Source organism: Moschus berezovskii, chromosome 6, assembly GCF_049115385.1.
Source record: "Moschus berezovskii isolate FMDL1 chromosome 6, NW_MosBer_1.0, whole genome shotgun sequence".
NCBI classification, from domain to species: domain Eukaryota; kingdom Metazoa; phylum Chordata; class Mammalia; order Artiodactyla; family Moschidae; genus Moschus; species Moschus berezovskii.
This window is the reverse complement of record NC_142465.1, coordinates 107,833,053-107,903,941: the sequence shown is the minus strand read 5'-3', so window position 1 is coordinate 107,903,941 and position 70,889 is coordinate 107,833,053. Positions and strand designations below refer to the sequence as shown.

At 49.1% G+C, this 70,889-nt stretch overlaps 1 protein-coding gene and 2 long non-coding RNA genes across 4 annotated transcripts in view; 2 read left to right on the top strand and 1 right to left on the bottom strand.

Moving 5' to 3' along the window:
* LOC148777724 (uncharacterized) overlaps positions 1–1,400 on the top strand; it is a 4,914-nt gene extending 3,514 nt beyond the window's left edge. For both annotated transcript variants that reach the window (XR_016037529.1, XR_016037530.1), the window contains exon 3: positions 1–1,400. This exon is cut by the window's left edge. This is a non-coding gene — a long non-coding RNA (uncharacterized LOC148777724).
* Positions 1,401–11,846: 10,446 nt separating this feature from the next.
* Positions 11,847–47,134, top strand: CD9 (CD9 molecule). Its single transcript, XM_055394254.2, has 8 exons — positions 11,847–12,049; positions 34,476–34,578; positions 41,703–41,800; positions 42,575–42,649; positions 44,172–44,270; positions 44,381–44,470; positions 45,309–45,392; positions 46,617–47,134. Exons 1-8 carry the CDS (start codon positions 11,984–11,986, stop codon positions 46,680–46,682), a joined length of 681 nt encoding a protein of 226 aa, XP_055250229.1. The 5' UTR covers positions 11,847–11,983; the 3' UTR covers positions 46,683–47,134.
* On the bottom strand, positions 33,805–37,206 carry LOC129535696 (uncharacterized). Its single transcript, XR_008681707.2, has 3 exons — positions 37,087–37,206; positions 36,687–36,759; positions 33,805–35,342 (listed from the first exon to the last, which is right to left on the bottom strand). It is a non-coding gene; the product is annotated as an uncharacterized LOC129535696 (long non-coding RNA).
* Positions 47,135–70,889: the final 23,755 nt, after the last annotated feature.

The following is a 70,889-nucleotide window of genomic DNA, read 5'->3' as shown; positions in this document are numbered from 1 at the left end:
TACATTGCCATATGTAAAATAGATAGCCAATGGGAATTTGCTGTATGACTCAGGGAACTCAAACCGGGGCTGGATAACAGCCTAGAGGGAGGTGGGAGGGATGTTCAAGTGGAAGGGGACTTGAGTAAACCTATGGCTGATTCATGCTGATGTTTGCTAGAAACCAATGCAATACTGTAAAGCAATTATCCTTCAATTAAAAATAAATAAATAAAAAACCAAATGAGAGCCAAATGAGATCCTGAGCATGGAAGGGGTAGTGGAAATTCTCCCCATTTAAATTTAGAGCCAGATCTCCTAACCCACTCCTACCATCCTCCCCACAGTATCCCTGCCTGCAAGAGGGATTGTAGCAGGATGAATAGGACTTCAGTGGGATCTGGGAATGGGAAAGTTACTGTAAACAAAGTAAATGACAGGGTCGAAGGTAGAAAGGCAGGAGGGAGCCCAGTTCATTCATAGAATTAAAAGGAATGCAAAGTGTTAAATCCCTATGGGGTCTTGGATCAAACTCTGGGAAAGAAAAAGAATGTTAGTGGGAAAGTGGGTGAAATCTGAATAAAATATGCAGTTTAGTTGCTAGTACTGTATCAATATTGACTTCTTGGTTTTGACAAATAAACCATGATTCTTTTAAAAAATGTGATTATGGCTTTCCTGATGGCCCAGAGCTTGGGAATCCACCTGCCCATGTAGGGGACACGGGTTTGATCCCTCATCCAGGAAGATCCCACATGCTGCAGAGCGACTAAGCCCAAGCGCTATAACTACTGAGGCTGTGCTCTAGAGCCTGCAAGCAGCAACTACTGAAGCTTACACACCCTAGAGCCCGTGCTCCGCAGCAAGAAAAGCCACTGCAGTGAGAAGCCTGCGCACCTCGACTAGAGAGTGACCCCCATTCGCTGCAACGAGAGAAAGCCCAAGGGCAGCAACGAAGGCCCAAGGCAGCCACAAATATGTAAATAAATGAATTTTTAAAAGGATGTGAACATTAGGGGGAAGTTGTATTATCTTTGCAACTTTTCTGTAAACCTAAAATTATTTCAAAATAGAAGAGTTATTAAGAAGGAGAAACCTGGAAAAGAAAATGGTTACCCACTCCAGGACTCTTGCCTGGGAAATCGCATGGACAGAGGAGCCTGGCGGACTACGGAATATGGAGTCACAGAGAGCCAGACACGACTGGGCAACTAACACTTTTGCCTTCACTTTTTCCTTCAATTCTAACTCATCAACATCAAGATGCTATTGTCTCTCTAGGTCAGGTGACAGCTTCCCGACTGAGGACATAGCTGTTGACGGCTGATGTGTGTTGTACAAAATCACTTGTGCAAATATGTATTTTCTCTGAAATTTTGTTTAAAAAATTTATTTACAATGCTACTTGAATGATTTCTTATAAATGCTGTGAATCTATATTTGTTGTTTTTATATCTGTATATTAAAGTTAATTTACCAAAAAAAGAGAAGGAAAAAAGACAAAAAGAAAAGTATAATCGTACAAAAAGGCTAAAGCAGATAAGATGCCAGAAGAGGGAATAGGTGCTGGACATTGACACAGACCAGGTTACAGTGACCTCTTGGGGGACACCATGAGGTGCAAATCCCATCTTTCTGCAAGCAACACTCCAAGGCGATGTCCCTCTCATCCCCCTCCCCACGGGCCCCAGGGGTCCACAGCTTCTTACCTTCAGGTTCATCTTAACTATATGTCATCTGCCCACATGTGTCTGAACCCACACACAAAGAACCCAGGAGCGGCATCGGTGAGCAGGTGTGGCCCCAGCCAGAGCACAGCAGTCTTGGGTGGAGGGGCAAGGACTGGAGGTGCTTGGAGGGAGAGCAGGGGTCAGGGGGAGGAACCAAGAGAAAGGCAGTCGGCCTCTTGTGCAGGGAGGCCCTCAGGGATTACGAAGTCTGATCTTGATGTTTATTTTAGACAAATCTTCTAATTTTCCATCGCTTCTGTGACAAAGTACTGCAGATATAGTGGCTTAAAATAGCACATATTGGGACTTCCCTGATGACCCACTGGCTAAGACTCCATGCTCTCAACACAGCGGGGCTCAGTTTCTATCTCTGGTCAGGGAACTAGATCCTACAAGCCACAGCTAAGAGTTTGCATGACTCAAGTAAAAAAGATCCTGCACACCACAACGAAGATCTTGTGTACACAACTAAGACCCAGCACGGCCAAATAAACAAACATTTTTTTAAAAAAAATAGCACATATCACTTTAGAACTCTGCAGGTCAGAAGCCTAAAACAAGACGGTGAGGCTCTACTTGTTGCCTCTGGCAGCTCTAGGGGAGAATCTTCTTCGTTGCTGTTTCCAATTTCCACTGTTGCCTGCATTCCTTGGCTTGTGGCCCCATGTCCCTCCCATCTCTGCTTGCCTCCTTCTCTGGTTCTGACCCTCCTGCCTCTTCCTCTAAGGACTCTTAGGAGTACACTGGGCCCACGAGCACACTCCAGGATAACCTTCTCACCTCAAGATCCTAACAATCACATGTGCAAAATCCCTTTTGACGTGGAAGGTGGTGTCTTCATAGATTTGGGGGGTTCAGAGGTGGGGATATCTCAGTTCAGTCCCCCAGTCATGTCCAACTCTTTGTGACCCCATGGACTGCAGCACACCAGGCCTCCCTGTCCATCACCAACTCCCGGAATTCACTCAAACTCATGTCCACAGAGTCGGTGATGCCATCTAACCATCTCATCCTCTGTCGTCCCCTTCTCCTCCCGCCTGCAATCTTTCCCAGCATTAGGGTCTTTTCAAATGAGTCAGCTCTTTGCATCAAGTGGCCAAAGTATTGGAGTTTCAGCTTCAACATCAGTCCTTCTAATGAACACTCAGGACTGATCTCCTTTAGGATGGACTGGTTGGATCTCCTTGCAGTCCAAGGGACTCTCAAGAGTCTTCAATACCACAGTTCAAAAGCATCAATTCTTTGGTGCTCAGCTCTTTTTATAGTCCAACTCTCACATCCACACATGACTATTGGAAAAACCATAGCCTTGACTAGTTGGACCTTTGTTGGCAAAGTAATGTGTCCGCTTTCTAATATGCTGTCTAGGTTGGTCATAATTTTTCTTCCAAGGAGAAAACATCTTTTAATTTCATGACTGCAATCACCATCTGCAGTGATTTTGGAGCCCCAAAAGAATAAAGCCTACCACTGCTTCCACTGTTTCCCCATCTATTTCCCATGAAGTGATGGGACCAGATGCCATGACCTTAGTTTTCTGTTGAGTTTTAAGACAACTTTTTCACTCTCCTCTTTCACTTTCATCAAGAGGCTCTTTAGTTCTTTTTCACTTTCTGCCATAAGGGTGGTGTCATGTGCATATCTGAGGTTATTGATATTTCTCCCAGCAATCTTGATTCCAGCTTGTGCTTCTTCCAGCCCAGCGTTTCTCATGATGTACTCTGCATATAAGTTAAATAAGCAAGGTGACAATATACAACCTTGACATACTCCTTTTCCTCTTTGGAACCAGTCTGTTGTTCCATGTCCAGTTCTAACTGTTGCTTCCTGACCTGCATACAGATTTCTCAAGAGGCAGGTCAGGTGGTCTGGTATTTCCTTCTCTTTCAGAATTTTCTACAGTTTATTGTGATCCACACAGTCAAAGACTATGGCATAGTCAAGAAAGCAGAAATAGATGTTTTTCTGGGTCTCTCTTGCTTTTTTGATGATCCAACAGATGTTGGCAATTTGATCTCTGGTTCCTCTGCCTTTTCTAAAACCAGCTTGAACATCTGGAAGTTCATGGTTCACATATTGTTGAAGCCTGGCTTGGAGAATTTTGAGTATTACTTTACTAGCATGTGAGATGAGGGCAATTGTGTGGTAGTTTGAACATTCTTTGGCATTGCCTTTCTTTTCTGTTGGAATGAATACCGACCTTTTCCAGTCCTGTGGCCAGTGCCAAGTTTTCCAAATTTGCTGGCATATTGAGTGCAGCACTTTCACAGCACCATCTTTTAGAATTTGAAATAGGGGATATCTAGAGGGACATTAGAGTAGAAATGGCCAACAGGCCCAGGAATATCATGATGAACTTAGGAAGAGGTCAACTCAAACGATAAATGAAGGGAGAAAAAGGGGGCGATGCGTTTCCAGGGAGAGAGGGGAGTAAAGAACACAGGCCAGGAGGAAGACTCAGCCCCTTGCAGCTTTTCCACATGTTGCAGAGGGTTCCTCCAGGCCATCGAGGATCTGGATGCTTGGAGAACACAGAAATCAACCAAATGCAAGTGTGTTTAAAGGAGTTCACCACCAAAGCATGGACACACACGTGTGTGTGTGTGGCAATCAGCCGTGTTCAACTCTTTTGTGACCCGTGGACTGAAACCTGACACACTCCTCTATCCATGGGATTTTCCAGGCAAGAATACTGGAGTGGGTTGCCATTTCCAACTCCAGGGCATCTTCCCAACCCAGTGATCCGACCCAGGTCTCCAGTGTTTCCTGCATTGCAGGTGAATTCTTTACCACGGAGCCACCAGGGAAGCCCAAGGAGCTGCAAAGATGTTTCTAGAAGGGAAAAGCGTGAACCAAGATGGTGCAGCACCTAGGACAGTGAGGGTGAGGTGTCTAGAAGGAAGGGCTGGTCAGCAGGGTCACAGCAAGGAGAAATGGCCACTGGTGTGGCAGCTGGGAGGCCTTAATGGCCCTTGAGAGTGGGTCCCCCTGCCGCCTTCTGCACCGGGAGGTGAAAACACCCCACGCAGATGGGCGTGGCCCCTCTTCATCACCCCAGCCCTGTGTTCATGTCTTACCAGCAGGTGGGGCACAAGAGCCAAAGTGGACCCTCAGCCCCAGGAGCAGGGTTTTTCCAGAAACAGGATCCTCTGAGGGAGGGAAGGAAGTCTTCCCACTCCTTCACCCTTCACCGCAGAGCCTGGAAGACCTCGCTGCCTCCATGTGATCTCTGACTCAGGGGCTTACCCAGATTTTCCCCTTCCAGTTAAAGCAAACCATGTTTTTTCCATCGCTCCATTTCCCGGTTGCCTGTAGGACAAATCACCCGTCATAAACACACTCTGGAACAGGGACTCGTGCCACCGGGAATAGAGCTAAAGGCTAAAGGTGTGTGCTCAGTAATGTCAAACTCTGTTCCACGCCATGGACTCTAGCCCGCCAGGCTCCTCTGTCCATGGGATTCTCCAGGCAAAAATACTGGCGTGAGTAGCCATGCTCTCCTCCAGGGGATCTTTCCCATCCAGGAATCGAACCTGTGAATGGAGGAGACCTGCCATCTCCTAATCCAAAAAGTCATGGTACAGCTACTGTGTATGAAGTGGATGGCTGGTGAGAGCCTGCACATAGCACAGGGAGGAGAAAAAAGATGATGTAATCTGTTTTAGGACATATATTAGCTTAATTCTAAAAATACATTTCAATATACTTTGTTGTTCTTCTTCTTCTTCTTCAGTCACTGAGTTGTTCCATCTCTTTTCAATCCTATGGGCTGTAGTCCATCAGGCTCCTCTGTCCATGGGATTTTCCAGGCAAGAATACTTGAGTGAATACACCATGAGGATCCTAGGATCCTTATGAGGTACCTAGAACAGTCAAATACTCAGAGTCAAAAAGTAGATTGGTAGATGCCAGGGCCTGGGGGTGGTGGGGATGGGGACTTAGCATTTCATGGGGACAGAGTTTCAGGTTTAGGAAGCTGAAAGATTTGGGAGACGGATGATAGTGAGAGCTGCACAACTGTGTGAATGTACTTAGTGCCACTGAACTGTACAGTGAAATATGATTAAAATGGTGTGTTTTATATTACGTGACCTCTGGAAGAGGAAATGGCAACCTGCTCCAGTATTCTCACCTGGATAAGTCCCATAGACAGAGAAGCCTGGCGGGTTATTGTCCATGGGGTTGCAAAACAGTTCAATGTAACTGAGCGACTGAGCACATGTTATGTGACTTTCACCACAATTTAAAAAAAAAAAGACATTAAAAAATGTTATTGTGCAGGTGAGGAGCCTGAGGTGGTTCATTGGATATAATCCGAAGAGCTGGGCCAAGAACAGAACTCGGATCGCCTCATTCACATTCTAAGGACCCCCTTGATTTTAAGTAATTTGATGTTTCACCATGGCCCCTCCCACAGTTTCTTGAGGTCAAATGATAACAGTAATAGGACAAAAAATAACAGTAAAAGTAACTGCCGCTAACATTTCCTGGGCACTCCTGTGGCAGATAAATAAAACCGTCACTGTTCAGAATCACCCTAAGAAGGAGTTTCAGTTAGAAACTAAATGTTTCCTGAGCTCCTCCCATCTGGGCTTGGGAACAAGGGAGGGACAGTGGTTCAGGGAGTTGTCGTTTAGTGGTTAAGTCATGTCTGACTCTTTTGCAACCTCATGGACTGTAGCTTCCCAAGTCCCTCTGCCCATGGGATTCTCCAGGCAAGAATACTGGAGTAGGTGCCATTTCCTTCTCCAGGGGATCTTCCCAATGCAGGGATCAGACCCGAGTTTCCTGCATTGCAAGCAGATTCTTGACTGCTGAGCCACCAGGGAAGTCCAGTACAGGGTGAGGGGTATATTAAAAAGATAAAATCTTTCCTCTCCTTAGACCTGTTTTCGAAAGACAGGTGGACTCTGGCTGAGCATATGAGCCCTTGTCTAGTTTCCTGCCTTTCTTCAAGCCTGCCCTACACGTGGCTGGACCAAACCGTCCTAAGCCCCAGTGGGTGAAGGGCAGTGACAGAGGGAAAACTCCTATGCATGGCCGCTCGTGGCAACGTTAAGGAAACTCTGTTTTCTCTGCTTCTCCTTCCCCTCCTCCTTCCTTCCCTGTCTCACCCACTGTGGTGATTCCCCAGCAGCGACCTGTGGTTTCCTGCCCTGTGCCTTTACATGTGGTTCCCTCTACCTGGAATTCCTCCCCCTCCCATCGCCACCCCGCCACCCCGCCATCCCCATCCCCCCACTCCCCCTGTCTATTGGCCCATCTTCCAAAGTTGGCTGCCGTGTCCCCCACAGAGGTTGGAAGCCTCTTCCTTCCCAGGCAGACCTAGGGACACACCCCGGCCCCTGTGAGTTCCTAGGCCAAATCTCCCCTCTACGAGCACAAGTTCGTGTGCCCGGCACACAGGGAGGCCAAATAAACTGAAACGTCAGAGTTTGGAGGAGAGAAAAATTTATTGTAGGGCCATGCAAGGAGACGGGTGCCATGTGCCCTGAAAAGCCCCAGGCTCTCCAAAGGGTTTAGATAAAGCATTTTTAAAAACCAGGTGAGAGAGATGGGAGGGGTCACAGGATATGTGATCAGCTTGTACACAATTCTCTGACGGGCTGATGGTGAGGCAGCAGGTGTTGTCACAGGGGTGAGGGTTATCAGTCCTTAGGCTTCAGGAGGCCTGGGGCTGTGTGCTCTCTCTTGGTCATCAGGTAGTTAACATCTTCCTTTTGATGAGGAGTTTTCACATCTCCGAAACAACTCAGAAATTGTGTTTCAGATACTGTCATATAGGTACTTTAGAGGGCTTCCCAACTGGCTCGGTGGTAAAGAATCCACTGGCCAAGCAGGAGATGCAGGTTCGATCCCTGGGTCAGGAAGATCCCCTGGAGAAGAAAATGGCAACCCACTCCAGGATTCTTGCCTGGAGAATTCTGTGGACAGAGGAGCCTGGCAGGCTACACTCCATGAGGTCACAAAGAATCAGACGTGATTTAGTAACTAAACAGCAACAACAGGGTACTTCAGAGAGGAGCTAAAGCAGAGGATATGGGGAAGCCTGTCCTGGGGAAGACTCCATAGGGTCCTGCTCAGTTACACCCCAAAAAAAGACTCCTGGGGCTTAGTCTGGCCTGCACTGGGATTCTTACAGGTGAGACAGAAGGCGTTGTCCTCTCAGCACCCCTGTGTCCAGGACACACAGCAGGCTCCCCAGAAACACCAGAAGAAGTGAATGACCTGCCTGACTCTGACCTCCCCTGCCGCCCCCTCTCCCCCTTTGCCTCCTTCTCTCCAGCCTCCACTCAGTGGTCCCACTCAGTTCACCCCTGGGTCTCTGACCTGAACCCACGTCCTCCTGATGTACCCCCGTGGGCCCCAGATCACCTCCGTCTCCAGCTGCCTCACCCCCCGCCTGCAGGTGTTCTCGCCTTTCAGTGTCAGTCGCTCAGTTGTGTCGGACTCTTTGCGACCCCTTGGATGGCAGCCCATCAGGCTCCTCTGTCATGCGATGCTCCAGGCAAGAATACTGGAGTGGGTTGCCTTTCCCTTCTCCAGGGGATCTTCCTGACCCAGGGATCAAACCCAGGTATCCTGCTTTGCAGGCAGATTCTTTACCATCTGAGCCACAGTCTAAGCCCCCAGCACTCTGAACCAAGGTCTGGAGACACAAACAATGGTCCTTAGAGTCAAGCAGACTTCTGCCTGCCCTTCCTGCTCCCCCACCACCCAACTACCTAAAATACAGGTTCCCCTCGCTTAAATCCACCAGTGATCCCTCAACCCCGAGGGCAGAGTCCAGTGCCAGGAGGCACCTCTAGCTAGATGCCTGCCTCACTTCCCCACACACCTCCCCCTTACTGTGAGCTCCAGCCCAGACTCCAGACAGCCCCTGCCCTAACTTTGCCCAATTCTCCCTTGATTACAACCACTTTTCAAGGCACTCTGCAGCCTGCTTCCCTGTTTGGGTCAAAAGTCTGCTTTGAGCTCCCCTGGCCTTCAAGCCTCACTCCTTGAGGTCATGTAACAGGCTCAGTTCCCCTCCTGCTCTAAGAATATACCCTCATGTGCCTGGAGACTGAAACCACATTTGGCCTAAATGAACAAATTGATGAGACAAATGTAACAGTGATAATAAACAGAACAAAATATAATTTCAAAGTGGTAATACAAGCTGTTTTGGGTGGGTGTTATTTTGAGTTATGTTCTTTTTGCCTTTTGGTATTTTCTGATGTTTTGGTAATCAAGGAGGTTTTGCTTTTGTCATTGGAAAAAAAAAAGGAAACTTCATTTTGGAAAAAAAAAAAATGTGAAAGGGTTTGGGGTTTTTTAAAGTAGAGGAAATCTCCTTATCCTTTGGTGAGAACCAGGAAAGGAATGTTTAAGGAGGCATGGAATTTTTACAAGTGAAGAGGGGAAGGTTAGCCAGCCAGAGGGAACACAACACACGCCACATGCAGGGTTGGGGTGCTGTGGAGGGCAAAATAAGGAATTTTGACTTAAGTCATTGAATGTAGGAGAGCTGCGGAAAGTATTTTTTTCTTCCAGTTTCTTTGCGATGTCAACTACAAACTGGCACTTGCCAAGAGCATTGCCAATGACTGAACAGCAAGGGCATTTGCCATCTGCCTCTGCGGAGATTGAACCCTGCACTGCTGCAGCTGCTGACCTTAAACACCCCACCCCAAGGGGGTTCAGGGTGGAGAGTGAGGCACTCTGTGCTCCAGGGAACCTGGTGGAACTGGTTTTTAGATAGTTGGATATTTTCAGGAACAAATTTTATGATATAATCCTTGCCATCTTCTCATATCTAGACAAGCACTAAATCCTTTCATGATGACATCAGATCCTCGTGACTAGCAGAAAACCTTTTGTAAAATGAGTGCTTGATAGTATCGAACTCTCCCTTCACCAAAATCTTATATACTGACCTTCCTCCCACTGCCCCTTTGGAGCAGTCTCTCGGAGCTATCTGCAGTGCTGCCTCCTGGGCTGCAGTCCTCATTTTGCCCCAAATAAAACTTAACTCGCAACTCTCACATTGTGCATCTTTTTTAGTCGACAGAGACATAATTGACGTACAGCACTGTATATGTTTAAGGTGTATAATGTAATGGTTTGACTTATATACATCATTAAGTGATTACCGCAATGGGTTTAGTGAATATCCATGTCTGATATACACACATGAAAGAAACAGAAAAATATTTACATGCTTTTCCATTGTCCTGAGAACTCTTAGGATTTGTTTTCTTAACAGTTTTCCTTATAACTTACAGCACTGTTGATTATATTTATCATGTTGTACATTAAATCCCTCGTACTTATTTATCTTATAACTGGAAGTTTGTATCTTTTGATCACCTTCATCCAATTCCCCTTCTCCTACCTCCCCACCTCCACCTCTGGTAACCACAAATCTAATCTCTATCTCTGAGCTTGTTTGCTTGTTTCTGAAGCATAATTGACCTACAACATTGCGTTAGTTCCTGATACATACATAACATAGGGATTCGATATTTCTATACATTCTGAAATGATCACCACAATAAGTGGTTATTATCTGTCACTGTCCAAAGATATCACATAATTATTGACTATATTCCCCACACTGTATATTTCATACCCATGACTCATTTATTTTGTAACTGAAAGTTTGTGCCTCCTAATCTCCCTCACCTATTTCTCTCCTCCCCCTACCCACCTCCACTTGGCAACCAACTGTTGGTATCTCTGTGTGTATATCTCTGTTTCTGTTTAGTTACATTTGTTTTGTTTTTTTAGATTCCATTTGTCTTTCTCTCTCTGATTTATTTCACTTAGCAAAATACCCTCTAGGTTCGTCTATGTGGTTGCAAGTTTTCCTTCTTTTTATGGGTAATATGCCATCATATTTTTTTTTCTTTATCCATTCATCTATTGATGGACACTTCTGTTGTTTCCATATCTAGAAATAATGTTGCGCTGAACATAGGAGTGCAAATATATTTCCAAGTAGTGTTTTCATTTTCTTTGGACAAATACCCAGTAGTGGAATTGCTGCGTAGTTCTGTTGTTAATTTTTTAAAGAACCTCAATATTGCTTTCCATAGTGGTTGTATGAATTTGTATTCTCCCTCAACAGTTTTGGGGGCTTCCCAGGTGGCTCAGATGGTAAAGAATCTGCCTGCAATGCAGAAGACCTGGGTTCCATCCCTGGGTTGGGAAGATCCCCTGGAGGAGGGTATGGCAACCCGTGCCAGTATTCTTGCCCAGAGAATCCCATGGACAGAGGCGCCTGGTGGGCTGCAGTCCATGGGGTCACAAAGAGTTGGACTCGACTGAGCGACTAAGCACAGCACAACAGTCTAGGAGGGTTCCCTTTTCTCCACATCCTAGCCAACATTTGTCATTTGCTGGACATTTTGGAGCAGAGGAGAAACACCCTAAGAACTCTGGCACAGGAGCTCAAAGATGTGGCAGTGGGCAGTGTCAAGGGCAAGAAGGAGTGTGATGAGAAGAGGCAAGAACAGAAGCTAGGCTACAGCCCTTCTCTGGGGCATCTGAACCACAAATCCAGGAAGCAATCCCCCATTGCCCAGCTCTCCGACCTATTACTATTCATTGATGGTATTTCAGGATTACTTCCATAGAACCTCCCATCCGGAATCCAGCAAGCCTCCGTGTGCCGAGTGAAGAGTGTTCTTCAGAGTGAAAGTGTGCAAGGAGCCGCCCCAGGGAGACAGAAACGGGCAGCTTCTCATCAAATCGGGCCCCAAGCAAGAAGAGCCCTCATTCTGCGGGCCACCTTGGGTAAGGAGCCTCTGCCCTCACCACCCACCGGGGAAGTTCTCCCCAGAGTAGAGGGCTCGGAAGGGGCAGAATCCAGGAGAGAACCGAAAGGGCGAGGCCTTCACATAATTCCAGGATGAAATCGGCCAGGGATGACGGCCTGGAAAGACCCCAGGACGGTTGGGAGGAAAGGGAAGGCAAGGCGGGAAGCCAGGTCCGGCCGACTAGGTGGGGAGCACCGAGCCAGAGGAGGGAGAGGCCGCGAGCCCCCGGACCTGGGCGGGGCGGGGCAGGTGGGCCGGGGGCGGGGCCTGCGGGGCGGGGCGGGGCGTGGCCGGGGCCCGGCACATGCGCACCGCGGCGGCGCGCGCCCGAGGAGTGGCACTTTTTAAAAGTGCAGCCCGGAGGCCAGCCCGCAGCCGCGCGCACCTCGGTCCACAGCCCGGTCCCGCCCGTCCCGGCCTCACGCGGCCCCGTTTCACATCAGTCCAACCCAGGCCACTCTAGTTCGCATCATGCCGGTCAAAGGAGGCACCAAGTGCATCAAATACCTGCTCTTCGGATTTAACTTCATCTTCTGGGTGAGTGAGTGCGACTGCCGCGCGCGCCTCTCGGGGGACCACCTGTCCGCCCCGCACACTGCGTCTGCGATCGGAGCTGCAGGGCACCCGCACCGCCCGCGCGGGGAAGACTCCTGGCGGGGAGGAGAGGGCGCTGCGGCTGCCAACTAACTCCTCGGCCCGAGCCGAGACGGGCGGGGCAGGCGGGTTGGTCTGGGGCGCGTCCGAAGCGAGGAGGGCGGCTGACGCGCGGCCCTGATGAGCTGCGGGTGGGGTTGGTGTCTGCTCCCACCCGGAGCCCCTCCGAGTGCAGGAGGAAGAATCAGAACACCCCTCTGCTGGGGACTCAAGGCCCTGGTCGTGGGGGGCTGTGGCGGACTGTGCGGCTTGTGACCCGGGCGGGGTCCCCCGAATGTCCGGGGCCGCGAGGAAGGGAAGGATGCGGACGCGAAAAGGGACTAATGTCTCACCGGGGGCGCTCAGCCAAGAGCTGTTGGCACGTTTGCGTGGGAGGGGAAGGGACGCCCTGACTACGGGTGTCGGCGTCCCGGGACGAATGAAAGTCGGGGTCCCTCCTGCACCCCCGAGCTCTCAGACTGATTCTGAGCCGGCGTGAGAAAGTCCGAGCTCCCTCGAAACTACCTGAAAGACTAGCTTGTCTTGATTTTCTTCTTCCCCCAAGGGCGATAAGTATCTGGACAGGAGAGAACTCTGGGACAGTTGGGGAGAGTTGGGGCCGATGCTTATCGGCGCCCGTGTGGGATGAGTCCCCTGTTTCTCCATTTCCGGGAGGGATCAGGTGGTCGCCCCACCTCCTCCCCCGCCAGCCCACCCAGAAGCCGGGTGGGGCCACCGGGAGCGGACTGTCACCTGGGGAGGACGCAGGCCTGGGAGTTCCAGGACTCCCGCTGCCGGCCACTGGCAGCCTGAGGTGGGCAGCCGGGAAGGGGAGAGGTCCCTCGGAGCCCTCCCTAGGGGGATTAAGGGGCCACCCAGAGACAGAGGCAAGGAGTAGGGGTCTTGGTGTCCTAGTTCCAGGGCCACATCCCCCACTCACAGGTGGACGATTTTTGCCCCTTTGCCATCAGGAAGACATTTGCAAAGGCAGGCCCTGTGCCACTCTTCAGAGAGAGACGGCTGTAGAAGCAGGGGCATGCCACAGGAGGCTTGTAACAAAACTGTACTTACTCACTGGGATCTGTTTCCCCATGAGCGCCAGGGAAAGTCTCCCAAGATTTACTCCTCTCCCTGGAGCTGACGGGGTATGAGACGGACCTACCCTTGAACAAGTCATCACACCAAACACCTGCCCTAGTGAAGGTGGAGCATAGATGTGCCCTGCCCAGCCCAGGGCCTGCTCTAGGGAGACCCTCCTGCACTGGGCACCCCCTCCTCCTGCTGTTCCCACCAGTCCCAGCAGCCAGCCAGCTAGCTGCCAGCCTCGCTTCCTCTTCACCCCAACAGAGGCACCAGAAAAGAATGTGGAAGGCGGGCTAGCACCGCCTTGCCCCACCCTAGTCCTTTAAGGAGTTTTCCTCTAGCCCCTCCCTAGCACCTTCTCTCCCTTGCTAGTCCCCTGTTGACTCCTTGGCTTCCCAGGTGGCGCTAGTGGTAAAGAAACCACCTGCCAGTCCAGGAAATGCAAGAGACATTGTTTCGATCAGTGGGTCGGGAAAAATCCCCTGGAGGAGGAGGGCCCGGCAACCCACTCCAGTATTCTTTCCTGGAGAATGCCATGGACAGAGGAGCCTGGCAGAGCCTGGTGGGAGACTCCCAGACCTCTACGCAGCCTCCAGCCTGCCACCCCACCATATACAGAGCTGCCCCCACCTGGGCTCAGTGCTGCTACTGGGCAGTGTCACCTGAAACAGAGATGACTCATTCTGGGACCGGTTGGGTGTAGAATTAGGAGTGACTTTCGAGGTCATCCTGTCCAGCTTCTTAACAGTAAAGAAGTGGGAACCGGAACTGGACTGATCGGATCAGACTCACGGGAACCAAGCCAGTACCTCAGCCCCTAGACCCTTTAGGCCCTGTCCTCTTCGTCTCCATCGCAAAATCAACAAGGGGACCTGGTCACAGGTGGCGTGGGGGGCAAGCAGTAGCTACACGAATCTGAATCAGCTGTTGTTAAGTTGTCATTGTTGTTTCGTCACTAACTTGTGTCAAGCTATTTTGTGACCCCGTGGACTGTAGCCCTCCAGGCTCCTCTGTCTGTGGGATTTCCCTGACCGGAATACTGGAGTGGATTGCCATTTCCTTCTCCAGGGGATCTTCCCGACTCAGTGATCAAACCCACATCTCCTGCATTGGCAGGAGGATTCTTTACCACTGAGCCACCAGGGAAGCCCATTGTTCAGTACTCCTGTATTAAGGTCCCTACAGAGATGAAGCCCTCATCTCCTAGGAGGTGATGGAGTAAAGGAGCATTGTGATCCCTTGTGCAGCACGGTACAGCCTACAAAGTCTTTTTCCAAGTTCCACAATACGGTCAGAGCAGAAAGCATTATCCCCATTTGTACCAATGACCAGGAAACCAGTCACCAGAGAGGTTCCGTAACTTAGCCAGGGTCAGGTGGCTGGAGAGCATCAGAGGTAAGTTTGAAAACAGGTCTGGTGGGCTGCAGTGTACCCAACGCACTTTATGTCACCACTAGCCACCATACCCAGTTGGATGAGAATGACAGGAGGGTGGCAACAAGCCCTCAAAAAATGATTTTTAAGGGAAGCTGTGGCCTGAGGGAACTGCTTGCTTGCATCTTTATGATGTCATCACTTCCCTTTCTCTCTTGAAACCCAGAATTTGTAAATTCGGTGTTTGGGACCTGATATGGGCCTTGAAGAGCAGGAGTTGGGAGGGTAGGAGTCACCCATACCTCATGGACAGAGGATGCTGAGAGGGGTGGTCCAGCAGGGATCCAGAGAGGAGAGGCCCACCTCAATGGCAGGGTCAATCGAGGAGGGAGGGTGTACCTCTTCCCTGGCCCCCATTCTCATTCCTGAGGGACCCTCGGTGACAGCAGAGCCTGCACCACCTGCCCCCCGCCCCAAAGTAAGACCCCTGGTGCCTGCAGCCAAGTCAGCAGTTATTCTGTCCTTCCAGTGGCCCCAGGACTCTTAACTTCCCAGTTCCGTTTTAGTTGTTTCTGGGTTTCCTTTGACCTGCTTGCCCACCCACCCTCCAGAAAAGATTGAGAGGGGAAACCTGTTATGACGCCAGAGTGGCAGCCTCAACTGTTCAGTGGGGAACCAGAGCCGGGCCAGGCCAGGCTTTCCCATTCTACCCTCACCTCCCTCTGCCCCTTTCCTCACTGTGTCTCCCCACCGCATTCCTGTCCCCTCCCTCACTGATGGGAAGAGCAGGGAATTTCTCTTTCCCAAGAAACGGTATCTCCTGGGCCTAAGACAGGCTTCGTGGAAACCAGAGTTCAGGGACCTGGGTGTTTGTCAGCTCTGCCCTCAGCTCACTTTGAGCATGTCACTTTCGTTTGTGTGTGTGTGTTTTATTTAGCTGTGCCAGCTCTTAGTTGTGGCATGTAGAATCTAGTTCCTTGACCAGGGCTCAAACCCTTGCCCCCTGCATTGGGAGCACAGTCTTAACCACTGGACCACTAGCGAAGTCCCGAGCAGGTCACTTTTTTTTTTTCTTCTTAATATATACGTTTATTGAAATATAGTTGACTTACAATGTTTCAGGCACACAGCAAGATGATTCAGTTATACACATACACGTTTATTATTTTTGAAGTTATTTTCCGTTATAGGTTATTAGAAGATAGTGACTATAGTTCCCTGTGCTATGCAGTAACCAAGCAGGTCACTTTTGAACTCCATAGCTCAGCTTCCTCATCTGTAAGACCAGTGAGTCGGAGCAAATGGTCCCAAAAGGTCAGCCTAAGAAACCAGCCCCACCCCCGTGACCTACAGCGAAGGACATTCCCACACAACCCAAAATAGGAGTCCGGAAATGGAAGTGTATAGTGGGTACCCGGCTTGGCTCAGAGAGTGGCTTCATTTGACCTTTACTTCTGGGGCCTGAGTCTTGCCTCTCTTTCCTGTTAACCCTGGAGTTGCCTCCACTCCTCCTGGGTGAGGTCTCCCCATGGGTGAGCCTTTCATGTCAGTGCTGCCCAATGGTCAGAGCACCAGCAGCTCTGGGTTCAATTTCCCCTGGAGCTGGTGCCTGCCTCCCACGTGCTTGTGATGCACTTGGCCCAGGAGCTTAGTCCTGGGTGCAAAGTAAGCTTCCAACTGTAGCTTTTATCATCCCTGTGGGGAAAGGAGGTCGGGAGGGTGGGAGCCGCTGCCTGAGAAGTGTGGAAGTTGGGACCAGAGAGGTAGCCCGGTGCACACCCCTCTTCCACACACATCCGGCCTTCTCCTCCTCCTCCTGCGTCACCGCCAGCCTCATTCCACTTCAGGACACTGACTCCATTTCATGGGTGGCCCCACCTCTGGAAATAAAACAGCAGAGGCGCCAGGATTTGGGGTCTGAGTTGGGGATGGACCAGCAGGGGTGGCGCTGGCTGATGCCCCTCCTGCCTAACCTGCGGCTTCCCCCAGAGGCTGTTTGCCTTCAGTGCTGGGCTCGGCAGGCCGCTGGGCTCTTGCATGAAATGGCTTCCACCCTCTGGCACCCGGACAGCCGGAGCCCGGCAAGAGCCGGCTGTGTTTGCACAGAGCCTGGCAGGTTAGGGGAGAGTGGAGGGGAGGCCAGGTGTCTGCCTCTGCTCAGGAAAGTAGGACTTCTCCCTGCCTGGCTCCTGATGGCTTTTACCCGCTCCACTTTCCCCTCCAGTGGTTGTCAACAACAGGTCTGACCCCTGATGGGGGGCCTGGGGGCGGGGGGCAGGATTCCTACACAGGCACACACACTCTACTCTTTCTTTTCAAAGTGGCCCACAGCACCATTCCAGACCTTCCTCTTTGTGCTCAAACGAAACCACTGCTGGTTCAGAACCATTTCGATAAACAGCCCTTTGGAGGGCTGTCCTCACCGGAATGCTTACTCTGCTAAATGAAGCCTTCTACGGTTTTAGACCTCACCCATCAGTGTTCTCACGCTTTTCCTCTTTGTGTCCAAGGCGAATCTTCCCTCTTACACGCCGAACTGTGTGTCCGTGTTTGATATGTCTGTTTTCCTGTTCAATTCCATTTTGCAAGGAGGCCCACCTTTTCGGATCCGTTGCACAGTCTGGGGCTTAATACCCCTGGGACTTAACACGAGCACCTTTTCTACTGAGAACACAAGCCCCGATTGGCTTTCTTGGGTAACTCTGGCTGTGAGGTGAGGGACCTAAAGTCACAGGTCACCACGGCTTTTGTGGTCCTGTAGCCTCCTTGGTGGATAGTCTGGGCAGAGGAGCGTGGAGAAGTTTCTGGAAGCTGCATGTTTATATTCTGTGTTCCCTCCGCCCCCAGAGTAGGATCAGGGGAACTTAATTGGGAGCCGCCGTAGGTCTTTTCAACCAAAGTCTTGCAGAAACCATCATTCCCTCTAACCTACAGAAGAGCGCTGATTTCATGGTTCGGGAACTTGAAAATCTGGGGGAAAGACTGGCGGACCCGGGTTCACCCAGAGATCATCGTTTGCAACTAAGGGAATTCAGGAGATCAAAAGCGCTAAACAATACTTTTTTTTTTTTTTTTAATTTATGTGTTCCAAGTCTAACTGCAGATACTTGCCTGCTTCGTTCCGTGGAAAAAGTAACACTGGTCCAGGGACACGTTCGTTTTCCATCAGACGATGGCAGGCAGCTGTGGAAAGCAACATCCTGTGTCCAGATGAGATAATTTTATTTTAATTACATCCATCCAGTAATTCTTCCCCGCCACCAAAAAAACACTGACTTCTGGATAGTTTTTAAATACTGCATGCTGTCATCCTTGACTGGCATATCTGAATTTTTTTGGGGGGGGAATCCCACGAAATCAGTAGGACCCTCCTCCAAAATCATAATGATTTGACATTTGTATACCCTGAAAAATGAGCACCAGAGTAAGTCTAGATACCATCTGTCACCAAAGTCACAGCATTTTTTTTTCTTAAATATATATACCGCATCTTTTTATCCATTTACATTTAGGTTGTTTCCATACCTTGGCTATTGTAAATAGTGCCGCAGTGAACATCAGGGTACATGTGTCTTTTTCTTGAAATGAGAGCGACTTTCAAATTTGCAAAACAGTATCACTGACTATGGTTGCCAGGCTATACATCACAAATAATACATGACTTATTTATTTTATAACTGAAGGTTTTGTACATCTGGATCTCCTTCACCTATTTCACGCGCCATCCCCCAGCCTTCTTCCCCTCTGGCAGCCACCCATCTGCTCTCTGTGGCTGTGGGTTTGATTTGTTCATTTGTGTTTGTTTTTCAGATTTCCCCTAACATAACACCTTCCAGTTCCATCCATGTTGTCACAAATGGCACAATTTCTGTCTTTTATTTATGGCTAAATAATATTCTGTCGTGTATATATATATATACACACACACACACCACGTCTTCTTTATCCATTTACATTAATTGTTACCATATCTTGGCAATAGCTGTTTACAACAGTAAATACTTTTTACAATAGTAAGTACTATTTACAATAGTAAGTACTATTTACAATAGTAAATAGTGCTGCAGTGAACATCAGGGTGCATGTAACTTTTCAAATTAGTGTTTTCATGTTCCTCGGATATGTAACCGCAAGTGAAATTGCTGGATCACTTCCATTTTTAATCTTCCGAGGAACCTCAATACTGGCTGCTCCAGTTTACATGTCCACCAAGACTGCACAAGGATCCCTTTCTCCACATCCTCGTCAACACCTGTTACTTGTTGACCTTTGGATAATAGCCTTTCTGACAGGTGTAATATATCTCATTGTGGTTTTGATTTGTATTTCCCTAACAATTAGTGCGGAGAAGGTGATGGCACCCCACTCCAGTACTCTTGTCTGGAAAATCCCATGGGCAGAGGAGCCTGGTAGGCTGCAGTCCATGGGGTCGCTAAGAGTCGGACACGACTGAGCGACTTCACTTTCACTTTTCACTTTCATGCATTGGAGAAGGAAATGGCAACCCACTCCAGTGTTCTGCCTGGCGAATCCCAGGGACGGGGGAGCCTGGTGGGCTGCCGTCTATGGGGTCGCACAGAGTCACACACCACTGAAGCGGCAGCAGCAGTGACAATTAGTGACTATGAACATCTTCTCATGTGCCTGTTGGCCATCAGGATGTCTTCTTTGAGAGGTGTTTTTAAGAGAGAGTTTGGTATAAGGGACTTCTCCGGCTGTCCAGTGGTTAAGACTTCTCACTTCCACTGCAGGGGGCATGGGTTTGATCCCTGGTTAGGGAACAAAGATTCCACCTGCCATGGGGGCACAGCCAAACCATTTGTTTAAAAAGATAGTTTGCTATAGACTGTGTCTCTTCACATTCATATGTTAAATCCTAAAGTCTAAAGAGGTGGTATTTGGAGGCATGGCCTTTGGGGTGATGAGCTCATGAGGACGGTGCCTTAAGCTTGGACTTTTCCACAGGTCCACGGTACTTCGTTATAACAGCCTGAAAGGACTAAGATGTAGTTACTTACAGGTCCCAATCGAGAACACCTCTTCCCTTCTAGATGAACAATTGCAGTGTGCCCGTTTGCTTGCACTCCTCACATCCATGTCTCCCGCTGATGGGTGGGAAGCCACCCCAGCAGAATGTGCTCTCCAGGGACAGGAAACTGTCCCCCTAAGGCTCTTCCTCCTGCTCACCTTGATGCACTGTAAGCACCTTCCTTCTTCTGATGTGGGGCTATGGATCTCATCCTGTTTGACTATTGTGCTCAAACTTTTTAAAGCCTCCTTTCTACCAGCCTGTTTTCCCCACTTCAATCACATTATAGCCCTGATTCCCCAAGACAGGTAACCCTTAAGAGACCAGAAAACTCATTTCAGCTAGGCATTTAAATGCTCTTCCAGTGCTGGGGAGGAACCCTTAGGATAGGGAGCTGTGACATGACCCTCATGTCACAGGTGCCTCCCGGGGTCCCATGCCCAGGGCTGTAACACAGGCATCTGCTGGCAGGATGGGCTATGGGGGAAGGGCAGAGGCTCTGGGTCCCACCATAGGGCCATGCCTGTAAGGGATATAAGGACGGTGGGCAGCTACAGCAGTGTCTGCCTCCCAGGCTTGCAATGGTGGCAAAGCTAGGACAATAAGTAAATGCATTAGGTTACTCTGGAGAATCTGTTTCCCAGAGCAGGGCTGGGTCCACACTCAGTTTCTGGCCGGTTCAGCAAGAGCGTGGACAGAGCTTTCCTGCCAGAGGTCAGGAAGAGGAATCAAGCCTCCATCCATCAGGCAGCTCCCCTAGAGAGAGGCCAGGCTCCCATGGCGCCTGAAGGCCAGGTGGGGTGGCAGGTCCCTTCCTGTCTTGAGAAGGTAGATGCTCTGTTCATACACAGGATCTCTCTTGGGGCCTTTACGGTGAGAAGATGCCACTTTTGAAATAGAATCAAACGTGACTAGGAAGGAGAAAAGACGAAACTGAAAACTTCTGGCCCTGAAATTAGCAAAATGTGGATCAACAAGAGTTCACAACATGAGAATTTAGGCTCTGTAGTCAGACTGTACTGGGTCCATTTTGTATCTCGGATACCTGTGTGATCCCAAAACAAGCTACTGAACTTCTGTGCCTGAAGTTTCTCATCTCAAAACTGGAAGTTAATATTACCTACCTGGGGAGTTCATTGAGAAAGTGTAATGATTCAGGTGAAGTGCTTCGGGTGGGACTAGGAACACGGCAAACAGCAGACAGCTTGTTGTCTGGTTGTTGGGACTAAAATGAAGGGGGCATCCTGGCAGATGAATAGGACAGGCACATCTCCCACCACTCAGGGTTGTGCAAGCAAGTGGTAACTGGTTCTACAGATGAAATGGGAACCTGGTCTGCATGGCTAAAGTGTGTCAGCAAGAATGTGTGTGTGTGTATATCCCCAGGCATCTTAGTGAGGCGTACACAGTGGAAAACACAATGGTATTCTGGAATTTAAAGCCAAACAGCCCCAAAACAATCTCCCACATCAGATGATTTTGGTTAAGATCAGAATGCCTGCTTTCAGCAGAAAATGGATTTATGGGCTGGCTGACGTCTGCTACAAGTCTGGCGAACAGGCAGTGGAAACTTGAAATGGGATTTCTTGTTTAGAAGGGGAAGTTACCTTGGGCAGAGGCCTCTCTCCCATTCCCTCAGCCCTAAACCACTTAACACCAGCACCTCGTAGGAACTGAAACTTTTCTCCTCTTAGACACAGAATGAGGGCTCTGATTTTTTGTTGTTGTTGCTGTTCTTTTAATTTATATGGCTGCACCAGGTTTTAACTGTGGCACATGAGATCTTTTAGTTCGGCCTGTGAACTCTTAGTTGCAGCATGTGGGATCTAGTTCCCTGACCAGGGATCGAACCTGGGCCCCCTGCAGTGGGAGCATGGAGTCTTAGCCACTGGACCACCAGGAAAGTCCCAGGGCTCTGGTTTTTTAAAAGTTGCTGGCTCAGTCCTCAGAAGGGAGGATTTCTCAACTCTCGAACTTGTTCAGACATAGTCACTGCTGAATTCCCATAAAGATGTGCTAAGAAAAGCTTTTATAGGTCCTTCATTCTCCACACCCCAGAGAGGGGACCGAGCTCCCACCGTTCTACCAAGGATGAGACAGGCAGTCAAGAAGCTGACCTGTGCCTGGTACATGCTGCGCATACGACAGGGAGAGAGCTGTCCGCCAAGGCACTGCCTGTCTGCTCTCTGACCGTGGGCAGGTTACTTTAGCACTCTGAGCCTGTTTCCTCATCTCAAGCTGGGATGATGGGAACTACCTCGAAAGGGTATAAGGCAGTCCTCAGGTTCAGAAGGGTGTGCATGCATGCTCAGTCGCTCAGTCTGATTCTTTGCGACTCCATGAACTGTAGCCCGCCAGGCTCCTCTGTCCATGGGCTTCTCCAGGCAAGAATACTGGAGTGGGTAGTCATTCTCCAGGGGATCTGCTTGACCCAGGAGCAGCAGGACCCAACTGTAGGACTCTAGTCTCCCATTGTTCCTCTTCTCCCCTAAAAATCCACTCACTGTGCGCCTCCAGGGACTGTTCTCCTGTTAGCAAGCTGAACACGATTGCCCAGAAGAGACCGGCAGAGCAAGACGGTGGCAGCCATGGGCTATAGCTATTAAAACACCTTGCCTCCTCCACCCAGGAGGCCCTCAAATGTTTTAACATCCCAGAAAAGGGAGGCCAAGGGTCTGCAGGCAGGCTGAGCCTGTGCTCAGGAACCCTGGGGAAGGTTACTTCTTTAGACTTACGTTTCAATTTTGATTTTTTTTTTGTTTTTAAAGTTGAATAATCTAGGTGGTGGGTAGGTGCCATGATCTTCTCAGTGTGTGTGTTAGTCATTAAGTCGTGTCTGATTCTTTGTGACCCCATGGACTGTAGCCCTCCAGGTTCCTCTGTTCATGGGCTTCTCCAGGCAAGAATACTGGAGTGGGCTGCCATTCCCTTCTCCAGGGGATCTTCCTGACCCAGGGATCAAACCTAAGTCTCCTGCATTGCTGGTGAATTCTTTACCATCTGAGCCATCAGGGAAGCATGTTAAGGGCACGAAATCGCCATAAGAAGGGCTTCCCAGTTTCAATCCCTGGGTCAGGAAGATCACCTGGAGGAGGAAATGGCACCCCACTCCAGTATGCTTGCCTGGTAAATCCCATGGACAGAGGAGCCTGGTGCGCTGCAGTCCATGGGGTCACAAAGAGCCAGACACATCTGAGCGCACATATGCGCGTGCACACACACACTTGGCCACAGGAAGCAGAAGTCTGCCTCCCCAGGTCCTGGCTTGGGGGAAGCGGGGCAGGGAATGGTTGAATTTTGGTTTTGTTGCAGTTGACAGCACCTCAAGGTGCCACACTGTGTAAAAGAGCAACAAGAGCTGAACCGCCAGGCGCTTTTGTGACCCAGGAGATTATTGGGGGAAGGGAGGAAATAACTTGTTAGAAATGCAGATTCCTGGGGGGAGGGACAGCCAGTGGGTGACTCTCCTTAGGTCTCACTTCCCTTAGGTGGGGAATGAAGGTAATGTGGCAACCTTGCTACAATAATTCAAGGTCACTGGGAGCAGTAACAGGATATTTAATGTAAAACTCCTATTGTGACATCTTAGCCAGAGCTCAGCTTCTGCATCTCTCTGTAGTTGCTATTACCTAAGCTGCCTCTCCTTAGAAGTTTTCAGAAGTTGAGGTTGCCCTGAGCTTTCATGTTCGGCCCCAGCTTATTCCTTCAGCTCTGTCAGCCCGCATCCCAGGGCATCACTCAAAGCTGAAATTTTACCATAGGCTTCATCCCTTTCAGAAGGTGAAATAGAGAAATTATCTTTCCATCTGACTACAAAATGCCCATTTCAGAGATTTCCCCAGTTTGGGAAAAGCGGGGGAGGGAGGTGCCAGTTGGGGGCACATCAGGAGGCCTGGTTGGCAGGGGCCCCTTTTGTGGACTCTGTCCCAGAGGAAAATCTGAGGAAGAGTTCACTTCCATACGTGGCTTCCCTGGTGGCCCAGTGGTGAAGAATCTGCCTGCGAGTGCAGGAGACATGGGTTCAATCCCTGGGTCGGGAAGATTGCTTGGAGGAGGAAATGCCAACCCACTCCAGTATTCTTGGAGAATTCTATGGACAGAGGAGCCTGGCGGGCTACAGTCCGTGGAGTCGCCGACTAAACAACAAACAACAACCCCTTCCATACACAGCGCAGCCTGTCCTAGGGAGATCGCAGGCTGCAGACATTAGGGATGTTTCTGCCAAGGCTGCCCAGGTCGTTTTGGCATCTCAGGGAGGAGGGTTCACCGGGTGAGTCTGTGGGTGGAGGCATGTGGGGAAGCCAAATGCAGGTTCTGACTTGAGCATTTACTGTGACTTCTTTCCTGCTCAGTGGGTTCAAGAGAGTGTTGTCCAGCCAGTATCTATCTTTCTTACCTCTCCCTTCCTGCCTACCTGTCCTACATCCTCCCCCTTACCTGTCACCGTGTAGCCGCCGAGGTGGCCCTCAGGCTCAGGCCCCCGGCTTTCCAGTGCCAGCAGTGTAGCCATGCACCCAGGGGAGGCTCAGGCCCCCACTCTGTGACTTTGTGCCCTTTGGCACTGGCATTTCGAAAGCTGGTCTCTGGGTTCAGAACCACCCCCCCACCCCCGCCGAGAGACCTTTACCATGTCCTCCAGTTGTTCGGTGTTTAAATGAAAGTCTCAGAGCAGTGGTTCTCAAACTCACATGGGCAGCAGAATCATCTGGGGGTGCTTGTTAAAGCATAGATTGCTGGAACTTCCCTGGTGGTCCAGTGGTTAAGACTGTGCTTCCACTGAGGGGGACTTGGGTTCAATCCCTGGTCGGGGAACTAAGATCCCACGTGCCACATGGTGTGGCCAGAAAAACAGCACAGTTTGCTGGGTTTCACCTTAGTTGTTGTGCTCAGTCACTCAGTCATGTCGGACTTGGCAACCCATGGACTGTAGCCTGCCAGGCTCCTCTGTCCGTGGAATTCTCCAGGCAAGAAGACTGGGGTGGGTAGCCATTCCCTTCTCCAGGGGATCTTCCTAACTCAGGGATTGAACCTGCATCTCCTGCATTGCGTGTGGATTCTCTACCACTTGAGCCATCGGGGAAGCCCACCTTACTTGGGTTTCTAATCAATTAAGTCCAGGTTGGGTACAGCAAGTTTGCACATCCAACAAGTTCCCAGGTGATGCTGTTGCCACTATAGCTGATTTGGGGACCACACACTGAGAACCGCTGGCCTGGAAAGAAGTCTCCCAGTGGCCTTTGAGGATACTGGTCTCTGCAGATCCGCAGCTCAGCAGAAGCCCCAAGGGGACGAGATGGCACTTGGGATGATCACACACACAGGGAAGGAGACAGTGGGGATCATTCCACAGCACTGTGGTCTCTGGGGCTTTTCCATCGTCTCTAATAAAACTAAACTTGGTAGTAGGCCCTGGCTCATCTCTTTCCATTCTGCCGTAACTAACAGTTTACTTGCGAATGTTGCAGAAAGCGAGTTATGACGGGTTTTTTTAATCAGGGTGGCATTTGGTTTCTGCCCTTGTTAACTTGTCTGACAGACCTGGAGAAGGCAGGACCCCAAGATCTCTGCTGTTGCCGAAGGGCTTCATCCTTCAGAGACAACAGCTCTGGGGAAGTGGGCACCAGGAGAGGGTGAGAGAGAAGGTGGGGACCCGGCTGCTGTTTGCTCCTGTTTGCTCCTGCCAGCAGCGCCCGGCCCAGTCTCCTGACCAGTCCAGACTCCTGACCGTGAATCAGCCCATCCAGCCCATCGAGCCTTGGCAGGCCGCCCTGAGCCCGGGTTGCCATGGAGATGGGTGAGGCCGGAGCCCACAGGCCTAGGTGGCCCAACTGGTTTTTAAAGGGCTCATGAACACGAGCTGCTTATCTACACTCCCAAGGCTTCCATCAGGCATGGGTGGTGGGGCCGCTTGCACCCTCTCGTTAGCTTCTTGTGGCTCCCTGGGTGCCTCGGGCGGCTATGCCAAGGTCTCCCAAGCCCAGTAAGTTAACTTAAAAAATTCCAGGGCTGATACAGATCTTATCTCAAGGAGGAAAGTTAAGAGGTCAAAGCCCCTTCCTCTCTGTGATCTGCCCCTTTAATAACTGCCTTCTGCAGAGTGACTTCACTCTCGGATGGAAGCAGCCTAGATCCCAGGAAGGACAAAGGCCTCCACCCTCAGCCAACCATCTCCCTAACCCTCCCCGCCCCACCTGTCTCCAGCTGATTCCAGCTGGTCCCTGTGGAGCTCTGGGAGGCATGTCCCCACCCACCACACTCAGACTCACAGGAGACAGACCCCCTCCGTCCTCAGTTGCCCTGTGCCCACCCAGCCACCTTCTCAGATCAGGGAAGGACACACCGCTGAGGTCGTACGTTTCCCCACTGTTGTCTTCGTGTCATTTTCAAGGTTTATTTCTTAAAAAAAAAAACTCCTTATTTTGTATTGGGGTATAGCCGATTAATAGCGTTGGGATAGTTTCAGGTGACTAGCCAAAGAACTCAGCTACACATAATACATGTATCCATTCTCTCCCAAACTCCCATCCCATCCATAACTGTGGGCAGAGTTCCCTGTGCTGTTCAGTAGGTCCTTGATGGTGATCCATTTTAAATGTAGCAGTGTGTACATGTCCATCCCAAACTCCCTAACTCTCCCTTCTCCCCATCCTTCCCCACTGATCCCGGCAACCATAAGCTCATTATCTAAGTCTGTGAGCCTGTTTCTGTTCTGTAATCATTTGTATGATTTCTTTTGAGATTCCGTGTATAAGGGATGTCGCCTGATATTTCTCCTTCTCTGTCTGACTTAACTTTACTCAGTATGACAGTCTCTGGGTCCATCCGTGTTGCAAATGGCATTTCATTCTTTCAGTGACTGAGTAATGTTCCATTGTGTATATAAGCACTACATCTTTATCCATTCCTCTGTCGATGGACATTTATTATTGTTGTCATCATCGTTTGCCCCACAGAGTCTGGCTAGCTCTAGCACTCACAGTTTTCATAGTGTTTTACATGCATCACTGCATTTAATCTTCACCTTCAACCTGGGTCAAAGGCAGGAAGATATCAAATTCCTTTTTTACACATGGGAGCTCTGAGGTTCAGAGACACTAAGGAAAGTGCTGAGTGTCACACAGCTCCTTGGAGGCAGCGCCATCACACCCACAACCCTTCTCAGCAGAGGTGTGCATTCTCCTGGCAGCACCCGGACGCCCTGGGGTGGAGCTGCGGCAGGGGCATGATTAGAGCTGCGCCAGGTGACCCTCACATCGCCCCGTGGCTGGCACCGGCCTGCAGGTGTCAGGGACAGAACCAGGGCCCCTGCTCCTTGCCCTTCACTCTGTCCCGCCATCTGTCCCCTCACTGAAAAGTCTGCTGATCCCTTAGGGACCACAGGCTCACTGAAGTCACCAGGTAGCCAGGGCTTCATAGGACGGTGGGATGAAGGAAAGAAAGCCCGCCTTCTCTCCCACCTGCTCCTGTCACCACTGTCACCTCCAGCCGCTCCCAGGGTGGCATGTGGGACCCCTGTAGTCTGTAGTCGGCCTCAGAGATGCAACTTGTGAAGAATGATCTGCCCTGCACCCCCCAGGCTAGGACAGCTGGGTGGAGAAAGTGTCATGAGAATTTTGTCTTTTTAAAAAACGTGTGACCGGGGGCTTCCCTGGTGGTCCAGTGGCTAAGATCCCACACTCCCAAGGCAGCGGGGGACCAGGTTCCACTCCTGGTCAGAGTCCCTGTGTCACAACTATAGATCCTGCATGCCGCAAAGTAGATCAAAGGGCCCTGGTGCCGCAGCTAAGACCCAGTGCAGCCAAAGAAATTTTTTTTTTAATGTGTGACTGGTCAGCTCATATTACAGAAAACGGAGGGGACCATGTGGAGAGAGGGTGGAGCTGAGACTACCCAGTGTGCTAGCCAGAGTAAGGGGTTGTCCCATGGGGAGACATGATTCCTTCTACCTAAAGGATGGGGCACAAGGCCGCATACACGCATATATACACATGCACGCAAATACACACATATGTGTAACCTCTTCAGTCAGCCAGCTTCTCTTCTCCTCCTCCTCACGTTCCGTCTCTCAGGTGTTCCTGTTGGTGGGTTGGGCCCCTGATCACCCACCCCTCCTCGGGGTCTGGCTGGAAGCAAGCTGTCTTGCAGATTTGGCAGCCAGTCCAGGGCAGCCAGGAGCCTCTGAGCAACACTGCGTTTGGATTTGTTTTCAGTTCCCCCCTTGGAACTGGAAATTTGGGGGTCTGGCACTGTCCCTTTGAGGGTGACTCACTGAGATCCCCATTGCCATGTGGGCACCTTGGATGTGTGGTGCTTTCAGCCAGAGCGCCTGGGCCTGGGGTGGGGCACAGCTTTCATGTCTCGGGGGAGAGCTGGCACACACCCCCGGAGATTGGGACACCTGTGTGCTCGGCAAGGATCAGAGTTTCTGGCTGGACCTCCCTGGATGCTGAGGACAGTGGGGCATGGCCTTTTTATAAAAACTCTCATTTTCCGAAAGACCTGCCTGATGCGGATCTGCCCCTACATCTCACTGTATACCCTTCTGACTCTTTCTCGATGTTTATTCTGGGCAAGTAGTTGTTCTTTGTAGTTTCTGACTCTTGCTGTGAGATGTTGGGAAATGAGTCCGGATGACAAGCCAGTGGGAAAGGAGGCTTGTCCAAGGGAAGAGAACCCAGGAGAGGAAATTCTGGTGGGCCTCAGAGATTCTCTCTCCTTTAAACATTTATTTGTTCCTTTCTTCTATTTATTTAGCCAAGCCAGGTCTTAGTTTAGGCACGTGGTATCTCTGATCTTAGTTATGGTATGTGGGATCTAGTTCCCTGACCAGGGATTGAAACCCGGGGCCCTGCACTGGGAGCACAGAGTCCTAGCCACTGGACCACCAAGGAAGTCCCAGAGATTCTCTTTCATTGAAATCATCCTTCACTTGTTCAGTCACTAAGTCATGTCCAACTCTTTGGGACCCCATGAACTGCAGCACACCAGGCTTCCCTGTCCTTCACTATCTCCCAAAGTTTGCTCAAACTCATGTCCATTGAGTCAGGGTGATGCCATCCAACCATCTCATCCTCTGTCACCCCCTTCTCCTCCTGCCTTCAAGCTTTCCCAACATCAGGGTCTTTTCCAATGAGTCGGCTCTTGGCATCAAGCAGCCAAAGTATTGGACCTTCAGCTTCAGCATCAGTCCTTCCAATGAGTATTCAAGGTTGATTTCTTTTAGGACTGACTGGTTTGATCTCTTTGCTGTCCAAGGGACTCTCAAGAGTCTTCTCTATCACCACAGTTTGAAAGTATCAGTTCTTTGGTGCTCAGCCCTCACTCACTGAATAATGATTTACCAAGAACTGTATGGTCCCAAGTGTGGATGGGGCAGGGGAGCTACTCAAATGACTTAAGAAGTCACCCTGCCCTTCAGGAAAGTGTAGACAGAAAGGGAGGGGGCGAGGATGCTGGGGAGACCAGTGTGGAGTAGGGGTCACATTTCCTGGCATGGACATCTTGGTGGGCAAGCAGCTGGCCTAGCTGGCCAGGGCAGCTGTCCAGGAGGAAGGGCTTGCTTGAGCAATTCCATCTAAGGAACAGGGTTCCACAGTGTCACTGCTCAGAGATCAGAAAGCGTGAGGACGGAGGAGAAGCCTTCACACTTGGTGATATCCCAAGCCGTCTGACCCTTTCAACAGCCACCATCCTGCGTGAAAGACAGGGGTCAGAGGAGGGCAGGGGACCTTACAGGGACTCCTAACTGAGCGAGGACTCAGAGATGGTTTAGCTACAAACTTGGGGGTTAAAGCACAGAGCAGCCGGGAGGAGCAATGCGGTTGGAGGAAGAGAGGGCTTGTTTTCTGATGGGTTTTTAAGGACAGACAAACCTCCCTCTGTGTGTTGGCAGAAAGTGAAACAGCGGCTGAGACAGGCAGCAGAGGCAGGAAGGAGGTGGATTAATGGAGCAGGTTCTTGAAGGAGACAGGAAGTTTTGGAAGAGAGGCCCCACCATACACACGCACACACACACAGTTTTACAACAGCTTTTGATCTACAGAAAACTTGTAAAGATGCTACAGAAAGTTCCCTTGTACTCCCTACCACCCCCATCTTCTTTCTCGTTCGCAGTACGTATTCCCAGGGTACAGTTGTCACAGCCCAGAAACCAGCATTGCTCTATTTCCCTTAATTAAATGAGACTTCCTCAGATTTCACTTGTTTTTGCAGTCCTGTCACTTTTCTGTTCCAGGATCCCACCCGAGATACCAGGTGATGGGTGTACAGTCCTCTCCATCTCCTGGTCTGTGACAGTGTCTGCCTGTCCTCATTGTCCTCATTTGTCATGACCCTGACAGTTTTGAGACGTTCTGGTCAAGTATTTCACTAGGTTTGTCTGGTGTTTCTTTCCTGGCCCATCCTCTAAGAAGAAAATGAGCATTCTTGAAGAAATAAAGAAATCTCTAACAAAACAGTGGAAAAAATTATACTCTTGCCCCAGTCTGTCAAACGTGTAGGACTGTTTCTGGCTTAAGGTAGAATCCGTCCCGTGGGCTTTTGTTAGAGGTGACTGGGGTCTGGAGCTGGGAGTGGAAGGGCTGTACTTTCTACTTCGATCCCCACCAGACAGGTTGGTGATGGCAGTCAGGTTGCTGCTCTCTTTCCAAGACACTGTGAGCAGGGAATCGTCAGCATCCACCATCCATGCGCTCAAGTCCTGCCGTGACGGGTGAGAGGCAAGACTGCAGCCGTAGCATCGGCGTGGTCGGCATTCCTGCCACGTGCTGGCAGGAGGAAACCTTCAATTTCTTGCCCCACCCCTACCTCAGACCCCTATGTCCTTATTTTATGGATTCCTTTCATAACTTGCTGACACCCTTTTAATTGAAGTATTGTTGATTTACAATGCTGTGTCAGTTTCTGGTGTATAGCAAAGGGACTCAGTGATACAGATATATACCTATTCTTTCTCATATTCTTTTCCATTATGGTTTATTACCGGATCCTGAATATAGTTCCCTGTGCTATTCAGTAAGATCTGTTGTTTATATATTTTATATATAGCAGTATGTAAATGTTAATCCGAAACTCCTGATTTGTATCATTTTTTTAGATTGCACATATAAGTGGTATCGTGTGGTGTTTGTCTTTCTCTGACTTACTCACCTAGCTTAAGAATTTCTAGATCCATCCATGTTGCTGCACATAGCATTGTTTCATTCTTTTTTGTGCCTGAGTAATATTCCATTGGATATATGTACCACATCTTTATCCATTCATCTGTTGCTGGCCACTTAGGTTGTCTTGGCTATTGTAAATAGTGCTGCTATGAACCTTGGGGTGACACTGTTTTTTAAGCAGTAAAGCTCTTTGGTTCTTGCTGATCATTCCCGTTTGGTTTTCACTTTTCACAGTTCACTTTTCACTTTCATTCATTGGAGAAGGAAATGGCAACCCACTCCAGTATTCTTGCCTGGAGAATCCCAAGGACGAAGGAGCCTGGTGGGCTGCTGTCTATGGGGTCGCACAGAGTCGGACACGACTGACGTGACGTAGCAGCAGCAGCAGCAGGACTCAGCTAGGGTTGAAAGCCAGGTGGGGGGCTAGGGAACCCTCTGTGCACAGCAGGAAGTGGGCCCTCTTGAGAAGTGCTCTGAGCTCTCTGCATAGCACTGTCTGCACACCCAGCGAAGCTACTGTCAAGTGGCATCATGGCCCTGTGCTGTGGTTACTCGCTCAGTTATGTCCAACTTTTTGTGACCCCTTGGGCTGTAGCCCGCCAGGCTCCTCTGTCTATGGAGATTCTCCAGGCAAGAATACTGGAGTGGATTGCCACGCCCTCCTACAAGAAGTCTTCCCAACCCAGGGATCAAACCCAGGTCTCCCACATTACAACTGGATTCTTTGCCATCTGAGCCACCAGGGAAGCCCATCATGGATGGCCCTGTGGTGACTTCTAGCCAGTTCAAGCTGTTTCTCCAACAGCACTACAGAAAACAAGGCAGTTGTTGGCAGCATCCCCTCAAGCCAGTTAGCTCAGCAATTCAATCAAAGCAGGCAGCAGGGCTCATTTGTCTGTGATTTTGGTGAACATATATACAATGGAATACTACTCAGCCATAAAAAAGAGTGAGTGGGAACTGAGGCTCTCAGTCCTGCCCCTGACCTCCTTGCCTCCTGGAAGGCTGAGCCTTCTTCCTTGCTCATGGTGAGTTTTTAGGCATCAGGAGCTGAGGTCTATTACTGCTTTTTCCCACTTCTGTCGAACCAGTCTCTTCCTTCCTCTTGATGTTAGGTTTGGGGTGGGGTCCAGATATGGCAGGACCCTGGACTGTCTCCTGTGTCTGGCCTTGTCCTTGGCCAGGTTGGGACCTTCTGGGTCCAGTTGTCATCTTGCTACCTGTGCATGTGTCCTTGAAATTACAGAATGGGAGTTTCATTTGTGTGCCATTTCCCATGCATGGAATCATTCCCCAAGAGACCCAGCTCCTGCTCTGTGAAGCTTCTGGACAGAGTGTAGCCATCACTGTCTTTTGTAGCTTAGTTCTTTCAAATGGGATTGTTTTTATTTTGTGTGTGTGTGCGCTGACTCATTTAAGAATTTTCCCGGCAGAATAAGGGGTGGATGAGTAAATTTATCCACAGGGAGAATGACTGGAGGATAATTCTTGGATGAGAGCAGGCAGCCTAGAGCAGAAAGGATGGAAAGAACAGGCCTCTCAGGCCCAGCTATTCTCAGCAACATCCCTGCCAGGATGAAGGCAAGAGGAGATACGGAGGCCAGGGTTTGTTCTCAGTGCTAACCACTGTCTAGGACTACCTGCAAGTGCGCTCAAAGCTCCAGCCTCCAGGCTTTTCAGGTTAATGCTTTCATGTCCCAGAAGAAGCAAGTGGCCTTCCATTTTCCAGGGGCCCAATTGGACCTCTTTGTGTTGGGAGTGGAGAAGGGGAAAGTCTTACCTTCTTTCTTGTAACTCCAAGATCCCCAGATAGGTAGGCCAGGGTCTTGGGCCTTAGTCCCTTTTACATGGACATTTTCTATCTGGGCACCTGTTCTGGGCAGTTCTGAGAGCTGGGAGAACCCAGACTGAGTAAAGGATCTGGGCTGACTACTCCTGTTTGCCAGATGGGAGAACCAAAGAGAGAGAATTCTAAGGAATTCCAGACCCTCACTGTAGACACCGCTGTGGCTATAGACAAGGTTTTGCTTCTACTGCAGTCTGAAGGCTTGGTTCACCCCTCCCACCGTAGCAATCTCCATGCTCCAGTGAACATACCCAAACACTGCCAAGTCATGTTGAAAAGGAGAAAAGCAGAGAGAGAGAGAAGCCTGTCTACACCACAGGCTGTCCTGGCCCCTGGGGCAGAGAACCCAGCTCCCTGAGTAGGGCTCTGACACGGGGCACCTGTCTCTGTTGAAGAGTGTGGGCCAGTAAATCCTGGGCTCGGTATTGGCCCCAAGCCCACACGCCCTCATCCAGCCGGCCACCACCCACAGCCTGTGAGTCACCCAGGCAAGCCCTGGTACAGGCCAGCTGTGGGGAGGGGAGCTCAGTCGGCTGGGGGGCTGGGCAGGGAGCCTCCTCCTGGCACTGAGTTCAGCAGTGCCTGAGGCCAGGATTGATGCCTCAGGCTTTTCTTATTGGGGAATTCTGCCCTTTCAGGTCTAGTATCTCAGCTTGCCCACCTCTGAAATGGGCATGTGCATGTTTAGTCATGTCCAGCTCATGCCCACCAGGCTCCTCTGTCCATGGGATTTTCCAGGCAAGAATACCTGAGTGGGTTGCCATTTCCTACTGCAGGGAACTTTTCACTAAATTGTAGGATTGAACGATCCCTTGAAGATTTCTTGTCTAATGTTTATGAGGATCACTCATAGTGATGTGTCCAGCTAACCCTAGAGTCGGGTGGGTCAGCTTGTGAGGCTTCCCTGTGTGAACAAGGAGGGACCAGATATGGGGGCGGCTTCACTGGGCAACATGGCTCAGGAATCACAGCTGCCTGAAGAGCCAGGGATGTGCCTGCTCTTTGGGTGACTTTTTTCTTTTTTTTTTTTTAATTGTATGGTATATGTACAGAAGAGTGCAGAAAACAGAGTAAAGAATAATTGTGAGGTGAATATCTGGACCACCACATCCACCCCACCCGACCCCCACCGCTGTTGCCTCGTCAGAAACCCCCCCCCCCTTATCGACCACCACTCACTTGACTTTACAGTCGTCACTTTCTTCTTTTTCTGTTACGATTTACATGCACCCCCAAATAGTCATTTTTAACTGTATGGAATCCTATTGTGTGTGTTTGGTGCTTTTTTGCTTCTTCTGTGTTTTTGTTTTTGCTTTTTAATATTTATCTATTTATTGTTGGCTGTGTCCAGGTCTTAGCTGCGGGACGTGGGATCTTTGTTGTCACACTCGGGGTCCAGAGCTCATAGGCTTTGTCATTGGTAGGCTCTGTAGTTGTGGTGCATGGGCTCAGTTGCCCAGAGGCACATGGGATCTCAGTTCCCTGACAAGACATCAAACCTGTGTCCCCTGCATTGGAACCATTGGACTGCCAGGGAAGTCCCTGCTTCTTCTGTTTAACATGGTGAGATGCGCTTGTAGTATCACAGCTGGTTCATATTTGCTGCTGTATAATATTCCGTCCACATAATAACCACCCCTGTACTGCTCGTAGGTAATTGTTTATTCCCCACTGGTTGTTATTTTTAGCAAACGACATGATCCCCTGTCCCCACCCCGGCCTGGCTGCTGCTGCTACCAGGTGCCTGGTGAGGGGCAGAGGCCAAGGGCGGCTCTCCTGGGATACCACCATGTCCCCGGCAGCCAGGCTCACACCGACGTCCTGTGTGTCTTACAGCTTGCCGGGATTGCAGTCCTTTCCGTTGGACTATGGCTCCGATTCGACTCGCAGACCAAGAGCATCTTCGAGCAAGAAACTAATAATTCCAGCTTCTACACAGGTGAGTGGGGGACCTTGCTGTTCCCTCCATCCAGCTCCAGAGAGAGAGAGTCCGTGTTGATCCAGGGACTTGGGCAGGGGAGGACTTTTGCTCCAGCCCGCATTGCCAGTCGGGTCCACTTCCAGTCCTGTTTTTGTGTAGTTGCGCCCATGAATTTGCATTTGACTGATGTGGTTTCTTTTTCCAAGCTGACCGAGCCTGGCACTTGGACCATTCTCTGATGTGAAATTGGCTCTGCCAAAGCTTCTGCCACTCCCAGAGGGCTACAGAGCTTCTGTTTTCATCCCTGGATTTCTCTCTGAATTTCATGTCTGAGAAGGTTCATTCATCTCCTTAATTTAGAAAACTTGGTCCTGGGGACCCACGGTGCCAGGAGAAGCAGAGGGAACATCTCCCCACGGTTCAGACAGGGACTCAAGCGGCCCGAGGTTGGATAACTGTCAGATTAATGTGAGAGACTAGAAGAGGTATCAGCTTTTCCGACCCCCTGCACTGGGGCACAGGCCATGCATGTGAAGTCTTACTTGTTTTCTAAAGTGCTTTTGCTTCAGGGCAAAGGCGTCCAGTTGGAACATGAATAGATGTAGCAGGTTTCTTTCTGCACATAGGTCCTTTGGCATGTTTTTCTGGCACCGTTCTGTCACTTTCACCAGCAGTTTGCCATGTAAGCGCCTCTCACAGGAGCGGGAGAGCCCCAGCCTGTCCACGGCAGTTCCCCGGTTTCTGAATTGCCTCATAGAACCTGAAGCTCTCCCCTCGCCTAGCTGAGGGATAGGAAACAAACATTTCATTTGCGAGAAACAAAAGCAGCCCCCTATTTTAGGAGGATACTGTCATGTCATCAGTCTCAAAGTGTAAATTTGGTCACTTCCTTTCCACCCACCAAAGAAGTTATTTTTAAAAAAAGAGACAGAGCAAGTGGTCTAAAGAGCGTTATCGCTCGGACCTTCAGGAAGAACGCAGTGGCCGGAGGCCCATGACCCCCCACCCGCCTCCCAGCACCAGCCTTGAGCTGATGGCCCAGCAGGCTCCCGGTTTCCCTACTTTCTTGGTTTTTTTGGTGGTGGTGTTAGTTGGGTTTTCTAGGGTGTGCCTCCCTATTGTCAGAAAGAAAATGAGAGAAGAAAAAGCACAACATTTGTTTTTTCAAAAAGCTACACACACAGAGTTTTTGAAAGCAGATTTCCATAGTGCCCTGACTTGTTTTAGCAACAGCAGGTTTTTTTTTTGGTAAGTTTTTTGGTGGCTGCGGCAGGACTGGAATGCCACCCCCTGAGCTGGGGCCGTGGGGCTGCAGGGTGGGGGCAGGGGACTGAGAGCAGGTCCTGAGCTCTCCATGTCATGTCACAACAGGGAGCTGGGGGGGAGAGCGAGTCTTGGGACAGACATGTGCAAGCAGTTGGCAATGACGCAGAGAGCCCCCCTGCCCCCAACCCCACCGCAGTGCTCTGCAAGTGCCTGGCTCACACCATCATGCCCAACAATTGTTTCTGTCTTGTTATCTAGGACTCTGGCTCATTTTGGGTATTTGTTTTGGTGAGGGGGGAGTGTATAGTTGATTTACAATGTTGTATTAGCTTCAGGGGTGTAGCAAAGTGATATATGTATATTAGTTACATATATACATATATCTGCTCTTTTTTTTTTTAACTTTTTAATTGTTTTTTTCTTTTTAAGTTGATTTTTTTTTTTCTTCCTGCGAGGCTTTCAGAAGCTTCGTTCCCCAACCCAGAATTGAACTTCCTCAGTGAAAGTACAGAGTCCTAACCACTGGACCACCAGAGAAGTCCCTCTCCGGGCCTTTTGAATTCACCCCAAACTGTGCTCGGGAGACAGGCCCCCAGCGCTAGCACCCCGACAGGTGCCAGGTGGGAAGGTCAGGCAGGTGGTAGGACAGTGCCGAGCATACAGCTGGAAGGGCCAGGCCTGCCTCTGGGGACCTCCAGGGACTTAGGTCCCCCAGGTTATTGCAGGGCCCTTCTGATGGCCTGTGGTCCTAGCTGAAGTGACCAGGAGCTGGTCTGAAGGCACGTCCCAGAGAGACACAGTTGTCCTCACTCAGGGGCCAGCAGCCACTGTCCCCTGAGCTCTGATGGACAAATACGAACCTTCTATTCTGGATCCTCTTCTGGGCAAGGGCTCAGCTCTGAAGACTTCGTTCTGCTGGCAGAAGCCCAGGACCTGGAGGGGATACAAGTGACATCACATAGAACACAGTCAGCGACTGACCACCCGGGTCTGTCTGCCCGGGCCCCGTACTTCACTGAGTGATGTGGGCAACTGAATAATTGTCGTCTCCGGGCAAATGGCCAAGGAGGCTCCATTCTCTGCATCCCCTTCCCCCTCGGGCTGTGACGTCAGCCTTTGCCTTGACCCACAGCCCCTCTTCCAGCCTGGAGCACCAGCCCCACCCAGCCACTCCTCCTGACATCATGGGGTGACTGTCCTTGCATTGGGGCACAGACTATCTGCAGGGCAAACCTCAGGCCACCTGGCCACGAAACTCACCCTTCAGGAAACCTGAGGGACCCAGGCATGTCTTTTTTCCAGCAGAGTCAGTGTTCAAAGTTGAGAAAGAATGCAGAAGGAGGCTGAGAAGCGAAGGAAGAGACTTTGCCACATTCAGAGCAGCCTCTAGTGGATCCAGGACAGCTGACGGCCTTATATGGGCCTTCTCTCCAGTTTAGGCCCTGGAGATCAGCCTGTCAGCAGGACCTGTAATCCCCGCTGCAGACAAATTTGGGAATGGCTTTTTCTTGGTCCCAGGCCAGCTGTCCTTCTTAACTCCTTGGTGTCCCTTCCAGAACCAGAATCACTGAATGAGGGCATCTGGGGGGCTCTAACCAGAGGCTAAGCATGTCCTCCCCACAAGGACTGTCCCCAGGATGGGCTGAGCTGGCTTCCACAATCCAGCTCGTGGTCTGGGGTAGTTTGTCTTGTCACTCTGCACCTGGTTTCCCCATCCTGACCCTGGCAGGGTCTATACACACACCTCCCCGGGCAGAGAGCTGCCTGCTGGACAACCGGAGTTCACTGTGGTCTCATGAATGGGAAAAACCATTGGTGGGATGGAGAGAGATGAAGGGAGAGCCACTGGGGAGCCGATGTAGGGTTCCTCGGAACCCCCACTTGAATTATTGGAGATGATAAAGTGTCCTTGGGCTTCCCTGGTAGCTCAGTTGGTAAAGAATCCACCTGCAATGCAGTAGACCTAGGTTCAATCCCTGGATGAGGAAGATCCCCTGGAGAAGGGAATGGCAACCCACTCCAGTATTCTTGCCGTGGGAAATCCCACGGACAGAGGAGCCTGGTGGGCGACAGTCCATGGGGTCACAAAGAGTCGCGTACGACTGAACAAACACATGCACACTCGTTTGCACGTGCGCACACACACACACACACACACACACACACACACACAGTGTTCTCTGCAGGTGGAGGCCAGAGGCTCTGCCCAGTGTTGTTCTACACACAAACAGGTGTGCTGAGCGCTGTTTTCATGATGGGATTGGGATGATGACAGGAGGCTGATTGTCCCCTCCCTTCCCTAGGCCAAGAGCCCCAGTAAACAGGTGAAAAAAGAAGGTTCTTGTCTAAAGGACACCCTGACAGATTTTACAGCTTCATGAGAAGCTTTATTTTTATTTATTTATATTTTTTTTGGACTAGGCCTATGTTAGCCTGAAACAAGCGGAATAAACAGCCCTTAAGCGAATGAATACAATAATCCTAGAGAAGGCTCCGTGACGAATAACTTTTTCCATGAGTCAGACCAAAGGCTAACATCCACTTGGTTTATAAAGGAGAATGCTTTGTCTTTTATCACCAGCAGCCTCTGCTAACAAGCTCCGGGTGCAGAATAGGAGGAGCCTGTCCAAAGGGGAAGCCCCAGATGGCCTTTTGGAGCAGCAGCCTCGCCCTGCAGTGGATCAAGGGTTTCAGGGCTTGCTGCTCACAGCTGAGCCGTCCTGTGGCTTGATGTTGTGTGTGCTCAGTTGTGTCCTTTGCGACCCCACGGACTGTAACCTGCCAGGCTCCTCTCTTCATGGGATTTTCCAGGCAAGAATACTGGAGTGGGTTGCCACTTCCTCCTCCAGGGGATCTTCCTGACCCAGGGATCGAACCTGTGTCCCTTAGGTGTCCTGCATTGGCAGGTGGGTTTTTTAACCACTGAACTTCTGTGGCCTGATGGCCGTTGCCAAAACCCCTATAGATAGCTACCAGGGAATTGCTCCTCTTCATCCCCACCTGGAGAGGGTGAAGCCGAGTCACCTGAGATCTGCAAACTGTCTGAGTGAGATTGAAAACCAAGACCCTTGTTCCTAAAATCTTTGCTGAGCCCAGGATTGAATATTTAATATTAACCGTCAGGCCCATTAGGGGAATGTTCTCTCTGCATGGGAAATGCTTTTGCCTTTAGTGGCTCTCTGAGGCCACCGATCCAGCACCCCACCCTCTGCCAGGGTCACCCGGGCTTGTGGACTGGGAGCTGGACAGAAAGAAAATTGTCTGATCATCCCCACTCGACTCTATTTTATGGACTTGTAAATCCTTTTGATCTCTTCATTTTTGTTGTTCAGTCTCTAAGTCATGTCCGACTCTTTAGCATGCCAGGCGCCTCTGTTCTCCACTATCTCTAAGAGTTTTTTCAGATTCATGTGCATTGAGTTGGTGATGCTATCCAACCATCTCGTCCTTCTCCTGCCTTCAGTCTTTCCCAGGATCAGGGTCTTTTCCAATGGATCGGCTCTTTGTATCAGGTAGCCAAAGTACTGGAGCTTCAACTTCAGCATCAGTCCTTCCAATGAATATTCAGGGTTGATTTGCTTTAGGACTGACTAGTTTGAACTCTTAATATGCCCTATTTATTCAGCCCCTGCAGTGGGACTCAAAGGGGTGACTTCATCCTTCGTTGTCATGCCCTGATGGGGAGAGAGGAGGCGATGGGGAGAGACAGGGGCCCAGTTTACTGCCCCCACTTGCTGGGGTCCCCACCTTAGAGTCCAGCCCCAGAAGCACTGCCATTCTTCCCCTGGCCCCTGTGTGTGGGCGGGGCAGTCCGGCCTGTGGGCCCACGGAGTGGGGGACTAGAAGGGCGGACTTGACTCGAGGACAAGCTGCATTTGTCCTCTTGCCCAGTCTGGCTGGACGTGCACGGGAACAATACCCATATTCATCGGGGTTTGCCAGCCAGCCCACGTGACCTGACATCACAACAGATGTGGGGGGACGAGCCGAGAACAAACGCTCCCTTGTGTCCACTCCGCGCCATGCTGCCGGTGAGCCTCAGCTGCGGCCCGCTGCGTGGTTTGCTGCCGGCGCGGTTCCGGCTGAGCGAGGGCACGGATGGGGGCAGTGAAATCACTGTGACACCTGCCGGCGGAGAGAGTTCTCATCGCAGCGTCCTGTTGTGTATTGTGGGGAACATCCCCACTTCGGAGCAGTCTCCCTAGTCCCAGGGAGAGGACAGCAGGGACACCTGTGAAAATCATCATCACAATCGTGATTATTCACAGTTGTTGTCCATCCTTGCTATTGTTAAGATTGACAGTTGTCAATTGTACATCTTTTGTTGCTGTTATTTAGTCGCTCAGTTGTGTCCGACTCTTTTGCAACCACGTGGACTGTAACCCGCCAGGCACCTCTGTCCATGGGGATTCTCCAGTCAAGAATACTGGAGTGGATTGCCATTCCCTTCTCCAGGGGATCTTCCCGACACAGGGATCAAACCCAGGTCTCCTGCACTGCAGGCAGATTCTTTACTGTCTGAGCCACCAGGGAAGTCCTGATTGTACTACATCTATACCTTAATAAAAAGATACCAATTTTTAAAATTTAAGTTAGAAGAATCAACAGTAGCTAGCACTTGTGTGCACTTGGAGCACATCCCCTGACCTTCAAGGCAGCCCTGGAGGCAGGCATTTTTCTCACCTCTGGATTGCAGATGGAAAGCTGTTGCACAGACAATGAAGTGGATTTCCCTGGGTCACAGAGCCGGCTTTCAAACCCAGGCATTGGGTCTTCAAAGCTGGTGTTCTCACATGTGACAGTCGCCCCTCCCAGGAGTGGACAGAACATGCCTGCAAGCTGGGGAGGCCTGGGACATTTTTGCCAGTTTTCCCGTGGGGCCATGGGGGATGGAGGGGGGAGCTGGGTTAAGAGAATGGTCACTGCAAGACAGCTGTGCTTCTCAAGAAGATAGCTGCATGCTGGGACTTTCTGGGCATTCCCTGGGGGGAGTATGGAATGACTAGGGCCAAGCCTGTGTTCCCCATCCCAGGCCAGAGTTGTAGAACTCACAGCCTCTCACCACCCTTCTCCATCAGACACCCAACCAAGTGTTTAGAAACCATGTCATTCAACCTCCCTTTACCAAGGAGGATCCTTTGCACGCTTAAACTGGGGTGGCTGAATTGCAGCTGTAAGATCCCATTGGTGTGCTATAAGGCATCTTTTGAAATTTCCTAGCAATCAGCTTCTCGTTTTACTTGTGAGGAAATTGAGACCCAGGGAGGGAAAGTGTCTTACCCAAGATCACACAGCAGTTAGAAGCAGAGTTGGGACTGAAGCAGGGTTCTCTTGCCCTTGGGTGTTGTTAACTGCACATGCCTGGCTCCCACCTGCCATCAGGCATCCCCTCTGGGAACCTGGTCGAGCTGTCCGCCCAGAGCGTGGTTGTCTGTGCATGCACAGCCCCTTCCTGATGAAGGCTTGCTCTGACAGCCTCTTCTGTCAGGTAGAGGGGTCAACAGGACGCTTGTCAGAGTCCCCAGGAAGTTAGTCCCTAGTTCAGAGTGTCTAATTTAGCAGGAGTGGATCCATCCCTACTGGAAACAGCTGATCAACTGGACCAGTCTGTCCTGAGTAGAACATGGGGGTCCTGTGGATGTTCTCTGTCCTGGGCCGGCGGGGGGGGGAGTAGTGGGCACCTTGCAGGAGGGCTGAAGGTCAATTGGGAGTGGGGGCTTGACAGGCGGGTCACGGAGGTGGGAGAAGACTTGCCCACAGAGGTGGAGGAGGCTGACTGGGAGATGGGGCTTGGGTGCAGGGCCAATGAGGACATGGGAGAGGAAGGTGATAAGAAGCCGTTGGGCACCCCCACTAACCCTGCCCTGCCCCCCCAGGAGTCTATATTCTGATCGGAGCTGGTGCGCTCATGATGCTGGTGGGCTTCCTGGGCTGCTGCGGAGCCGTGCAGGAGTCCCAGTGCATGCTGGGATTGGTGAGTGCCCCCTGTGTGCCCGCCACCCCTGGCCTCCCAGGTGCCCCTCCCGGGGTCCCGTAGACCAGGGGGTGGGGCGGATCCCCAGGGCCCTAGCCCCAAGTGTCTCCTCCCCTATGTGGTGACACGCTAGCCCCTCTTCCTTCCTGGAGCCACTGTCTTGTCACTTCCCTTAGGCAACTAAATGCCAGGACTTTGTTTATCCCTTTTTTGAGGACCACGTTTGCCTTTTTACCCTGAATCCACAGGTACCTTCACCTCCTCTTCTTGTTTCAAAGTTTGTGTTACAGTTCCCCTCAAACTCCAGAGTATATTCACTTCCTTCTTTCCTCAAATCTCTGTGGGTTTTGTGAGCGGGTGAGGTGTTTTTTTAATCACTGCCTCTTCATTAACACCTTTAGAAACACTGGTTCTGACCCAGAAACTAGTCATGTAACCTTAAAACCAAAGACTTCCAGCCATGTGGCAGAGCAATCCTCCTGCATTCCCTTACCCTCCTGCTCTCCCCGACGGCACCCCTTCCCTATCAAGTCTTTTGCTTTGTGAGAAGAAAAAAAGAAATACTAGTCTGGGGTCTCTGATGCTTCCCCCTGTGGCTTTTCCTCGCTGCTGGCCTTGGCCAAGTGTTGGCAGCTCTGAACCTCCTCCTGCCCCTTCCAGGCATCCCTTCCAGCCCCTGATGCCAGGTCCCCAGAAACCTGGTCTCCAGAATGCCCCCTGCTTTTTTCGGCAGCTGGCCGGGCCTGCGCCTAACACCAACCCTTTCCCTTCCAGTTCTTCGGATTCCTCTTGGTGATATTTGCTATTGAAGTAGCTGCAGCCATCTGGGGATATTCCCACAAGGAGGAGGTAGGTTTTCCCATAAGACCTCTAGGAGTTGGGGGCGTAGGGGTGACGGCAGCAGAAGGGTATCCTGGCTGGTCACGTGGGTCACCCTTCAGCCATCAAACGTGCCTCTAACAGGAGCTCCCCAGGGCAGGGGATGAAAGTGAGCACCAGCCACCATGCCCTCCCGGGCGCTGTCATAGAAAAGGGTTCAGGCAGTATGGTAGGCTTGTTGTCTGCCTCTCACCCCTCAACAGCATTCCCCCAACTTCTCTGGTACACAGCTTAGGAAAATAATGCTTTGTGTGGCCTAGCCCCCTCCCCTAGTTTATAAACACATGCCACCAGCAGCCAAGGGCTATGCCATATTCTCTGCGGGGTCCAGAGATGGATGAGCTGTGCTCCCCGTTTCAAGGAACTTTGCCACTCCATGTGGGATAAGGGCTGACTGGTGTTACAAAAGTCATATATATCCAGAAACCCCATGGGATTTGAAAAGCTGGCAGAGATAGGCGAAGGGTGTCTCTTCTGGCTTCGTGGAGAGGGAGGCATTGACCAAAACCTTGATGGAGAGAGAGTGGGGGGATATCAGGAGGAAAGTTGGTGGAGGCAGGAGCTTCCTGGCAAAGAAAGGGTGTGAGCACAGTTACGTGTGGGCTGGGTGGGGGGCCAGGGTGGGGCTCCATCAGAGCAGTGTTTTAGGGAGGGATGTCATGTCATATTTAGCAGGAGGGGCAAAAGAAGAGAGACAGTGGATGTGGGGATGGGAGGTGGGGAACGGGGGGAGAAAAAGATTTAATTATCCAGATGATAAGGGCCACAGCCATGGAAGTAGGAAAGGCTAATTATGAAAGCTACGGGAAAGCTGCTACAGGAAATGCTGGATGTTGATCAGTTCTGGTTTTGGGGGTGAGGAGCAGGGGATAAGCGTTTGTTAAATGGAGATGTGTCCAGGTGCAGGTGGATAAGAGTATCTCCTTCATGTTATAATATAATAGCCAGTTCTTATCCCATATGTACTCTGAACCAGACACTGCTACAGGCTTAATGCAATATGGCCAGTAGCTCTTCAAGATGACCTCTGAGGTTGGGACCATTACAATTCCATTCTACATACGCAGAAACTCATGTGCAGAGAGGTTTGGTAATTTACCAAAAGTCACACGGTCTCAGAGTGAAGGAAAAAGATGGAAGCTAGAAGGAAAAGAAACTAGCTGGGTCAGGAGTAGGGTTTTTGCTTTTAATTCCTTATACTGAGGCAGTTTAATTTTCTTTTTTTCTCAGTAGAAAGGAAAGAGCCAAGTGGGGCTACAGGGGCCAACCAAAGTTGCATGCAGAAGGGGAGATGGCCAGAGGGGTTCCCAGAGGATGTGGGAGGAGATGGGGGACCCCAGAGACCCTGAGGGGGCTGTCCTAGCCCAGTGGTGCGTCTGCCCTGTGACATTTCAGAGCAGGGGAATTTGTGGCTGCATGTGAGCAAGATGGAACAGGTGACATTTGTTCGTAAAGAATCCATCCCTGCTCATCTCTTGTCTGTGCTTCCCAGGTGATCAAGGAAGTCCAGAAGTTTTACGAGGACACCTACAACAAGCTGAAGAACAAGGACGAGCCCCAGCGGGAGACGCTGAAGGCCATCCACACCGCGGTACACCAGCTTCCCGTCCCCCTCTGACTTTCTTCCGAACCAGTGTGCATCTCTGCTTCAGTCCTCGTTATCTGTCTCTCTAACCCCCAACCGTGTCCTTCTCTCTGCAGCTGGACTGCTGTGGTTTGACTGGGGTGCCAGAACAATTTTTCACCGACACCTGCCCCCCAAAGAATTTAGTTGATAGCTTGAAAATGAAGGTAAGCTTAGCCCAAGACCCTGTGCCTTGCCCAGCTGTTCTGGGTAAATCCCACCAAAGCGGACATGCATTCAACCCTCTTGATCTGTGAGGACAGCACTGTGGTGCTTCCTAAACACTTCTTCCCCATGGGAAGCACCCGGGGTGGCTGTCTCCTTTCTACCCTGCCCTGGGTCTCTGATTCCTCCAGGGCAGCAAATCAGAAACCGGAGAAGTAGCAAAGCATTCTAGCTGCATACAGCCGCTGGGCCTCCATCCAGCCATCATGCACAGGGGGTGCTCCCAGGCCTGGACTCTTGCCTTCTTTCTAGACTTGTGAGCAGCTCGTGCGTGTGAGCTGGAGCAAATGTACAAACTTCCATAACAGTAATAGGAAGTAAATCTATGGCCAGGCTTCCCTGGTGGCTCAGTGGTAAAGAATCTGCCTGCCAATGCAGGAGACACGGGTTCAATCCCTGGGTCGGGAACATCCCCTGGAGAAGGAAATGGCAACCCATTCCAGTATTCTTGTCTGGAAAATTGCATGGACGGAGGAGCCTGGCGGGCTACAGTCCATGGGGTCGCAAAAGAGTCAGACACAACTTAGCGACCAACAATAATAAAAACCCTATGGCCAGATAAGACATGGATCCCAAAGCAGTGGCTCACCCCTCTTCCCTCCATGGTTTCTTGCCCAAACTTGGGGGACCCTTTCCTGGTCCTCCTTTCCATCCATTAGCCAGTCCCTAGCCCTCACTTTGGAAGCACAGCACCCCAGGGGTCAGATGAGTGCCATGGAGGGAGGGGGTGAGCCTGGAGTAGGACTGTGTGTTGATCTGGTTCTTGGTTTCCCCACTAAGCCGTGCCCTGAAGCCATCGATGAGATCTTCCGAAGCAAATTCCACATCATCGGCGCCGTGGGTGTTGGGATTGCCGTGGTGATGGTGAGTGTTAGGGGCTTTGGGAAAAAACCTTAGTAATTACAATTTATGAAGCTCTGACTCTGACAAGGCACTGTTTTCACTAATCCATGAATTTATCAACATATTTAACCCTTGCCATACCCATGAGGTGGGAACTATTCATATTCCCATTTTACAAATTCCAGAAAGAGAGAGGTTAAGTACATTCATTGATCAGAGTCTCTGAGGTCAGGAGCGAAGCATCTGAGACTTGAACTCAGTGTTTCTTCAGAATCCATTCCCACGACCTTAAAGGTTTCAGGAATAAATGCAAGGTGATTCCATTGTGTTTGGTCCAAGGGCCGCACTTGGAGCAGCAAGGATGTAGGCCACCCAGACACCCTGTTTAGTGATGCCCAGATAATCTTCAGGACATGTTTTCACAAAAAAACACCTGCTTTTCTTTGTCCTATGAAAGCAGTTTCAGTAAAAGCGACGTGGATGTGAACTGTCTCACCTCCTGCTATGGTTGGAAAGACACCCAAAGGTGAACAACTAGAAGGGGACTGAAAGTTTCCAACCATCTCTCTCTTGCCAGTCTGTCCCCAGAAGCCATCAGGGGCCAATCAGGTTCCCCAGGGGAGCCCCCACGAGGGAGTGATGAGATTCAGTAGGGAACACGCCCTACTCAACCCGTTGCAAAGATGACTCTCCAAGAGAGAACCACTTCCTCTCTCAGTGGTAACTGGCACCCCTCCTGCATCTAGGAAAGCCTTGAAGCCACTTTCAGTAAAAAGCACAAAAGTATCTTTAAAACTAAAATATAAGGGCTTCCTGGTAGTCTGGTGGTTAAGACTCCTCCACACTTCCACTGCAGGGGTCACGGGTTCATTCCCTGGTCGGGGATCTAAGATCCCACAGGTCACATGTTGTGGCCAAAAAAATTTTTAAAGAATTTTTTTAAAAAATAAAAGTAAAACTAGAATATGAAACACAAGACAGGCACAAAGAGGAAAGTGAATGTCTCGTGAGGGATGTTGGAATAGTTGGAATTTGAGCATTAAATTTAGCTCTGGGCATGTCTTACACTGAGAGTTCACAGGAGCTGGCTTGTGCAGTGGAAGTATAGAGTCTTAACCACCGGACCACCAGAACACCTCCACTGTCCTACCTCCTTGTCATTTGTTGTGACCTCAATGGCTCCCATCTCCCTCCACCTTCCAGCAGAAAGTCAGGCAGTCCCTCACACCTCTTCCTGTCTTCCAGATATTCGGCATGGTTTTCAGCATGATCCTGTGTTGTGCCATCCGCAGAAACCGAGACATGGTCTAGAGTCAAGATATGTGCCCTGAGCAGGAAAGTTTACCCGTGAAGACCGCTGGTTATTTTCGCAGGGTTCTGTTTTTATGGTTTTTTTTTTTCTTTGCCACTAACTTTAGTATTCATTCTGCATTTCTAAACAAAGAAAGTTATTCTATGTTTGTATTTTTAATGCTTTATTCAACATTGATGTTTGTAGTTAAGGGACCTGGGGATTTGGGTTTGCTTTGGTTTTATATAAATATATATTTTTTTGGGTCATTTATTTTTGCTTATTATATTAAGCAGAAATCCTGCAATGAAAGGTACTATGTTTGCTAGACTCTAGACAAAAGATATTGTACATAGCCAGATTTTTGTGTGTGTCTTTAAATAGATAAAAATATCTATCAAGTTTAATCAGGTTGTAACTTAATGTTAAAGACAATTTGATACATGATAAAAGATGATGACAACATTCCAAACTGGTTTTGAAGTTTTGCCTCTTTTAAATTTTTGGAGCTGCTTATTTTTTCAGGCGTCTTTCACCTGCTTTTTGCTCTGTGTTTTATATTTATTTACTTATTTGGGTATGCCAGGTCTTAGTTGCGGCCTGTGGGAGCTAGTGGCTTGACCAGGGATTGAACCTGAGCCCTCTGCATTTCGAGTGCAGAATCTAAGCCACTGGTCCACCAGGGAAGTCCCTTGTTTTGTTGCAATATTTGTTTATTTACTTGACTGCACTGGGTCTTAATTTCCGCATGCCAGATCTTTCATTGCAGTTCACCACAGGCTTAGTTGCTCCGAGGTACGTGGGATCTTAAGTTCCCCAGCCAGGTATGAAACCCATGTCTCCTGCTTTGGAAGGCAGATTCTTAACCACAGGACCACCAGGGAAGGCCCAGCTCTGTGCTTGGAGGAGAAGTAGGTGGGAAGGTTGGTCTCCCTGTTTCACTAGTGAAGACATTAGGACATCGAGAGATGAAGGAATTTTGGTCGAGATCTCACCATTGCTCACACATCAACCCTGGAACCTAGCCCAGGACTTTTTGCAGCAACACAATGTGTCTGGAGGATACAACTATAAACCTGAGCTCCCTGATGGCAGAGCCTTTGTTCTACTCCCTGCTGTACCCTCAGGACCCTTCGTCTAGTCCATGGTAGGTACTGAAAATCTGTTGGTGGAGTACATGAGGATATACCCATCAGGGTTTAAACAGAGACGCAGGATATTAAATACTCTTCTAAGGGATTTGACCTTACCCAACCGCAAGAGCTGGTTAAGCAGTCTCTGTGAGACTGTTGTCTTTGCCCCAGCGATGGAGCTCGATGCCCATGGGCAGAGAGTCAGGAAACAAACGGATGTAACGTGGGTGAAGGGGAACACGTGGAGCCCGTGAGGACAACAAATCCAATCTCCTCTTGTTCTTTTATTTTATATATTTATACATAAATACCAGGTCTTAGTCATGGCATGTGAACTCTTAGTTGCAGCATGTGGGACTAATTTCCCAACCAGGAATCAAACCCAGGCCCCCTGCATGGGGAGCTCAGAGTCTTAGCCGCTGGACCACCACAGAAGTGCTTCATATTGGCGGTGTGGGTCCTGCAGCAGCCGGGATCTGATGCGACGGAGCCAGACTCACACAGGCAGGGACGCAGAGAAGCTCAGTGAGCCAGGAAAGCAGTAGCAATTTGTGTGAGATACCCAGCAACCCCTGCTCCTCCCCCACCCCCAGTGGTGCTCCATGCTAACCAGAAAGGAGGGGTAAGGGGAGGCTGGGGGTGTCACCCGGTCTCACCAGGCCACCATGTGAGAGACAGTCTTCACTCAGAAAGTCTGCAATCTAGCGAGCTGTTCAGAGCATCAAGTCAGCAATTATGACAGAGGGAGATAAACAACATGAGGTTGGGGGCAGGGGAGAGTACAGAAGCGTAGGAAACCTGTCTTTATTTTCCACTTCTTGATTCTGTTTGGGCTCTATCTTAACATTTTAAAAAAAGAAGAATCAAAATGGCCCTGAAAGCCATTACAATAAGAATTCAGAACACTGATGTTGACAGCAGCATTGTTCACAAGAAGCAAAAGGTGGGAACAACCCAAATGTCAATCAACAGACAAAAGGATACACAAAAATGTAGTAGATCCTTAAAATGGAATATTATTTCGCCTTCAAAAGCAATGAAGTTCGAACACAGGGTGCAATAAGGATGAGCATTGAAGACATGTTGCCAAGCAAAATAAGCCCAATAGGAAAGAACAAATACTGTCAACCTTTGCCCCAATTCTATGCTGAACTCTCCTCTGCTAAAGCCTTTACGTCAATATGCTTGGACTCCTAGCTTAAATCTTCCCTGATATTGCTATTTGGGGAATGTGCTAAATCACTTCATGTCCGACTCTTTGCGACCCTACGGACTATAATCCTCCAGGCTCCTCTGTCCATGGGATTTCCCAGGCGAGAATACTGGAGTGGGTTGCCATTCCCTTCTCCAGGTCATCTTCCCTGCCCAGGGATCAAACCTAGGTCTCCTGCATTGCAGACAGATTCTTTACCATCTGAGCTACCGGCCCCACTTTGAAAAAGACCCCCAGTGTTCTCCTTAGTTTCAGCAAGTAATAAATCCTTTGATATGATTTTGCGTGACCTCGGCCTGCAATGCCTTGAAGCAGGGCTTGGGTTCCCAGTCCGAGACTGAGGACAGGTCTCAGCAGTAAGCACACCAGATCCTAACCACTAGACCAGTGGTCAGTGACAAGGCCCTGGCCCTTTGGCTTTGCAAAAAAGAATTTACACAAAGACAGAAAGTTGTGAAGTAAGTAAAATTTTATTAAGAGGACAAAGTGTACAGTATGTGCGGATAGGCACGCAGTCGGACTCAGGCAGAAGAGCAGGTCACTGAGTCACACCCTCCTGGCAGTTTGAATTACTTTTTTGGTGTATTTCTTCCAGGTTTCCTTTGGCTAATCATTTTGTCCATATTTCATATATCTCAGGATCCTCCCGTATATATGCACACATCTCTCAGTCAAGCTGGATTCTACCACAAAGGCCTCTGGGTAGACCGACATTAGTTAGCATCACTCCCCTTTACCTCCAAGGACCCTTTCTACGCACCTGTGGTCAGGGAAGTCTCCAGACTTTGAGAATAAGAAATATATACTCTGGGCAGGGCCAGCCTCCCGCCTTGTGTTGTTCATTGGCTCAGTCGTATCCAACTCCTTGTGACCTCATGGGCTACAGCATTCCAGCCTTCCCTGTTCATCAACATCTCCCGGAGCTTGCTCAAACTCATGTCCATTGAGTCCGTGATGCCATCCAACCATCTCATCCTCTGTCATCTCTTTCTCCCCCTGCCCTCAATTTTTCCCAGCACAGGGTCTTTCCCACTGAGTCAGCTTTTCATATCAGGGGACCAAAGTACTGGAGCTTCAGCTTCAACATCAGATTATCTTGCTATTCGTATCTTCAAGTTCAGTACACAGGGAATCAATCTTCAATCACTCTACCCTGGAGGCCTCATCTCCCTCCTGCCTCACTTCTCCCGCTCTGGTTTGACACCCACCAGGAGGCAACCCAGTTTGGGGGTAACAGAAATGCAAAGAAAAGAGCACCCTAACCCTTAAACAATGGAATTTGGAAGCAGATATTCAGCACCTCAGTAGCCACACTGGAACTTCTAGCCTGGACTGCACAACAGACCTGGCAGAGGCCCAAGACAGTGGCTCATCCCAGCTCTGCATACGGCATCTCTTTACAGAAAGGACATCTCTACAGAAAGGATCTAAACAGGTGGCCGGCACTAATAAGAAAAAACCCTACCAGCACCTCTTGTCAGAACACTGACCCCTGGTCCTAGGGGTCATGGCAAAGGGAGCAGTGTCCCCGTTCAGGGCACCCCATGGCCTTCCAAGCACAGGAGATTAGGCAAAAAGAACCTCCTAAGACACCTTCTCCAGTTAGAACTGACTGGCTCATGGACCACCTGGGACAGCCTCCCTAGCCCGCCTCATCATGTTCACACTCCATGGGGATCTGCAGTGGAAATCTCAGTAACTAGGCTATGGAGGGGTGATTTCCTTGAATAAGTGTGACCACACTCCAAGAGGGCTGGGATTATTCCTGTGGGTCTTTGGGAAAAGGAAGTTCAGGGAGGGTCTAAGAGCCATGCAGAGTCAATGTCAGAGTCAGCTACGGGTTCATGGTTCCCAAGCCAGGGCTCATCGGGATGTTAGGACTTTATTCCACCAAGCTAAACTCTCTACTCTGCCACTCAGCCCACCCCACCCTCAGTTTTAATGCTGTCTTAGAGAAGCCTGAGCAGCTAATGCAATAGTTTTCACTCAAGTATTGGCTGGCAGGCCCTTGGAGAACTAATTTGATTTCTTTCCTTTTAAATTGGATTTCCCCAAACCATCTGCTTCCCCTGTGGTGATGCAGACAGGATAAGGACTTATCCCAAAGTAGAATCCCCACCACTCAGCAGTGTCCCCACAGAACCAGAGTTGGCCAAACCAGGCAGTGAGGGACCCAGTGCTATTCTATACACCCTGATATCTAACGACCCATAGATCTCAGCAGAAGTTGAGCTGTCCAACCGGCCCCCAGTGCTGCCCTGAGAATCGGGGATGCCAGTCAAAACCTGTCGTTCACCATCTGATTCTACAAGGATGAAGTCACGAGCCACTGCAGTCGCTGACCTTCAATCATCGTGTAAAGGGTTCAAGGTGGAGATCAGAGATAAGGCACTCCATGGTCTGGGGCAAAACTGGCAGAGCAGGACTTCAGACAGATATTTGCAGGAGAAGATATAAGCCCAACTTCTTGCATCTTCTCATATCTAGAAAAGCACTAAAATCGTTAACAAATATTGTTTTTTGTGGGCGCTACCTTTGCTGTCACAGCAGAAACAGACTCTTGGTTTATTTTTTACTTCCACTGTATCATAGTTGAACAAAAATTATTTTTAATCTCTGGGAAAAAAAAATTTTTGTTTATAAATAAGCAAGTGAATGTTGGGAATTAGTCTGTTAATATACTTAATAATAAAGTGTTCTTAGAGTTTAACCTTAAGAAAAAAAACATGCTGCCAAAATGTGCGCTTGATGGTACAGAGCTCCCTCCACCAAAATCACATTGTGTACATGTATTCACTACTCTGTTTAAAATAGATAGCTAGTGGGGACCTGTTATAAAGCACAGGGAGCTCAGCTCTGTACTCTGATGACCTAGAGGGGTGGAGATGGAACAGAGGTCCAAAGGGAGAGGATCAGTTCGGTTCACTTCAGTCACTCAGTCGTGTCTGACTCTTAGCGACCCCATGGACTGCAGCACGCTAGGCCTCCCTGTCCATCACCAACTCCCGGAGGTCACTCAAACTCATCTCCGTCTCCTGCATTCAGTCTTTCCCAACATCAGGGTCTTTTCAAATCAGTCAGTTCTTTGAATCAAAGTGTTGGAGTTTCAACTTCAGCATCAGTCCTTCCAATGAATATTCAGGACTGATCTCCTTTAGGATGGACTGGTTGGATCTCCTTGCAGTCCAAGGGACTCTGAAGAGCACCACAGTTCAAAAGCATCAATTCTTTGACACTCAGCTTTCTTTTTAGTCCAACTCTCACATCCATACATGACCACTGGAAAAACCATAGCTTTGACTAGATGGACCTTTGTTGTCAAAGTAATGTCCCTGCTTTTAAAAATGCTGTCTAGGATGGTCATAACTTTTCTGCCAAGGAGTAAGTGTCTCATCAGCAGTGATTTTGGAGCCCAAAAAAAGTCCATCAATGTTTGCATTGATTCCCCATCTGTTTGCCATGAAGTGATGGGACCAGAGGCCATGATCTTAGCTTTCTGAATGTTGAGCTTTAAGCCAACTTTTTCACTCTCCTCTTTCACTTTCATCAAGAGGATTGTTAGTTCCTCTTCACTTTCAGCCATAAGGGTGGGGTCATCTGCATGTCTGAGGTTATTGATATTTCTCCTGGCAATCTTGATTCCAGCCTGTGCTTCTTCCAGCCCAGCATTTCTCACGATGTACTCTGCATATAAGTTAAATAAGCAGGGTGACAGTATACAGCCTTGATGTACTCCTTTCCCAATTTGGAACCAGTCGGTTGTTCCACGTCCAGTTCTAACTGTTGCTTCCTCACCTGCATACAGATTTCTCCAGAGGCAGGTCAGGTGGTCTGGTAATCACATCTCTTTAAGAATTTTCCACAGTTTGTTGTGATCCACACAGTTAAAGGCTTTGGCATAGTCAATAAAGCAGAAATAGATGTTTTTCTGGAACTCTCTTGCTTCTTCGATGATCCAACAGATGTTGGCAATTTGATCTCTGGTTCCTCTGCCTTTTCTAAATCCAGCTTGAATATCTGGAAGTTCCTGGTTCACATATTGGTGAAGCCTGGCTTGGAGAATTTTGAGCATTACTTTGCTAGCGTGTGAGATGAGTGCAATTGTGCAGTAGTTTGAGCATTCTTTGGCATTGCCTTTCTTAAATATTGGAATGAAAGCTGACCTTTTCCAATCCTGTGGCAACTGCCTAGTTTTTCAAATTTGCTGGCTTATTGAGTGCAGTACTTTCACAGCACCATCTTTTAGGATTTCAAATAGCTCAACTGGAATTCCATCACCTCCACTAGCTTTGTTTGAAGTGATGCTTTCTAAGGGCCACTTGACTTCACATTCCAGGATGTCTGGCTCTAGGTGAGTGATCACACCATCATGACTATCTGGGTCTTGAAGATCTTTTTTGTATAGTTCTTCTCTGTATTCTTGTCACCCCTTAATATCTGCTTCTGTTCAGTTCCATTCAGTCGCTCAGTCGTGTTCGACTATTTGTGACCCCATGAACCACAGCATGCCAGGCCTCCCTGTCCATCACCAACTCCTGGAGTCCACCCAAACTCATGTCCATTGAATCGGTGATGCCATTTAACCATGTCATCCTCTGTCATCCCCTTCTCCTCCTGCCTTCAATCTTTCCCAGCATCAGGGTCTTTTCAAATGAGTCAGCTCTTTGCATCAGATGGTCAGAATATTGTAGTTTAAGCTTCAACATCAGTCCTTCCAATGAACACCCAGGACTGATCTCCTTTAGGATGGACTGGTTGGATCTCCTTGCAGTCCAAGGAACTGCTTCTGTTCAGTTCAGTTCAGTTCAGTTCAGTCGCTCAGTCGTGTCTGACTCTCTGCAACCCCATGAATCACAGCACACCAGGCCTCCCTGTCCATCACCAACTCGCAGAGTTCACTCAAACTCATGTCCATAGAGTCGGTGATGCCATCCAGCCATCTCATTCTCTGTTGTCCCCTTCTCCTCCCGCCCCCAACCTTTCCCAGCATCAGAGTCTTTTCCAGTGAGTCAACTCGTCGCATGAGGTGGCCAAAGCATTGCAGTTTCAGCTTTAGCATCAGTCCCTCCAATGAACACCCAGGATTGATCTCCTCTAGAATGGACTGGTTAGATCTCCTTGCAGCCCAAGGGATTCTCAAGAGTCTTCTCCAGCACCACAGTTCAAAAGCATCAATTCTTCGGTGATCAGCCTTCTTCATTGTCCAACTCTCACATCCATACATGACCACGGGAAAAACCATAGCCTTGACTAGACGGACCTTTGTTGGCAAAGTAATGTCTCTGCTTTTTAATATGCTATCTAGGTTGGTCATAACTTTCCTTCCAAGGAGTAAGCGTCTTTTAGGTCCATACTATTTCTGTCCTTTATTGTACGCATCTTTGCATGAAATGTTCCCTTGATATCTCTGATTTTCTTGAAGAGATCTCTAGTCTTTCCCATTCTGTTGTTTTCCTCTATTTCTTTGCATTGATCACTGAGGAAGGCTTTTTTTATCTCTCCTTGCTATTCTTTGGAACTCTGCATCCAAATGGTATATATTTTCTTTTCTCCTTTGCCTTTAGCTTCTCTTCTTTTCACAACTATTTGTAAGGTCTCCTCAGGCAACCTTTTGTTTTGCCTTTTTGCATTTCTTTTTCTTGGAGATGGTCTTGATCACTGCCTCCTGAACAATGTCACAAACCTCCATCCATAGTTCTTCAGGCACTCTTATCAGATCTAATCCCTTGAATCTGTTTCTCACTTCTACTGTATAATCATAAGGGATTTGATTTAGGTCATACCTGAATGGTCTAGTGGTTTTCCCCACTTTCTTCAATTTAGGACTGAATTTGGCAATAAGGAGTTCATGGTCTGAGCCACAGTCCTCTCCCGGTCTTGCTTTTGCTGACTGTATAGAGCTTCTCCATCTTTGGCTGCAAAGAATATAATCAATCTGATTTCGGTATTGACCACCTGGTGATGTCCATGTGTGGAGTCTTCTCTTGTGTTGTTGGAAAAGGATGTTTGCTATGACCAGTGTGTTCTCTTGGCAAAGCTCTTATTAGCCTTTGCCCTGCTTCATTCCGTGCTCCAAGGCCAAATTTGCCTGTTACTCCAGGTGTTTCTTGACTTCCTACTTTTGCATTCCAGTCCCCTATAATGAAAAAGACATCTTTTTTGGGTGTTAGCTCAACCTCAGCTTCTTCAGCATTACTGGTCAAGGCATAGTCTTGAATTACTGTGTTATTGAATGGTTTGCCTCGGAAACAAACAGAGATCATTCTGTCGTTTTTGAGATTGCATCCATGTACTGCATCTCAGACTCTTCTATTGACTCTGATGGCTACTCCATTTCTTCTAAGGTATTCCTGCCCACAGTAGTGGATATAATGGTCATCTGAGTTAAACTCACCCATTCCAGTCCATTGTGATGACCTAGACGGGTGGGATGAGGGGTGGTGATGGGAGGGAGTTCCAAGAGGGAGGGCATATTTGTGTGCATATAGCTGATTCACTTCATCTTACAACAGGAACTAACACGACATTGTAAAGCAATTACACACTAAATAAATAAATAAAATCATAAATGTACTGACCTCCCTGATCTGTGGTGGCCTCAGCCTGCAGTGACTTGAAGCAAGATTTTGATTCCCAACCAGAGATTGAGGTCAGGCCTAGACAGTGAGAGCACCAAATCCTGGCCACTAGACCACCAGGAACCAGTGGTCACAGACAAGGCCGAGGCCCACTAGCTGTGTAGAAGTGAATTTCCACACACAGACGGAAAGTAGTAAACCACTAAAGTGTTTATTAGGAGGTAAAGAGTATGTGTCTATAGACTCCCGGGCTGGCTAAGAAAGTCACACCCCCGTGGCGGTTTGAATCACTTTTATGGGACATTTCTTCCAGGTTTCCTTTGACCAGTCCTCTTGAGTTGCCTGGTTCTAAGTCTGTATTTGCTTTATCTCTGGGCCCTACCATGTGTGCACGCGCATCTCTTAGCCAAGATGTATTCTAGCAAAGAGCCTATGGGTAGGTTGACATTCCCCTTTTTGATCTCCAAGGAGCCTTTCTGCACATGTGTAGTTAGGAAGGTCTCCTTGACTTCAAGAATGAGGAATTTGTGGTCCTTTATCCCAGATAAGGTCTTTTATCTTGGCGTTTCTGTCCACAGGGGAGAAAACAGCTGTTTAGCCTGGGGCATCTTATCTGCTGCCTCGTGCCCCCTGCCTCTTCAGAGCAGTTCCTCTGAGCTGCGAGGCTGTTTCCCAATTATAGTTCTCATCTGGGGCTGTGGATGAAAAATGCTGCGTGCTGTATCAGTAAACAAAGAAAATTGAGGCTAACAAGCCATCAGCCACTGCAGATGCCCCAAACTGTGCACCCTGAGGGAATTCAGGATGGAGAAAGCAGGATCTTGGCCCCAGATAACTGAGGTGCATGTCAAAACAATGATTTCAATAAGCCCAGACTCTCGCATCTTCCCAGACAGAAAAGTGCTAAATTCATTAATTCGAGATGACTGTTTTTTCTTTAATTAACAGTGATCCTTTGATATTCCAACTTTGTTGTTTTTTGGTAGCTAAGTCGTGACTCTTCATGACCACATGGATTGTAGCCCTCCAGGCTCTTCTGTCTGTGGGATTTCCCACGCAAAAATACTGGAGTGGGTTGCCATTTCCTTCTCCAGGGGATCTTCTCAGACCAGGGATCAAACCCACATCTCCTTCATTGGCAGGTGGATTCTTTACTACAAGGGAAGCCTGAAGTTCTGACTACCTGGGTTTTTGGGGTTTTTTGTCTTGTTTTTGCAAAAGCTTATCTATCCTGGCTCTTCACTCACCTCTTCAGAGCAGTCCCTCAGAGCTATCTGAGAAGCTGCCTTCTGAGTGTAAGTCCTCAGAAAACTCACCAAATAAAAAGTGATTCTCAACTTTTTGGTTGTTCTTTTTTTCCCCTTTATTTATTTTTAACTGAAGGATAATTACAGTATTGTGTTGGTTTTTGCCATACATCAACATGGATCAGTTGTAAGTATACATACATCCCCTCACTCTTGAGCCTGTTGTGGCTTTTTTTTTTCTTTTCATTCCACAAGGAGACACACAGATTATTCTACATTCTTAACATGGTGAACTCAGTGGGCGAAGAAAAGAGGTACAGACTTGCTCAGGACCACAGAGCCCAGGCAGACCTAGAGAAGCCCCACAACCATGGGGAGGGGGTGTCAGGGAGGAAAACCTTGTCCTTACCTTCCAGGCTCATCTGGATGATATAAGAATTAAATTGGCATGAGACAGGTTAACAGGAGAAAATCAAACACAAGTTTCTAACTTGTCTATGCAGGAGAGACCCAGGAAACTTAACTAACCTTCGCCTCAAATACCATCCTTAGCACAAGGTAAAACAGGGTGCTGAGGGTGGGGAGAGCCAGTTATGGAAGGGGACCAGGGGAAAAAAGCTCAGCAAACAAGGCTAAATGTTGTGATGCAGATTAAAGTCATTGCTTCTCCAAAGAGTGTCTAAAGATCTGGTCATTCTCTTCCTGGTACAATGAGAAAGACACCCTTACAAATGGAGATTTCCCTTACAAATGTCAATGTTTCTTACAAAAGAATGACCCTTCCTTTGGTTTGCAGCATTTCTTTCAGGTCTCCAGTTTCTTAGAAAATAATGAGCTTAAAATAATTAACATGCCAATGAAACACTTTTGGAGGTGGCAAATTCTGGTCCCCCACTGGCCAGAGACATTGAAACTGATCTACATTAAAAAGACCTGATCCTGGCATTTGATTAACATGGCCCTGGGTCTTAGCGTCTTCCTGTGTAAGTTGGAGATGATAAAATGTATTTCAGAGAGTAGTTTTGAAAATTAAAAAGAAATGAGGGGCTTCCCTGGTATTCCAGTGGTTAAGACACTGCCCTCCTAATGCACGTGCCCTGGGTTCAGTCCCAGATCAGGGAACTAGATCCTACATACCTCAACTAAAGATCCCACATGCTGCAGCTAAACAACCCAAATGCTGCAATTAAGACAAAGCACAGCCGAATTTAAAAAAAGATAGAAAGCTTATCAAGCTTCAGAAAGACCTGGAGGAAACTGAAGTGCATATTACCAAGTGAAAGAAGTCAATCCAAAAAGGGTTATCAATTATGTAATTCCAACTACATGATGTTCTAGAAAAGAAAACTGCCCCACAGGGTCAACAGAAACTGGTAACTAAGAGAAATTCTTCAGCTTATCTTACAGAACGCCAGTTAAGGAAACAGACAGTTTTTAAAAAAAAGCTCTCAGGCTGTAATTTGCCTTCAGTTACCTTTTTTTTTTTTTTTTGATACTTTATTTGGCCACATCAGGTCTTAGTTGGGGAACCTGGGCTCGTTGTTGTAGCACAGACTCTCTAGTTTGGGGTTCTCTAAGATCCCCGTGGCATATAAGACATTATTTCCCTGATCAGGGATGGAACCCGTGTCCCCTGCATTGCAAAGTGGATCCTTAACCACTGGATCACCAGGGAAGTCCCCCGTTCAATTATCTTTTGACTCCTTAACCACCCCTCTGAGGTGTATCTCTCTCCCAAGGAGAGTAGTAGTTTATCCAACCCTGGCTGACATAAGCAAATATTTCATCATTTCCTTCATAAATCGCTGGCTGTTATATTAGGTATATTTTATATCTGCTTTCTTTTACTTATTGCAGCTCTCAGGCTCTAGAGCTCAGGCCTCAGTAGTTGTGGCACATGGGCTTTGTTACCCCACAGCATGTGGAATCATCCCAGACCAGCAATCGAACCCATGTCCCCTGCATTGGCAGACAGATTCTTTACCAGTGAGTCACCAGTACTCTACATCGACAGCCACTACATCTGCTCTCAATTGTGGTGGGGGGTTGGAAAGTGTTAAATAACCAATACACAATCACAGTCTGGTCAAGAAGACAGAATCCAAAATAGGTAATTCACCGGAGAGAATTTAATATAGGGAATTGGTTAAACAAGTTTTGGAGGACTGAAAAATCAAAAGAACAAGGAAATGCAGAAATAATAACCACAGGAAACAGCTACCAGTCCTGGGGCTGGGGTCAGAGGGCAGAGGTGGGGTTTCCAGGCCTTCGAAGCTCAGAGGAGGGGCCGACCTCCACTGACACCTCTGCCACCAGAGGCTGGTTCTGTGAGTACCTCATCCTATGCATCTGACTGTTGGCGTGGCGTCCCTGAACCTTCACTAACTGGGAGCTCAGAACCAGAACTTGAAGGAGCAGAGGTGAGCTGGCCACACAACTTCCCAGGAGCAGGCCCCTCGAGGACCAAGGAAAACGGTCGTAACTTTGCAGTTGGAAGCCTTGGCTAATATCTGAGACTGCACATATCCTTTTGGAATGAAGGTCCTTTTGTACTTCAAAGTCACTGTAGACTTTCCCCTGAGAGTCACCAGGGAAGTGTAGGGGCTGCCACACAGCACTGCAGGGCCAGGGAGAACTGCCCCACAGAGCACAGGTCAGGAACAGGGCCAACAACAGAGGGTCACTTTGTTAGGGGAAGCACACTGCCTGAAACCATCCACCCTGGCCAGGAACCATAGTCACCATTTGCTTGAGTTATTTTACGACAGGAGGTTCTGATAAGGAACAGGAAACTAACAAGCCACCACGAACCGGAAAAATTCAGGAAAGATCAAAAGGAGACATCGCATGTCCTTCCACCTCCCAGAATCCTTCTTGCTTTAGTCCATCTTAGCTGAGCAATGCTTGTACCACCAGGAAGTACCCCAAGTCAGAATAATTGGCCAGAGACAACCCAGAAACTAACCCTGTCATCATAAGACTTGAGGTTGACCCACATGGCAGAGCAGTCCTCCTGGGTTCCCTTACCCAGCGCCCCTTCCCAGTAAAGTGTCAAGTTTGGTCAGCCTGTGTGTCTCCTGGGACAATTCACTTCTGAGTGTTAAGACAAGAGTCCGCTTTCAGGCCCTCAAAGGGGTCCCCCTTCCTGCAACAGCTTTGATGCTGCCACCCACAGGCCCGGTTCACCTACTAGGTGCAAACCTAAGGCACCCACCCCACAGTAGACACACACTAGATGGAATTGCTATTTTGAACCTGGCCCCCCTGCACTGGGAGCATGGAGTCCTAGCCACTAGACCACCAGGGAAGACCAGTCATTCAAGAATTTTAAAGTTTATGCTTCAGCACTGTGGGAGAACTGGTGATACTGTGAATTATAACAAGAAATGTACTTGATTTTCATCCTGTTTCTGGCACAGAGCTCCGAAAATTCTTGGAATTTCCTCAGTAATAAGAATAATAAAAGTGCCACTATCTTAGCCTATTTCTTTCAGCCACACCTGAGGTTAAAATGAGGTGACTTTTGGAAAGTACCTAAGGATGGGGCTGGTTGCCAGGGCAACCAACCAGATGATTGGAAGGTTGGACGGTTCAGCCCCACCGCTTAACCTCTGGGAAGAGGAAATGAGTTAGAGGTTGAATCTACCAATGGCCGATGTTCTAATCAAATTTGATTACATAATGAAGCCTCCATAAAAACCCGAAAGGGTGGGGTTTGGAGGGCTTCCAGCCTGGTGAGCCATAATAACACATCCATGGGTACCACACTGGCCTCAAGACTCCCCAGGGACAAAAGCTCCCGCCTTGGAGGCCTCACTCCATGAATCTCTTCATCTGGCTGTTGACTCATATCCTTTCATGCCCCTTGTAATAAACCCATAATCTAGTAAGTAAACTGGATCCCTGAGTTCTCTGAGCCACTCTAGCAAGTTAATGGAACCCACGATAGGATCGTGGGAACCTCTCATGTTTAGTTGGTCAGAGCACAGGTAACAACCTGGACATGCATTGACACCTGAAGTGGGGTGGGCAGTCTTGTGGAATTGAGCCACCAACCTGTGAAATACAGTGCCATCTCTAGGTAGGTGGTGTCAGAACAGAGATAAACTGTAGGACACCCAGCTGCTGCTGGAGAATTGGTGTCAGAGCTATAGAACACAGCATCCCTGAAATGAGTGCTTTGTAGTAGTACTGAAGCATGAAATCTGAACCTTATGCTGTGGAGATGGTCCATGAGAGTGAATCAGTCAGCTGGTAGGGGAGGTTGGAAAGTGCTTGGCAATGGCTACACCTGGGAGTGAGATGGACCAGAGTACAAACCCTGCCTGATGCTAAGTGACCTTGGACAAGGCTCTCAACCTCTGGACTCCTACCTCTCCTCTATAAAACAAGAGGTAATGTGTGCCTTGCGGGGTTGCAAGAAGGGCACACGGAAGGGCTCCAAAGATGGTGACTGACCTTGACACTGTAACCAAAAGTGGGGTCCGCTCACCTCTCAAAACCAAAAGGGAAGTTTGCTTTATTTTGGATGCCAGCAACCAGAGGCAGCAGGGGGAGAGCAGACTCCTGTCTAAAGATGACTCCCCGTTCTGACAATCAAGGGGCTAGAGCTTTTATAGACAGAGGGAGGGGGATCCATGCAGAAATAGCATAGTCAGCTCTGACTGTCATCTTGAAATTGGTCATCAGTGGTCTGACCAGCGTCATCTAGATTGTTTTAAGTACAGTTAATCTTCAGTTCCATAGTCAGTTTGCTTTCATTTCCTTGAGGCCAATTCTCAGAATTGTGGCAGTTTATGTCATGGCAACAGTCTGGTCAACATGTAGTTAAATTATTCCACCCCGTGGGGATTTCAGTATCTACAAGACAGCTCACAGGATATGGCTCAGAGTATTATCTATAAACCTGGAGGAGGAACTAAGATCCTTTGACTATGTTTAATGACTAAATTATTGTTATTTGGTCTCCTTTGATTGTTTTCTTGTGTTTGCATTTTCTCACTTCTCTGATTAAACTTATTGTTTGGCTAAAGTTTTTCCATAGACAAAACGCAGGCAGAGGATATGGGGCCGGAGGGTGGTAAGAGCCATAGGGTCCTGCTCCCTTTCAACATTGTGCTGCTGTTTTCCTGATGAGCATACTTGGAAAGAGTGAGAAGTATGAGTGAGGAAACCCAGCCCAGGTCCATGACCCAGCATCGGAGGCAGGTTGCTAGGATACCGAGGCAGGCTAGAATCACTGGTGGGCAAGGAGCCACCGGCTGCTCTGGGCTGGAGGACCACTGGAAAGATTTAGAACAAGAAATCTTGGGCAAGGAGGAAAGACCACTTTCAGACTCATGGGCATTTCTTGAAGAGTTTTGACCTTGGTAAACTATCCTTCTCTCCAGCACTACCCCCTAGGAAGCATTGATGATTTCAAGATTCACAACAAAATCCTTCTAGTCACCTGGCCCCTGAGCTCTTCCACCTCCCCACCCACACTCAGAACCAGTGGCTTTAAATTTGTTTGTCTATGACCCAACCATATATGTGACTCAGGACTACACACACCCCATGTACACAAACCTCAGTGAAATAAAGCTTTATCATGACACTAACCCTTCCTACACATGTTGAGCTCTGCTATTTCCCATTCTGTTCTATTTCATTTTTATAGATGTACTAACTTAGTTTGGGACCTTCCCTGGTGGCTCAGATGGTAAAGAATCTGACTGCAATGCAGGAGGCCCAGGTCCAACCCCTGGTTAGGAAGATCCCCTGGAGAAGGGAATGGCTATCCACTCCAGTACTCTTGCCTGGAGAATTCCAAGGACAGGAGCCTGGCAGACTGCAACCTGTGTGGTCGCAAAGAGTCAAACACGACTGAGAAACTAACACTTTCACTAACTTAATTTTACAAGTTGTCATGACTTCACTCCAGTTCTAGAGAGGAGGAACCAGCAAAGGTGCCTGAGAAGAAGCAGCCAATGAGGCAGGAGAACAGAAAGCCTCATCTCTTGACCCAGGTATGCACTCTCTCATCCCCCCTGTCTCTCCTTCCTCTAGAACTCCAAACCCAACCATCTTCCCACCCTACCCTACCCAGGGCTTTCTGTCCCTTGACCCTGCCATCTGCTCCCTGCTTCTCGCCCCTCCTGACGTCACCTCCTCTTTGTCTGGCTTAGGTTACATAGCTCAGAACACTCATCCGCTCATTGATTCATCCAATAAACAGCCACCCAGGACCCACACTGTGCCAAGCACCATTCTAGGTGCTGGAGATACAAACGCCCTGCCTGTGAAGCCCTTTTTATTAAGGGAAACAGACAATAAACACTGAATAAAGCAGAACACTGAAGCTTTTAGTATAGTAACCAGCGCAAAGGCCTGAGGCAGCAGGGTGTCGGCAGGTCCCAGGGACAGAGCAGAGGCCAGCGAGAGCAAGAGAGTCACAGAGAGGGGGTCAGACAGGAAACAAGAGACAGATGGTCTCATAGGCCATAACAAGGACGTTCCAAGGGTTTTCCTCTGAAGAAGGTGCTGCCATTGCAGGGTGTGGGGAGAGGGAGGGTCCTGACCTGACTTGGGTCTCCAAAAGCTCCCTCTGTAGGGAAACCAAGAAAGAGGATGCAGTGTAAGTCTTCCCTGGTGGTCCTGTGGTGGGAGCCCTACCTGCCCATTTAAGGGACATGGGTTCAATCCCTGCCCCAGGAAGATTCCACATGCTTCGGGGCAATGAAGCCCATGTGCCGCAGCTCTGGAACCTGTGCTCCAAAACAAGAGAAGCCACCACAGTGAGAAGACCAAGCACGGCAACAGGAGAGCAGCCCCCACTGGCCACAACTAGAGAAAGGCCTCACACAGCAAAGACCCAGGGAAGCCAAAAATAAATAAATAAAACATTGTTAAAGAGTTATATTTAAAAAGATACTACTGGATTAACCCTGGTGAGAGATGATGGTGCTTTAGACCAGGGTAGAGGCAAGGAGGATCTGATTGGGAAGGGTCAGGTCAGTCTGATAGGATTCATTAACAGTTTAGAGTCAGGAGGACGTGAAGGTGTTGACATGAGCAGCAGAAAGTATGGAGCTGTCTTTCACTGATATGAGGAGACTTTAGGAAGAGACTTGTTAGTGAGGAAATCAGAAGTCAGACTTTACATCCGTCAGTCAGAAATCCAAGTGGAAGTGGAAATCCAATATGTGGTCAGAAGTTCAAGACGATTTCATCCCAGTGATTAATCTCGTAGGTACCCCCACCCAATGGAAATGCTCACTTAGGAACACTAGAAGATGTGAAAACTGTATTCGTAACAGCTGTCTGTAACAGCTTATTATTGCAGACAGCACGCCAGGAGCTTATGGAAGGAGAATGGACAAGTAAATTGTTGTTTGTTTGTTTCACACACACACACACAATGAAGTACTATATAGCACTGAACACGAATAAGTCTGAGTCATGCTTTTCAAAGGGCTTCCCTGGTGGCTCAGATAGTAAAGAATCTGCTTGCAACGCAGAAGACCCAGATTAGATCCCTGGGTTGGGAAAATCCCCTGGAGAGGGGAATGGCAACCCACTCAGTGTTCCTATCTGGAGAATCCCATGGACAGAGGAGCCTGGTGGGCTACAGTCCATGGGGCTGCAAAGAGTCGGACTCGACTGAGTGACTAACACCTTCACTTTCATCCTTGTAAAAAGGTAAGTCAGATCATGTACTGCTCTGCTCAACCCCCTCAAGGGCTTTGTAACTTCCTTGGATGGGAAACCAGTCTTTTTCTTTAATGCTACTTTTTAAACTTTTTATTTATTTGTGGCTGTGCTGGATCTTCACTGCTACGTGGAGGCGTCAGTTGCGGCGGGCCGGGGCGGCTCTCTAACCGCGGTGCACGGGCTCTAGAGCACGCAGCCTTCAGTGGTTGTGCCACAGAGGCTTAGTTTCTCTGAGGCACGTGGAATCTTCCTGGACCACAGATTGAACCCGTGTCTCCTGCATTGCCAAGCAGATTCTTAACCACTGGACCACCAGAGAAGTCCCTGAAAGCCAGTCTTTACAAGGGCTTGCAAGCTCTCTGCCCGGCTCTCTGTCCTCATGGATTTCCTGTGGCTGAGGCCAAACAGGCAGCCACCTTCCCATTCTCCTGTCAGAGAAACTCTCCCCCATATACACCCTGATGTGTTTCTCACTGCTCTTAAGGAGCCATCCTATCAGTGAGGACTCCGCAGCTGGCCTCCTCATTGTTGTCTACCCCTTCCACCTACTTGCCTTCTTTCCCCAGCCAGATCACCCTAATTGTCTCCCTCAAGGAGAACACAGGCTCCTGGAAGGCAGTTGTTTTTCAGTTGCTCAGTCACGTCCAACTCTTTGTGACCCCATGGACTGCAGCTCGCCAGCTTTCCCTGTCCATCACCAACTCCTGGAGCTTGCTCAGACTCATGTCCATTGAGTTGGTGATGCCATCCAACCATCTCATCCTCTGTCGTCCCCTTCTCCTTCTGCCTTCAATCTTTCCCAGCATCAGGGTCTTCACATCAGGTGGCCAAACATTGTCTGGTTGTCCTGCCACCAGGGTCACCTCCAGGGTGGCCAAGCCCCTGCCCAGATATTCTTTTTCTTGTCTCCTGTCTAGATGGACGATTGCAGTCACATTAAATCATCGTGTCAGTGTCATTCCCACAGCTCAGTCTCCCGTGATCCCACACCAGCCAGCGGCACAAGCTGACTCCTGGAACTGAGGCCAGGCTACAGGGCCCAGAGCTCCTGGGGTCAAGTTCAGGCAGAGGGTATAGGGTCAGAGATCCCACTGAGAGGGGAGTGGGGAAACGGGGACCCAGCTCCATTCTAAAGGTAGCACTGCCTCACACACAGAAGGTATCAGGAGAAAATATTGTGAAAATACACTGAGCTTGACCTTTTTTTATGCTTTTTTCAATCTTTTTCTGTCCAAGCTCTGGCTAAGAGACCACAAGAACTCACTTAAACAAACGCTGTCCACCTCAGCATGCAATTTACCAGGTGGTCACACAGAAAGGAAGGCTCTGAGAACAGTAGCGGGTGTCCCTGTGTGCCCAAGGTTGAGTCATCTGGAGACGTTATTCAGGGAAACAGAGCATCTTGACTTCATGAATGAGCTTTCAGGACCCCCAGGGTTCAGCTGAGCAACAGGGAACTGCTTCAGCAACATAGAACATCTCAGGATCGCAGAGGACTCCACAGCCTGGGCATCAGAACTCCATGGAGCTGGACATCCAGCCTTCTATGCCCATAGTAGAGAACAGGGTACATAGATTCCTGCGAAGCAGAGGAAGATCCCTGAATACCAGAGCCTGGAGTATTTTCAGTGAGGTGGGCAGAAGCTGGGGGGGTGGGGCATGGATCCTGTGAACACCATGCCAGGTGTCCGCCTGAGCACAGAGTTGTCCAGACACCAGGCAGTCAAGGGCAATTTCCAGACCAGACCTTTCTGCCATCAGCCTAGGGTGCCCACTCACTGCGGACAAGCCACAGGGGTGGACGAATCACAAAGCCGTGTGGGTCAGAGCCGGGGGCCTCCAGCTGGGATCGATGGGGACCTGTGCTGGTCTCAACTGGCCGGTGCTGGGAAGGGCAGCACGGGCTCCCTTGGCGGCAGGAGTCAGACCGGGAAGGGAGGAGGCCCGCCTCTCCCATGAAGAATTCTCAGAAGGCCTCTGCCCACTCCCAGGACAGCCAGGGCGAGGCCCGGAGCCAAGACGAATGCTCTGGGTGACAAAAGATGGAATTTCCCCATCAAGGAAACTGGGAGGAATTTAATGTTCTTTTCTGAGAGAAAGAGGATAGTGATGAGAAGGCAGAGGAAGGAAGGTGAGGAAATAGGGAGGGACAAGCAACTGGGAGCCGGAACTGGGCTACAGAAAGGCCTCGAGAAGTTCGTTTGGAAAGAACAGGTGGGCTCCTGTCCAGCCTGGAGCCCTCACTCTGTGCATTCCCTCCATCATCCCCGCCAGGCACCTGGAAAGCCGACCACAAGCAAGGATGCCTCTCTGTGGGGGGAGAGGAGGTGGATTTTGAAATAAAGGAAAAACCTTGCTAGGTTGGCAAACAGGAACTTCGCAGGGAGTCGTGATAAGATTGCTGTTGGCCCAAAGTGGGAAGTCAGGGCCAATTGACCAAGAGAAGCATGGGGAGGAAGATGTTAGACTTGCCACAGTGAGGTATGAAGAAACGAGGCTATCTTTTCTAGATGGTGAGAGGTGTGCACTCCCAGCTGCCCAGCGTCTCCCTTCTGTTCATCTTTTTTTTTTCTTTGACTAACATACCTGTGACTGTCTCTAGTACCCACAAGGCAATGAAGCCTGGGAAAACTTGTTACCTAAATAAGAAGGACTCATCCTTATTTCCACTAGGAATATTTCCAGCAGGGTAAGTGGTCTTGGTGTGCTTAGCTTTTTGACACACAGAGTCCTTCTGATGAAGGATAACATGAAGCCTGTGTGCTTAGCCGTGTTCTACTCTTTGCGACCCCACAGACTATAGCCCGCCAGGCTCCTCCATCCATGGGATTCTCCAGGCAGGAATACCAAAGTGGGTTGCCATCTTCTTCCCAGGGGAATCTTCCCAACCCAGGGATCGAACCCACATCTCCTGCGTCTCCTGCATTGGCAGGCAGATTCTTTACCACTCAGCCACCAGGGAAGCCTGCAACACAAAGAGCTCTTTTCCCCTCTTCACTATGGATGCTCAGCTTAAATGCACTATGAAGCTATAACACTATAAAGCATCAAAGCAAAATAAAATGGAGAGATTATTATTATCAATAGGTTGTCTAATTGATTCATGATTCCCAAGCCCAGACCCTTGTCAATCGTAGAAGGAACAGAGTTATGAATAAAAATTGAAATGGCTGTCCTGTTCCATCGGGTTCTGATCATGACCTCGTAGGTCCCTGCTTTGGGCCCCTGGGTGCTGGTGTTTGAGTAACACCCAGGGAGCGTTCTCTGTGTAGTCGTGGGAGATGCCCCTTGGTGATGACATGCACTACAGCCCTGAGTCAACCTCATCACTGCTCTGAGCCTCCCTTTCCTTATCATCAGTGGAGACCCCAAATCCTACCTCCCAGGTTGTAGGGATTAAACAAAAAACCCCTGTGATGGTTAATGTGATATGTCACTGTGTCTAGACCCTGGTGCCCAGACATGCAGACAAACATTAGTCTGGGCGTTTCTATAGGGCTGTTTTTGGATGAGATTTACACTTAAATCTATGGACTTGAGTGAAGAGACTGCCCTCCATAATGTGGCGGCAACATGGCCCTCATTCAGTCAGTTGAAGACCTGAGTGGAAGGCAAGATTGCCCTTCTCTGAGCAAGAAGATATTCTGCAGCAGGCAACCTCTGAACTTGATCCACAACATCAGCTCTTCCTGGGGCTCCAGGTTGGCAGCCCATACTCCACTCAAGACTATCGCTCTCCCCTCCCAGGGCTGTTGTGAAGCTGAAAGAGATAAGCTTTGCAAGAAAACTGTGCAGGGTTTGTTTTTTTTTATCAGCTGTGTGTCTTATCAGCTTTTCCTGTCTAGGCACCTAGAGTCAGTGTAATTCCCAAGCAGCCCTGTGGTGCGGGCTGTTCCATCTGCATAAACAGCTTCTATAATTGCTCCTCCAGGTGGGCAGGGCTGTGCCATCTTGTGGGTGTAGGACAGCCAGGTGAAATGTCGTCACCTCCTTCCCCTGGGAGAAATGTCCGTTGCTGGGTTGAACTTTCAGAGATAAAATCTAAGTATACACAGAGGTAAGGGGGTTTGAACACGGGAATGCCCTTGGAAAGGGTCTGGCTGAGGCTCTCAACTCTAAGTTGGACAACAGAGGTGTGGAGATGGGGGCCATTTGCACAAGGACACCTGGGGACAAAGAGTAGGGCCCTGGCCCACTGCCCTGCGGTTTCAGGTGGCTTCTGTCAATGAGAAACAAACAAACCGGTTGAAGAACCTTCTCTAGATCACACTGCAGCAGGTGGTGGGGCAGGACATGAACACAGATCCTCCTCATTTGAACCTAGGCTCTTCCCGCCGCCCTTGGAGGGGAAGGTGAGAGAAGCGGGACTCAGACAAGCCTGCCAGCTATGTGCATTTCTATGCTTCTGTGCTTCTCTTTTTGATTCTTCTCTTTTTTTTTTTTAATCTTGCCAGATTGGCACACATATTTTTAATCATACTTTATTTTCCTACAGTTCAATGAATTTCTATGGACAGAATCTATTTAGATATTTCTTATTTTTTTCGCATTTATTTTATTTTATTCTAATCGAAGGATAGTGGATTTACAATGTGTTAGTTTCAGGTGTATAGCACAGAGATTCAGTTATATATATATATATATATATATATATATATTCTTTTTCAAATTCTTTCTCCATTTAGGTTATTATAGAATACTGAGTAGAGCTTCCTGTGCTATTCAGCAGGTCTTTTGGGTATGTGTATATGTTCATTTCAAACTCCTACTTTGTTCCTCCTCTCTTTAATTTATCTTTTTTTAACATTTAGATTTATTTATTTTTAATTGAAGGATAATTGCTCTACATTATTTTTTCAACTTTTTATTTTCTGTAGGGGTATAGCCGACTAGCAGTGTTGTGACAGTTTCAGGTGAACAGAGAAGGGACTCAGCCATACATACACATGGATCCATTCTACCCCAAACCCCACTCCCATTCAGGCTAGCACCTGACATTGAGCAGAGTTCTTTGTGCTTAACAATAGGTCTTTGTTGGTTATCCATTTTAAACATAGCTGTGTGGACATGACTTTCCCAAAGTCCCCAACTTACTATTAACAATTCTGCGTTGGTTTCTGCCATACATCAACATGAATCAGCCATAGGTATACATATGTCCCCTCCCTCTTGAACCTCCCTCCCTTTGATTTCTCGTGAACCAAACCACCACTTTGCAATTCCTTTCCCTCCCACAGCTCCAGCCAGATCCGCATCATTGAAATGTCACTCAGCACACATTTATGGAGTGCTCTCAGCAGGCAAGGCATGGAGCCATCAGATCTAAAAGGAAACACACTCCCCCGACATGGTGGGGTACAAGGCCCTCAAACCAGGAGGTGGACAATTACAGTCCAATAAGAAGTGATCTGACAGTGCCAGATGTGGACGTGAAGAGCATAAAGAGAGATGGTCTTTGGAAGCCTCCTGAGAAAGTGACCTGTGAGCTGAGATCCCAGGTGGTTAACTGACTGCAGTAAACGGGGCAGGACTGGAGTCTTTGTAAACCCCTAATGGGATCAAGGGGCTTGCTAGGGGGCTAAGTGGTAAAGAATCTGCCTGCTAATGCAGGAGACACGAGTTCAATCCATGGGTTGGGAAGATCCCTTGGAGGAAGAAATGGCAACCCACTCTAGTATTCTTGCCTGGGAAATCCCATGGACAGAGGAGTCTGGCAGACTATAGTTTAGGAGATCAGTGAGTATCCAGCGACCTCTGGAATGGGTGGATTCACCCAAGGAAAGGGAGAAGAAAGGGGAAGAGAAAGAGGAACACCAAGATTTAGGAAACCAAAGTGTTCCAAGCCAAGGGAGGATGGGGGAATCAAAACTCACTGACAGGCACCATTGTTTGGACAAAGAACTGGTTGCTGACCTGGCATGAATCTGCTACCTGGATCCATGCACATGGGAGCTAGACAGAGAGCCTGGTTTTGCAACCACTCACTCCCTGGGTGTGGATTGTACTCAGCGTGACCACACTCAATCTCTCCCCCTTGGTTTCCTCATCTGTCAAATGGGCTAGTAACAGTACCTACCTCTTTGACTTGTTGTTCTGGGTATTCAGTGGGTCACTACACACAAGTGCTTAGAAGAACACCTGACAGGTAGAGCGCCATAAACATTCTACTTAAAAATATGACAGAGGAATTCCCTGGTGGTTCAGTGTTTAGGAGTCAACACTTCCTCTACACAGGGCATGGGTTCAATCCCTGGTCAGGGAACTAAGATCCCACATGCTATGCAGCATGGCCAAAATTTTGTTAAAAATCGTGAGACTGGCTAAGAAGTGAAGGAGAGAGTAGGGGTCATGGTTTGAGGCTAAG

Bases quoted from the DNA above. Each gene is read 5' to 3' on its own strand.
- CD9 (XM_055394254.2), top strand. From the start codon at position 11,984: ATGCCGGTCAAAGGAGGCACCAAGTGCATCAAATACCTGCTCTTCGGA. The intron at 12,050-34,475 runs GTGAGTGAGTGC...TGTGTCTTACAG, and splicing joins GATTTAACTTCATCTTCTGG to CTTGCCGGGATTGCAGTCCT. The intron at 41,801-42,574 runs GTGAGTGCCCCC...TTTCCCTTCCAG, and splicing joins CCCAGTGCATGCTGGGATTG to TTCTTCGGATTCCTCTTGGT.